This window comes from Odocoileus virginianus, unplaced genomic scaffold, assembly GCF_023699985.2.
Source record: "Odocoileus virginianus isolate 20LAN1187 ecotype Illinois unplaced genomic scaffold, Ovbor_1.2 Unplaced_Contig_37, whole genome shotgun sequence".
NCBI classification, from domain to species: domain Eukaryota; kingdom Metazoa; phylum Chordata; class Mammalia; order Artiodactyla; family Cervidae; genus Odocoileus; species Odocoileus virginianus.
Window position 1 is genome coordinate 507,328 of NW_027224354.1, and position 72,089 is coordinate 579,416.

At 39.1% G+C, this 72,089-nt stretch overlaps 1 protein-coding gene and 1 non-coding gene across 2 annotated transcripts; one reads left to right on the top strand and one right to left on the bottom strand.

Annotated features, from left to right (window-relative positions):
* Positions 1-25,522: 25,522 nt before the first annotated feature.
* TRNAV-UAC (transfer RNA valine (anticodon UAC)) lies at positions 25,523-25,595 on the bottom strand. The gene has a single exon. It is a non-coding gene; the product is annotated as a tRNA-Gly (tRNA).
* Positions 25,596-48,759: 23,164 nt separating this feature from the next.
* Positions 48,760-60,572, top strand: LOC139034191 (RPA-related protein RADX-like). Its single transcript, XM_070464626.1, has 3 exons — positions 48,760-49,639; positions 58,553-58,695; positions 60,367-60,572. Exons 1-3 carry the CDS (start codon positions 48,997-48,999, stop codon positions 60,562-60,564), a joined length of 984 nt encoding a protein of 327 aa, XP_070320727.1. The 5' UTR covers positions 48,760-48,996; the 3' UTR covers positions 60,565-60,572.
* Positions 60,573-72,089: the final 11,517 nt, after the last annotated feature.

Sequence of the window (72,089 nt, forward strand, 5' to 3'; positions counted from 1 at the left end):
ACAAGACCCTTATATATGCTGTCTACAAGAGACCCACCTCAAACCAAGGAACACATACAGACTGAAAGTGAAGGGCTGGAAAAAGATATTTCATGCAAATGGAGACCAAAAGAAAGCAGGAGTAGCAATACTCATATCAGATAAAATAGACTTTGAAATAAAGACCATGAAAAGAGACAAAGGACACTACATAATGATCAAAGGATCAATCCAAGAACGAAGATATAACAATTATAAATATATATGCACCCAACATAGGAGCACCACAATATGTAAGGCAAATGCTAACAAGTATGAAAGGGGAAATTAACAATAACACAATAATAGTGGGAGACTTTAACACCCCACTCACACCTATGAACAGATCAACTAAACAGAAAATTAGTGAGGAAACAAACTTTAAATGTTCCAAGGACCAGTTAGACCAAATTGATATCTATAGGACATTTCACCCCAAAACAATGAATTTCACCTTTTTCTCAAGTGCACACGGAACATTCTCCAGGATAGATCACATCCTGGGCCATAAATCTAGCCTTGGTAAATTCAAAAAAATTGAAATCATTTCAAGCATCTTTTCTGATCACAATGTGGTAAGATTAGATGTCAACTACAGGAAAAAAAAAACTATTAAAAATACAAACATATGGAGGCTAAACAACACACTTCTGAATAACCAACAAATCACAGAAGAAATAAAAAAAGAAATCAAAATATGCATAGAAATGAATGAAAATGAAAACACGGCAACTCAACACCTGTGGGATTCAGTAAAAGCAATGCTAAGGGGAAGGTTCATAGCAATACAAGCTTACCTCAGGAAACAAGAGAAAAACCAAATAAATAACCTAACTCTACACCTAAAGCAACTAGAGAAGGAAAAAATGAAGACCCCCAGGGTTAGTAGAAGGAAAGAAATCTTAAAAATTAGGGCAGAAATAAATGCAAAAGAAACAAAAGAGACCATAGCAAAAATCAACAAAGCTAAAAGCTATTTCTTTGAGAAGATAAATAAAATTGACAAACCATTAGCCAGATGCATCAAGAAACAAAGGGAGAAGAATCAAATCAACAAAATGAGAAATGAAAATGGAGAGATCACAACAGACAACTCTGAAATACAAAGGAGCATAAGAGACTACTATCAGCAACTGTATGACAATAAAATGGACAACTTGGAAGAAATGGACAAATTCTGGGAAAAGTATAAATTTCCAAAACTGAACCAGGAAGAAATAGAAAATCTTAACAGACCCATCACAAGCACGGAAATCGAAACTGTAATCAGAAATCTTCCAGCAAACAAAAGCCCAGGACCAGATGGCTTCACAGCTGAATTCTACCAAAAATTTAGAGAAGAGCTAACACCTATCCTACTCAAACTCTTCCAGAAAATTGCAGAGGAAGGTAAACTTCCAAACTCATTCTATGAGGCCACCATCACCCTAATACCAAAACCAAAGATGCCACAAAAAAGAAAACTATAGGCCAATATCACTGATGAACATAGATGAAAAAATTCTCAACAAAATTCTAGCAAACAGAATCCAACAACATATTAAAAAGATCATACATCATGACCAAGTGGACTTTATCCCAGGGATGCAAGGATTCTTCAGTATTCACAAATCAATCAATGTGATATACCATATTAACAAATTGAAAGATAAAAACCATATGATTATCTCAATAGGTGCAGAGAAAACCTTTGACAAAATTCCAACATCCATTTATGATAAAAACCCTCCAGAAAGCAGGAATAGAAGGAACATACCTCAACATAATAAAAGCCATATATGATAAACCCACAGCAAACATTATCCTCAATGGTGAAAAATTGAAAGCATTTCCCCTAAAGTCAGGAACAAGACAAGGGTGCCCACACTCACCACTACTATTTAACACAGGTTGGAAGTTTTGGCCACAGCAATCAGAGCAGAAAAAGAAATAAAAGGAATCCAGATTGGAAAAGAAGAAGGAAAACCCTCATTGTTTTCAGGTGACATGATCCTCTACATAGAAAACCCTAAATACATCACCAGAAAATTACTAGAGCTAATCATCGAATAGAGTACAGTTGCAGCATATAAAATTAACACACAGAAATCCCTTGCATTCCTTTTTTTTAAAATTTTTTTTTATTTTAATTGGAGGCTAATTACTCTACGATATTGTAGTGGTTTTCCCATACATTGACATGAATCAGTGATGGATGCACATGTGTTCCCCATCATGTAACCCCCTCCCATATCCCTCCCCATCCCATCCCTCTGGGTCATCTCAGTGCACCAGCCCTGAGCACCCTGTCTCATGCATCGAACCCGGACTGGTGATCTGTTTCACATATGATAATACACATATTTCAATGCTATTCTCTCAAATTATCCCATCCTCGCCTTCTCCCACAGAGTAAAAATGATGGTTGTATACATCTGTGTCTCTTTTGCTCTCTCGAATACAGGGTTATCATTACCATCTTTCTAAATTCCATATATATGCGTTGGTATATTGTATTGTTGTTTTTCTTTCTGGCTTACTTCACACTGCATAATAGGCTCCAGTTTCATCCACCTCATTAGATGTGATTCAAATGTATTCTTTTAATGGCTGAGTAATATTCCACTGTGATATGTACCACAGCTTTCTTATCTATTCGTCTGCTGGTGGGCATCTAGGTTGCTTCCATGCCCTGGCTATTATAAACAGTGCTGCAATGAACATTGGGGTACACATGTCTCTTTCAGTTCTGATTTCCTTGGTGTGTATGCCCAGCAGTGGGATTGCTGGGTCATACAGCAGTTCTATTTCCAGTTTTTTAAGGAATCTCCACTCTGTTCTCCATAGTGGCTGTACACCCTCTCCAGCATTTACTGTTTGTAGACTTTTGGATAGCAGCCATTCTGACCCCCATGAGATGGTACCTCATTGTGGGTTTGATTTGCATTTCTCTGATAATGAGTGATGTTGAGCCTCTTTTCATGTGTTTGTTAGCCATCTGTATGTCTTTGAAGAAATGTCTGCTTAGGTGTTTTGCCCATTTTTTGATTGGGTTGTTTATTTTTCTGATATTGAGCTGCATGAGCTGCTTGTATATTTTTGAGATTAATTCTTTGTCAGTTGCTTCATTTGCCATTATTTTCTCCCATTCTGAAGGCTGTCTTTTCACCTTGCTTATAGTTTCCTTCGTTGTGCAAAAGCTTTTAAGTTTAATTAGGTCCCATTTGTTTATTTTTGCTTTTATTTCCATTACTCTGGGAGGTGGGTCATAGAGGATCCTGCTGTGATTTATGTCAGAGAGTGTTTTGCCTATGTTTTCCTCTAGGAGTTTTATAGTTTCTGGTCTTACATTTAGATCTTTAATCCATTTTGAGTTTATTTTTGTGTATGGTGTTAGAAAGTGTTCTAGTTTCATTCTTTTACAGATGGTTGACCAGTTTTCCCAGCACCACTTGTTAAAGAGATTGTCTTTTCTCCATTGTATATTCTTGCCTCCTAGGTCAACAATAAGGTGTCCGTAGGTGCGTGGATTTATCTCTGGGCTTTCTATTTTGTTCCATTGATCTATATTTCTGTCTTTGTGCCAGTACCATACTGTCATGATGACTGTAGCTTTGTAGTGTCATCTGAAGTCAGGCAGGTTGATCCCTCCAATTCCATTTTTCTTTCTCAAGATTGCTTTGGCTATTCAGGTCTTTTGTATTTCCATACAAATTGTGAAATTATTTGTTCCAGTTCTCTGAAAAATACCGTTGGTAGCTTGATAGGGATTGCATTGAATCTATAGATTGCTTTGGGTAGTATACTCATTTTCACTATATTGATTCTTCCAATCCATGAACATGGTATATTTCTTCATCTATTTGTGTCCTCTTTGATTTCTTTCACCAGTGTTTTATAGTTTTCTACATGTAGGTCTTTTGTTTCTTTAGGTAGATATATTCCTAAGTATTTTATTCTTTTCATTGCAATGGTGAATGGAATTGTTTCCTTAATTTCTCTTTCTGTTTTCTCATTGTTAGTGTATAGGATTGAAAAGGATTTCTGTGTGTTTATATCCTGAAACTTTATTCATTCATCTATCCATAGGTGTGAGTGGGGTATTAAAGTTTCCCGTTGTTATTGTGTTATTGATAATTTCCTCTTTCATACTTGTTAGCATTTGCCTTACATATTTCAGTGATCCTATGTTGGGTGCATATATATTTATAATTGCTATATCTTTTCTTGGATTGATCCTTTGATCATTATGTAGTGTCCTTCTTTGTCTCTTTTCACAGTCTTTATTTTAAAGTCTATTTTATCTGATATGAGTATTGTGACTCCTGCTTTTTTTGGTATATATTTGTGTGGAATATCCTTTTCCAGCCCTTCACTTTCAGTCTGCATGTATCCCTTAGTTTGAGGTGGGTATCTTATAGACAGCATATACAGGGGTTTTGTTTTTGTATCCATTCAGCCAGTCTTTTTCTTTTGGTTGGGGCATTCGACTCATTTACATTTAAGGTAATTATTGATAAGTATGATCCCATTGCCATTTACTTTGTTGTTTTGGGTTCGAGTTTATACACCTTTTCTGTGTTTCCTGTCTAGAGAAGATCCTTTAGCATTTGTTGAAGAGCTGGTTTGGTGGTGCTGAATTCTCTCAGCTTTTGTTTGTCTGTAAAGCTTTTGATTTCTCCTTCATATTTGAATGAGATCCTTGCTCAGTACAGTAATCTGGGTTGTAGGTTTTTCTCTTTCATCACTTTAAGTATGTCCTGCCATTCCCTTCAGGCCTGAAGAGTTTCTATTGAAAGATCAGCTGTTATCCTTATGGGAATCCCATTGTGTGTTATTTGTTATTTTTCCTTGCTGCTTTTAATATTTCCTCTTTGTGTTTGATCTTTGTTAATTTGATTAATATGTGTCTTGGGGTGTTTCACCTTGGGTTTATCCTGTTTGGGACTCTCTGGGTTTCTTGGACTTGGGTGACTATTTCCTTCCCCATTTTAGGGAAGTTTTCAACTATTATCTCCTCAAGTATTTTCTCATGGCCTTTCTTTTTGTCTTCTTCTTCTGGGACTCCTATGATTCAAATGTTGGGGCATTTAACATTGTCCCAGAGGTCTCTGAGGTTGTCCTCATTTCTTTTAATTCTTTTTTCTTTTTTCTTCTCTGCTTCATTTATTTGTACCATTCTACCTCACTTATCATATCTTCTGACTCCATTATTTTACTGTTGGTTCCCTCCAGAGTGTTTTTGATCTCATTTATTGCATTATTCATTATTGATTGACTCTTTTTTATTTCTTCTAGGTCCTTGTTAAACATTTCTTGCATCTTCTCAATCCTTGTCTCCAGGCTATTTATCTGTAACTCCATTTTGTTTTAAAATTTTTGAATCATTTTTACTATCATTATTCTGAATTCTTTTTCAGGTAGTCTCACTATCATCTCCTCTTTTGTTTGGTTTGGTGGGCATTTATTATGTTCCTTTACCTGCTGAGTATTTCTTTGCATTTTCATCTTAGATTGCTCTGTTTGGGGTGGCCTTTCTGGTCTGGCAGTTTGTTGTTCCTCTTTATTGTGGAGGTTCCTCCCTGTGGGTGGGGTTGGACAAGTGGCTTGTCAAGGTTTCCTGGTTAGGGAAGCTTGCATCAGTGTTCTGGTGGGTGGAGCTGGATTTCTTCTCTCTGGAGTGCAATGAAGTGTCCAGTAGTGAGTTTTGAGATGTCTATGGGTTTGGTGTGACTTTGGGCAGCCTGTATATTGAAGCTCAGGGCTATGTTCCTGCGTTGCTGGAGAATTTGCGTGGTATGTCTTGCTCTGGAACTTGTTGGCTCTTGGGTGGTGCTTGGTTTCAGTGTAGGTATGAAGGCTTTTGGATGAGCTCTTTTGATTAATGTTCCCTGGAGTCAGGAGTTCTTTGGTGTTCTCAGGTTTTGGACTTAAGCCTCCTGCCTCTGGTTTTCAGTCTTATTCTTACAGTAGCCTCAAGACTTCTCCATCTATACAGCACCAATGATAAAACATCTAGGTTAATGATGAAAAGCTTCTCCACAGTGAGGGACACCTGGAGAGGTTCACAGAGTTACATGGAGAAGAGAAGAGGGATGAGGGAGATAGAGGTGACCAGGAGGAGAAGAGGGGGAATCAAAAGGGGAGAGAGCAAGCTAGCCAGTAATCAATTCCCTATGTGCTCTCCACAGTCTGGAACCCTCAGAGAGGTTCACAGAGTTACACAGAGAAGAGAAGAGGGAGGAAGGAGATAGAGGTGACCAGGAGGAGAAGAGGGGGAATCAAAAGGAGAGAGACAGATCTAGCCAGTAATCAGTTCCCTAAGTGTTCTCCACAGCCCGGAACACCCAAAGAGATTCACAGAGTTGGGTAGAGAAGAGAAGGGGGAGGGAGGAGATAGAGGTGACCTGGTGGAGAAAAAGGAGAGTCAAAAAGGGGAGAAAGCAATCAAGCCAGTAATCACACTCCCAAGTAGAAATGGGTACTGAAGATTGGGTTCTTAAAGGTACAAAATTGATAACAAATACCAAAAAGCAAAGATTAAAAGTCTAGAGTAGAGGTTAGACTTTCAAAAATACAATATTAATAAAGCAAAACAAAATCACAAAAATTATTATATATATATATGAAGTCTGCTTTAAAAATAGGGTCTTTTTTTTGAAAGGTAATAGTAGGTTATAAAAATGAAAATTAAATGAGTAATAGAGGACTTAAAAATAATTTTTTAAATTAAAAATTTAAAAAATGATAATAGTAAAAATATATCTAGGAATTTCTCTGGAACTGTTGTGGGCAATGTGGGGTCAGTGTTGTTTCAGATAGTTCCATGATCAGGCTTATAATTCTCAAAATCCATAGGCCCCTTCCAATGTAGTCGGTGCTAACTACAGGGTTTTAATCTGTTGTACCTGTCACTTCCAAAGCGGTTCCCTCTGTTTATTTTAGCTTCTTCTGTTTGCTGGTCTCTTCAGTGTCTAATTTCCGCCCTGACACAAGGGGGCGAAGGTGGTCACTTATTTAGGCTCACTTGTTCAGTCATGCTGTGGGGAGGGAGGAACACTGCAAACAAATATCACTGGTGTGTGTGGGGAGTGCTCGCAGTGTCTTGGCTGCACTGGGTTTGCCCTCACTCATGGTGCATGCGCTTTCCCAGTCTACACTTCTCAGGCTCTAGGTTGCTCTGCCAGGGAACTGTCTGAGGTGGGCCCTGGGTTGCGTGCACTTCCCAGGTCTAAGCTACTCAGGTTCAGGTTCTTGGGTACTCCACAAAGGTGCAGACTTGGTTGGGCCTGCGTTTTGTGCCCTTCCCAGGTCCAATCAGGTCAGGCGACCAGGTGCTTGGTGAGTGCAGACTCCCCAAATGGGGAGTGCATCTTATCACCTCCTCGGTTCCAGCCACTTGGTGTCCTGGGTGGCAGCGTGGGCACCTGTCTCAGGTGTGCCATGTGTCTTTTCTGGGGAGTTGATCTCTGGCTGTGAAAAGCAATGTCCCTCCCGGCAGATGTCAACCATCCAGAATCCCAAGAAGTCTTGGTTAGCAACTGGGTGCCTGCTTGCAGTTTGGTAGAGGATGCCTCTCTGGGGCTGAGATTGCCCCTTTCAGGCTCTGGCTGACCCCAACTTGTCCCCCTGTCTCTGGCGGGGAATGGGCTGGTCCACAGCCGGCTAGCTCTCCTCTGGTATTCGCTCAGTCCTTTGTTCTGTGAGTGGGCCTGGCAGTGCCTTAGGTTAGGGCTTTTCACGGGATAGTTCTCTCTCTCTCTCTCTCTTCTCTCTCTCTCTCTCTGGCTATCCCACAGTTTGGATTGCTATCTCACGTTAGTTCCCTCAGATTGCCCTCAGGGCATTCAGGCCCAGTCCTTACCCTAAGCAATGCAGCCCATGCCTCCCTGTTCAGCCCCACTTGCTGGTGGTGGATGCGAGTGCTGGGAGTTGCCATTAGGCATGTAATCTGTGGGTTTTTTATTTATTTATTTATTTATTTATTTATTTATTTATTTATTTATTTATTTTTCCTCCTGGTTATGTTGCCCTCTGAGATTCCAAAACTCCCCACAGACCCACTAGTGAGAGTGTTTCCTGGTGTTTGGAAACTTCTCTTTTAAGGCTCCCTTCCTGGGACAGATCTCTGTCCCTACCTCTTTTGTCTCTCTTTTTATTTTTTATATTTTGTCCTACCTCCTTTTGAAGACAATGGGCTGCCTTTCTGGGTGCCTGATGTCCTCTGCCAGCGATTCAGAAGTTGTTTTGTGGAATTTGCTCAGCGTTCAAATGTTCTTTCAATGAATTTGTGGGGGAGAAAGTGGTCTCCCCATCCTATTCCTCTGCCATCTTAGGACCACCTCCCCTTGCATTCCTATACACTAACAATGAAAATCAGAAAGATAAATTAAGGAAACAATTCCATTCACCATTGCATGAAAAAGAATAAAATACTTAGGAATAAATCTACCTGAAGAAACAAAAGATCTATATATAGGAAACTATAAAACACTGGTGAAATAAATCAGAGAGGACACAAATAGATGAAGAAATATATTTGTTCATGGATGGGAAGAATCAATATACTGAACATGAGTATACTCCTCAAAGCAATTTATAGATTCAATGCAATCCCTTTCAAGCTACCAACAGTATTTTTCAGAGAACAGGAACAAATAATCTCACAATTTGTGTGGAAATACAAAAAACCTAGAATAGCCAAAGCAATCTTGAGAAAGAAGAATGGAATTGGAGGGATCAACCTGCCTGACTTCAGATGACACTACAAAGCTACAGTTATCAAGAGAGTATGGTACTGGAATAAAGCCAGAAATATAGATCAGTGGAACAAAATAGAAAGCCCAGAGATAAATCCACGCACCTATGGACACCTTATCTTTGACAAAGGTGGCAAGAATATACAAAGGAGAAAAGACAATCTCTTTAACAAGAGGTGCTGGGAAAGTAAAAGAATGAAACTAGAATACTTTCTAACACCATACACAAAAATAAACTCAAAATGGATTAAAGATCTAAATGTAAGACCAGAAACTATAAAACTCCTAGAGGAAAACATAGGCAAAACACTCTTTGACATAAATCACAGCAGGATCCTCTATGACCCACCTCTCAGAGTAATGGAAATAAAAACAAAAATAAATAAAAAATGGGACCTAGTGAAACTTAAAAGCTTTTGCACAACAAAGGAAATTATAACCAAGGTCAAAAGATGGCCTTCAGAATGGGAGAAAATGAAGCAGCTGGCAAAGAATTAATCTCAAAAATATACAAGCAGCTCAATATCAGAAAAACAAACCACCCAATCAAAAAATGGGCAGAAGACCGAAACAGACATTTCTCCAAAGAAGACATACAGATGGCCAACAAAGGGACATGAAAAGATGCTCAACATCACTAATTATCAGAGAAATGCAAATGAAAACCACAATAAGGTACCATCTCACGGTGGTCAGAATGGCTGCTCTCCAAAAGTCTACAAGTAATAAATGTTTGAGAAGGTGACGAGAAAAGGGAACCTTCTTACACTGTTGGCAGGAATGTAAACTAGTACAGCCACCATGGGGAACAGTGTGCAGATTCCTTAAAAACCTGGAAATAGAACTGCTGTACGATTCCACAATCTCACTGCTGGGCATACACACCAAGGAAACCAGAACTGAAAGAGACACGTGTACCCCAATGTTCATCACAGCACTGTTTACAATAGCCAGGACATGGAAGCAACCTAGATGTCCATTGGCAGACAAATGGATAAGAAAGCTGTGGTACATATACACAATGGAATATTACTCAGCTATTAAAAAGAATGCATTTGAATCAGTTCTAATGAGGTGGATGAAACTGGAGCCTATTATACAGAGTGAAGTAAGTCAGAAAGAAAAACACCAATACAGTATGTTAGCACATATATGTGGAATTTAGAGAGATGGTAAATGATGACCCTATATGCGAGACAGCCAAAGAAACACAGATATAAAGAACAGTCTTTTGGACTCTGTGGGAGAAGGCGAGGGTGGGATGATTTGATAGAATAACATTGAAACATGTATATTACCATATATGAAATAGATTTTCAGTCCAGTTTGATGCATGAGACAGAGTGCTCAGGACTGGTGTACTAGGACAACCCTGAGGGAGGGGATGGGGAGGGAAGTGAGAGGAGTTCAGGATGGGGGACACATGTACACCCATGGCTGATTCATGTCAATGTATGGCAAAAACCACCACAGGATATTGTAAAGTAATTATCCTCCAATTAAAATTAATTAATAATTAAAAATAAAGAAATAGACATGACTGAGCAACTAAGCAAAGCAGAGCTCAGTGGGGAGTCCTATCCCAAGGTCACAGGTGGGAGGCATCAGAAGTGGAGCTCAGAATGAAGGTCATCTCCAGAACTGACTGAGCCCCTTTGTAACCATTGCCAAAAGCCCCCCTGATCATCACCAGCAAGCTTCCTGACCCCAAATTAGGCAAAAATGCCCAGCCAGGTACTCACCCTATAGCACCCTAACCAATCACCTAATGCCATTCTTCCAGCAGGAATTTTCTTTGTCTTGAGGCTATAAAAATTGGCTACTAACCCATGAAAATCACTGGCTCTCCCTTGAGTCAGTCCACAGTTCTAAGAGCATCTGGTCAGCTCTCCCTGGATTGTCAGGAGATTGGCCTGCTGTGCTTGCAGCATTATCTCTGCTCTTTGTTCTTAATAAACTCACTCCTTTCTGCAATACTCTGTGTCTGGAAATTCTTTTCCAACACATGTTCAGACTGCCATGACACTTAGACCTCTAGAGTTAGGAATTTGGAGCTCATGGTTATTTGAGATTCTGACTTGCTGATAGAGATGCTCAAAGTTTGAAAGGAGCAAAAAAAAAAAAGATATTTACAATATATACCCAAGAAGCCACTTGCATCTAACAACATCCAAAATCTTTCCATTTTTGGAATTTGCCATGTATTGCAAAAGTAGAGTGTTCTTAGTTACTCATCACCACCAGCATTAGCTCTGGGGTGATAGTTTCAAAGCCAATGTACAAAACTAAGGCCAAAAAGAACAAAGTGAAAAATGGTAAGGATGGAATTTTGAATGATTGCTTTGCTGCCACATTTTCCAGCTATAACAACAGAGGAAGAGGATGGTCTGAGCTGGCAGGGTCTGGGTTCATGCTAGGATATGTGTCTTTTAAGCAGGCAGAATGAGGGCCAGGGGCAAAAATGCCAAGAGGCAGCAGGACGAAAACTGTTTTCCCATCTCAGCCGAACAGTGCTGGGATCAGCAACCTTTTAAGGGAAAGGTACACACAGGAAGAAACTGGGTAAGCTTCTGTAATGGGTGCTGTAGAAATTATTTATGCATTGGCTTGGAGGAGATGGTGTCAAAAGCAGCTTCCAACTCCAGACTTCCAATGATGCACACATCTATGTCTGCTCAGGGGACAACCAGTCCTGTCCTCTGCTTACTAAAATCCCCTGCTCTATCCCTTGGGCCCAGGACCCTAAGAAAGGATGCAGAAGGAGCCAAGAAGAGTGGAATCAAAAATTTCATTCTTAGATGTTCACTATGTACTGAAATGTGTGCTGCAAAGAAGCAGAGGGAGCTAAGAGCACTGGACTCGCTCAGGAGACCTGAGTTCAACCTTACCTCTGCCAATTTCTAGTCCTAGTGGTAGAAGCAGTAGTAGCAGTAGTAGTGAGACAGGGCTGGGACCTGGGACCCTTTGCTGCAGTGCTGCAATGCTTGCACCTGGACACACCTCTCCTTGAGCAACAAAACACAAAGAAACTATATGGGACTAAAAATAACTGTGTGCACCGGCAGTTGGGGCAAATTTTGGACCCAAAAGATACAAAGAGATCAAAATACCTATTGCCAGTTTTGAGGGGCCTAGAGCAAACCTAGGGGTTGGGTGCAAAAGCAGGGTACTGCACATGTCCCCTGCACTCAACTCCACCTAAGGGATGGGCAAAACACCAAAGTCACCCTTCTGGCCCACCCCTGGACACACCCCTACCTTCACTCCATATAAGGAACAAGTTTGTCCTTCCCCTATTGGGGAGATAGTGAGCAACAGAACCTGTTGTTTGTTCTTACTCCCTTCTACTGCAGCAGAGGCCCTAGTAAAGCTTATCTGGATTTCTTGTCTCTCTTCTAGTCAATTTCTATTAATTGAGGAAAGCCAAAAACCCTGGTCTGTAACATACTTTGTGGTGCCCAACTTGGGGCAATTGTCCCCTTCTGGGGAGAGGATCTGGACACTTCCAGGAGCACTGAATGCAGTTTCCCCGTGGGTGACAAGTGGCCACCCGAACCTCATGTTTCAGTGTCACCACATTTGGTAAGTCTGCCTTCCTGGCCCGTGGGGACCTCAGTACCCTCATTTAGGCAACACTTTCCTCAGCTTTGCCCTTTCTCACCATTTTTCCTTTCTCTGTTGGTCCTTTCCTTTCTCTTTTCCTCTCCTGAAATATCTCTACTTCTCTGTCCTCCCCTCCCCCTGTCCTCTTCTGACAGAGTGGACATCTGGCAGCTATAGCATCACTCCTCTCAGTTTGTGAGAGCATGGTGCCTGTGACTGGCAACAGCTCACCTAGACGGGTGACAAGCGGAAGTGGGAGAGGCTTGCCTCACATTGTGCAGACAGTGGTCCAGCAGGCTCTCCCTGACAAGAGATTTATGAGACTGATAGAGATTCAAACCTGTTGTCGTGTAGTGCCTGGAAGTCTGATGGTCCCAACAGTCTCACCTTCATTTCCCCGCCTCCAAGAGATGTCCGGTTGGAAATGGGCTAAAGCAGCAGATATCTTTATACGAGTGTATTCATGGGTGAGTATTCCACCTGCAGTTTGGGAACCCACAGGCCCATGGGTGAGAGTCTCATCAGTGGTTTGGAGACCCACAGATGACATACAAATTGTATACATGGGTGACAGTCCCACTCATGGGTTGCATTCCCACAGGCAAGGTACAACTGGCCAGTTTCCAAGCTTGATCACTCTGGTGGGTAATGGACAGGGCACTCCCTCCTTCATTCAACAGGACTCTCCCTACTTCACTGGACAAGGCACTTCCTCCTTTACTATACAGGACACTCCCTCCTTTACTGGACAGAGTGCTCCCTCCTTTACTCGACAGGGTGCTTTCTCCTTTACTCAACAGGGTGCTTTCTCCTTTACTGGACAGGATGCTCCCTTCATCACTGGACAGGGCACTCCCTCCTTTACTCAACAGGGCACATCCTCCTTCACTGGATACGATGTTCCATCCTTCACTGGACGGGGCACTTCCTCCTTCACTGGACAGAATGCTTCCTCCTTCACTGGACAGGGTGCTCCCTCATTCACTAGCTCTTTCTGGAAGGGGCCCAAGTTCATGCCTGAATAGACATCTGCAGCAGACAGGCTGAAATGGCAATATCTCTCTGTTTCTTTTTCAGGCTTTTCTGTCTCTCCTCCCTATGCTTCTCCCTTGGTCCTCACCCCTGCATTCCTGCCCCCTCCTGCCCCCTTTATCCTGAAAATTTGTTTGTGTCTTTTAGGTTTTGTGATTTGTGGTATATCTTTGCCTGTCCAACTGCTCCTGCATGTTTCTGCTGATACAAATAGCCCACATTGCCTGAGATTCCAGCCTTAGGATATTTAGTGGGATTTTAAAGAACAAAAAGAAAAGACAGGAGCTTGCATTTTTCCCTCTTTGGCTCTTGCAATGTAACTATTCTTGCCTGAGTTCCAGGGGCTTGCATCTCTCTCCCCTACCTTTGCAACAATATAACTAATTTTGCCTGAGCTCCCAGAACTGTCTGATTCATCTGTAGTACCCCAGACTGAAAGAAAAAAAGGACCATTTTAAATCCAAGCAGGAAAACTATGTTCTGGTTCTACAGAAACTGGCTTATCTGGCTTCAGCTTGTGGGTTTAATTAATTTGTCTTTAGAGTCCTCAGCCTGAAGTATAATACTTTCATTGTACCTAGGGTTACTGAAAGTCAATATGTGCATACTGTTTTTGTTATGCAATTTGCCAACATGGAAAACAACCTGGTAAGTTAAAATTTTTAAGTAAATCTAATGGATAAGAACTTTTTGGTAAACTCTATAGGATTAATTATGTTTTGGAAACATCCATCTAAAACAGTCTCTCCAAAGTTTGGTATTTGAAACTAAATTAAGTTAAATGAAAGGAATTCACTGAATATCCATGTCATTTCAAATAAGATAAAATTTTGGAACTTTAACTGCTAAATAGATCTAAATTTGCTTACTTTTGTCTTTCTATGACAGAGAAACTAAGGATGTTTGAGATTTTTTTTAGTGAACTTTAGAATGCTAATGTAGAAGACAGTTCACGGTTGCTTAAGGAAAGTACAAGGAGTGCTTTCAGAAAAGAAGATACCAGGAATGGAAATATATTTTGCTAAAAGAAAAAAGGGTGATTTTGCCCTAGAGATGGTTATTTCTGAATGGAAAGAATAGAGGACAAATAGGGCTGTGGGACTGGATTTGGTTTTTCTCTTTCATAAGAGAATGACGTTTTCTTGGAACACTCCTTTTGATACCATATTGTGTGAGTTTCTATGGCTTTAAGTGATCTGCATTTACTTTTGATATCTTTTTTCCACCTTAGCTCAAGAAATAATGGTTTCACAGTGACCTATGATCCAATCTGACCAGATGTTTAATTTTTTTTTAATTTTTTGACAGAATTCCCAAATATCAAATTCTAATTAAAATTCTCTTGACTTCCAGTTAACTTTGGGGTGTTTCAAGGGGCCCCTGGAATATCCCAAAGAGATATCCTAAACTAATTACTTTCATTTGGTATATTAAATTATATGGGAAAAATTCTTCAAACACACTATTGCCTGTGTCAGATGGAATCTTCAGGCTCTCCCCTATCATGGCTACCAAACAGATAGGGGAAAAGGTTTCAGATTTTTCTGCTGTCTAGTCTCTCACCTTATTTTATGTCAAAAATTTCCTGTGGGAATATTCTCACCTCTTAGGCCCTCAGGTCCTGATCTTGTGGCATTTTACATTGTGCCCAACTCCAACTGAACTTAGAAATCTGTAAGGAGAGATTTGGCAGATTCTCAGAGAACCCTGACAAGTTTAGGGGTGAATTTATCAGGCTGAGGTTGACATCTCTCACCTGGCAGGACATCACGGTCTATAATGACTGAGACTTAACAGAGGAAGCCAATAAGGATAAGAGGTTAATAAAAGATAGTTCAGCTTTTGGTTGCTCTGATTCACCCTCGAGGGGTCCCTGGAGGGCCAATATGCATGGACAGTGCTTCCACAAGGTTTTTTGGACAGCCCCCACCTTTTTGCAAATGCATTAGCAAGGGAACTGAGTCTTGAGAAGGGAACTCTGCTACATGTCAATGATTTATAGATAAGTAGTGACCAAACAAGATTCAGTTCAAAATACTGTTATGGTCCTAAGTTTTCTGGCAAATGGGATATAAAGTCTTTGCAACTGGATCAGAGACCAGTGGCTTATTTTTCAAACAACTGGACTCAGTGGCCCTGGGATGGCCAAGCGTGCCTGCAGGCAGTAGCAGCCACAGCCCTGTTGGTTAATGAGGCTTCCAAGTTCACCCTGGGACAACATTTAGATGTGTTAACCCCTCATCAGGTACAATCTGTGCTGGAAGTCAAAGGACATCATTGGTTGACTGGAGGAAGGTTAAGATATCAGGCCTTTCTAATGGACACCCTCAACATTGCCTTGAAGGTGTGCCAAACTCAGTAACTCTGCTTCTAAATATTGAGAATGGAAACTTAGTACCTCAGTGTATAGAGACCATAGACCAAACTTACTATAGCAGGTCCGATCTTCTAGATGAACCTCTTGACAGACAGGAGTCAAATGATTTACTGATGGGAGCAATTTTGTAGAGATGAGAACCTGAAAGGCAGGGTATCCCATAGTTGGTCTAGATGAAATCATAGAAACCAAGGCCCTGTAACCCCAGACATCAGCCCAAAAGCCTAAACTAATCACATTAATGAGAGCTTTGCAATATTTTTATAACTCTAAATATGGGTTCCATGTGCTACATGCTCATGCTGCCATTTGGAAAGAAAGATGAATGTTAACTGCTAAAAATTCCTTCATAAAACATAAAGATTTGATTCTGGCTTTTTTAGAAGCATTGCAGCTTCCCAGTCAGATAGCAGTAATCCACTGCAGGGGCCATCAGAGCAATGGGTCTTTTCTGAGCCAAGGGAACAGCAGAGCTGATAAAATTGAAAAACAGGCAGCTCGACTGCAAGAACCTGAACAAGGTATGGCTCCAGTGATTGACCTCCTTGAGCTTCCTAGCCTCCCCCAGTATTCCCCATAGGAACAGGAACATGCTGAGAAATTAGGCTATGGGAAGGGAAGCACAGTGTGGTATAAAAAGGAGGATAAGGTTCTAATCCCTGAAGCCCAACAATAGAAATTCACTGAGAGCTTACATGATGCCACACACTATGGGACTTGAACTATGGGAGGCCTTTTCTTGCTTCTGACATTCTACTGGATGATGACATGAGCCAGGCCCTGAGACATTAATCTAGGGCAAGTTCAGAAGGCAATCCAGAACTATGCCCACAGGCCCTGTGAGCTTCCACTAAAACTACAGAGGAAGGAGCGATTCCTTCACAAACACACACTGAGAACCAAGTTCTTAAAACCTAGAAAGAGGAGTTCCCTTAAGACCAACTGTTGCCAAAATGGAAGGGCCCCTATAAAGTACTTTTAAGCACTCCCATTGCTGTCAAACTGCAAGGGATAGCTAGTTGGGTACATTTGTCCAGACTCAAGCTTTTACTTTCAGAAACCCTGCAGGTCATAGCAGAAGAACAGTACACCTGTGAGCCCGTGGAAATCTGAGATGCCTATTCAAAAGACAGGCACCATCAACAGATAAGTAAAATGATGCAGTGGGTTGGCTCCTATTTGAAACCTTAATGGGACTTGGGACCTCTCTTGTTTCCTTGGTTAATGTTCTTCTTAACAATTATCTGGCCCTTGATTGCCTTCTGGCAGAACAAGGCAGAGTGGTTTCATAATTTTGGCAGGATTGATATCACCTCTCTTGTCTGGTCAACAGTTAAGGAAGCTCAAAGTGATTCCTTCCTTTATCAGGCCTTTTAATGGCTATTTTTATTTTCCTTTTTAGCCCTTGTTTGTTTAAACCTTTGGTTAGGTTTGTGTCTTTCAGGCTCCAACAGTTTAAAGTAAGGCTCATTCATCATGGCTCAAGGAATTCAGCCCATTCTAGCAGAAAGTGGCCCAGGTCCCTACAGGTCCTTGGAACAGTCAGCAAGGGACTTCTACACCTCTAGGACAGGTTAGGGTCTGCAGCCCCTGTCCAGCAAGAAGACGTTTCAGAAGAAGAGACCTTCAGCCCCTTACCCCTTAAAAATAAAGGTGTAGAGTCTCTCAGGGGAATGAGATAGGCCTGGGACGTGGGACTTTTGCTATAGTGCTGCAGTGGTTATACCTGGATGCACCTCTCCTTCAGCAACACAACACAGAGAAACTGGGATGAAAAATCATGCATGTGCAGTTGGGGCAAATTCTGGACCCAAAAGATACAAAGAGACCAAAAAACCCAACTGCCACTTTTGAAGAGCCTGGAGCAAAAACAGGGTGTTGAGAGCAAAAGCAGGATACTGTGCATGCCTCCTGCATATAACACCACCTAAGCCACCCCTCCAACCTGACCCCTGGACACACCCCTACCCTCACCCCATATAAGGAACAAGTTTGCCACCCCACCCCAAAAGATAGTGAACAAGGGAAACTGTTGTTTGTTCTCACTCCCCAATAAAGCCTTATTCAAATTACTTGTCTGGCTTCTAGTCAATTTCTGTTGATTGGGGAAGGCCAAGAACCCTGGTCAGTCAGTGCAGTAGCAGCAGCAACTCCAGAATATTTACCATGTGCAGGGTGTGATGTGAAGCATCTAATTTCAGACACTCACTGCTTCAGGACTACATTAAAGATGTGTGCATGTTAAGAATGGGGGAAAGGGAGCTAGTTTGAGATAAATCTAAGCCACAGTCTATAGTGGGATTTGGAAATCAGGTTAAATAGTGTACACTTTACCTAGAGGGCATTAGAAAGCCATTGGGGGATTTTGACAAGGTAGTGACTAGATAGAGGGTGATTGTACCATGACATTGTTTCTTCTCAAGCAAATAGAGCTAGTGGAAATGACCACACTTAACACTGGGGTTTCAAAGTGAAGTCGCTTGGTCATGTCCGACTCTTTGCGACCCCAGGGACTATAGCCTACCAGGCTCCTCCGTCTGTGGAATTTTCCAGACAAGAGTACTGGAGTAGGTTGCCATTTCCTTCTCCAGGGAATCTTCCCTACCCAGGGATCGAACTTGCGTCTCCCGCATTACAGGCAGATTCTTTACCGTCTGAGCCACCAGGGAAGCCCAGGGGTTTAAAAGCTGTATGCTAAATATCAGTTGTGAATCTGATGGGTCTAACTATCTGACACTCACTGTCCAAACTGAAAAGGACAGGGCACACCTCATATACGGGGTGGTCATGGGTGCATGTGTCTTACAGCAAGGCAGTGGAAAGCTCAGGTCTATGATGCCATGGCAGGTTCATGTCTGCTCCTGGTATACAAAACAGTCTACTCTCTTAGTTACAGCCAGTAACTACAGAAGAAAAAAAACTTGTCTAGAAAGAAAATTTCCAAGTATATGCCCTCTGGTGGCAGTTAGAAAATGGTACAGCTTGTTTTCTGCTCCATCTTAATTCAGCTGAGATTTGCTAGCGGGTAATACCTTCAGAGTCGGTCGACATATGAGAAAGGCACATCTCCATCCATCCCCCATCCGCAGGAATTCCTGTTTTGTGCTTTGGAGTCAGTGGCACTGGACGTGTACAAAGACTTGGGATCCATTCTCTTCCTGGTCATAAGACCCTAAAAAACCCTAGCTTAGAAGTTTGATGACCTTTCATCATGAGTGTCGCCGCTAGGTGCAGACTTACTGAGAATTCTACTTTGCTTCTTATATACCATTTTCATTTTCTAGGTCTCTGTTTTGCTCCTCTCATGGTATCAACTCTAGTAAATATCTAGTAAGAAGATAGTATAGGTGAAAAGGCATAGGACTGCTATCAGGAAGATACATTGGTACCTTTCTATTTCTTTGCAAAGCAACTCCTTCAAGATCTCCAATTGCTAAATTATGTCTACCTGCAAAATGACACTGTCACATGATACTCTGTTTTGGACCTTCCTAATATTTCTTACCAGACAAGGTTTTTCATATCTCTTTCTCCTTTTAGATGCCTTAATGTGCCAAGAGTTCCCACATGGGCATTTTTACTAACAGGAATTCTTGGATGAGAATCACAGGGACAACTTTATATTAGGGACTTCTGGAAGGGAAATTAAGTAAACTAATTATAAATTAAATCCTGGTAATAGGTACTGGGCTAGATACCCCTTTGGGATAATAGTTTAAGGCAGGCATTAATTTACCCATTTCATACATGAGAAAATAGAGGCTTAGAGAGAGGATAAATGATCTGCAAAATGCTACACAGGTGTTAAGTGTAAAAGCCAGAGTACAAATTATTCTCTGGTTGTGCAGCTTAGGGAGTGAAGAATGAGCAAAATTTCCAGAAAGTAGAAAGTAGAGTTGCTAGTATCCTTGCAACTCTAGGACCCTCTGACTGAGAGATTTTATTGCAAACAGCAGAAATAATTCCTCAAGGACACAGGATTCCATCTAATTGAAAGGTGATACTGCCACTTGATCACTGTGGGCTTCTCACAGGTGAACAGGCAAAAGAGAGAGCTTTGAGTAGAGTGAATTATAGCATCATGAATTCCTGCCACACAATGGAGGCTAGAAGAAATGTGGATGGAGCTCAGGTTATTTCTTAGGATACTTTTTAACACCACTATGACCAGTGTTAAAAGTATGATCTATCTGGTTCATTTAACTCAAGCACATTGGAGATTTATCCTGGGGATATTACTACTATGATTGTGCCTATAGATGGGATATGAGAACCTTAAGCTGGACCTCAATATATTTAATTTCTAACCATCAAATTCTGCATGCACTTGTAATTATACCAAGTTTCCTTTGATTCCTGGACCTAATAATTTTTTCCTTAAAAATAGTTAATGAAAAAATTATGTCAAATGGCAAGTAAGGAGTCCCAAGAATCTGTTCCTGCATGGAAGCAATTATTAAGATGCCAAAACTGTCAGAGTCAAATTTTTTGAACTCTCGTTGTTGTTCAGTCACTAAGTCATGTCTGACTCTGCAACCCCATGAACTGCAGCACACCAGGCTTCCCTGTCCTTCACTATCTCCCGGAGTTTGCTCAAACTCATGTCCATTGAGTTGGTGATGCCATCCAACCATCTCATCCTCTGTTGCCCCTTTCTCCTGCCCTCAATCTTTCCCAGCATCAGGGTCTTTCCAGTGAGTTGGCTCTTCACATCAGGTGGCCAAAGTATTGGAGCTTCAACTTCAGCATCAGTCCTTCCAATGAATATTCAGGGTTGATTTCCTTTAGGGTTGACTGGTTTGATCTCCTTGCTGTCCAAGGGACTCTCAAGAGTTTTCTCCAGCACCATAATTCAAAAGCATCAATTCTTTGATGTTCAGCCTTCTTTATGGTACAACTCTCACATCCATACATGATTACTGGAAAAACCATAGCTTTGACTATTTGGACCTTTGTCAGCAAAGTGATGTCTCTGCTTTTAATATACTGTCTAGGTTTGTCGTAGGGCTTCCCTGGTAGCTCAAATGGTAAAGAATCTGCCTTGCAATGCAGGAGACCCAGGTTCAATCCCTGGTCAGGAAGATCCCCTGAAGAAGGGAATGGCAACCCACTCCAGTATTCTTGCCTGGAGAATTCCATGGACAGAGGAGCCTGGCGGGTTACAGTCCATGGGGTCACAAAGAGTCAAACTAATACTGAACAACTAATACAAACACACAGGTTTGTCATAGCTTTTCTTCCAAGGAGCAAATTCTTTTAATTTCATGGCTGCAGTCACCGTCTACAGGGATGTTGGAGCCCATGAAAATAAAATCTGTCACTGTTTCCAGTTTTGAACTCTGGATTCTGAAAAAAATAACTTACAACAAGCAGAAGGCTGCTTAATATGGAAAGAGGTTTCAAATTTCAGGAAATGAATGTTGTTGTGTCACCCGCATTCCACCACATTCCATGGTGGATATGGGAATGGCAGACTGTGTTCCTGGTGCAAGTTGTTGGTACAGAGGGGAAATATGGACCTTTTTCTCATGGAATAATAGTTGTGCATTTTGACCTTTCTGACAGTTTTCTGAGATGTCAGCTCATAGACTTGCCTTTGTTTTCCTCCCCACTTAGAACTCTTTTAAGGCTGGGACAGTTGGTCAAAAGCATTTAAAGGCATTTAATATCCATATTCACCTGAGGCAAGGGACTGGACATTTGGTTTTGTTGTTGTTATTGAGTTGTAAGAGTTCATTATATATTTTAGGTATTAACACTTTATCCAGTATATTTTTTGCAAATACATTCTCCCACTTCATAGGTTGCCATTTCATTTTGCTGATTTTCTCTTTCTCTTACAGAAGCTTTTTAGTTTGATGTAGTTTCACATGTTGATTTTTGGCTTTGTTGCTTGTGCTTTAATGTCATGACTGAAAAAAAGACATAATCATACTATTTTGATTACTATAGCTGTGTAGAAGAGTTTGAAACCAAGAAATGTGATGCCTCTGGCTATGTTTTTCTTTCTCAGGATTGCTTTGGTTATTTAGGATCCTCTGTGCTTCCAATCAAATTTTAAGATTTTTTTGCTATATCTGTGGAAAAATAACATTAGAATTTTAACAGCTTTGGGTAGTATGGACACTTTGACCATATCAGTTCTTCCAATCCACGATCACAGGATATCTTCTAATTTATTTGTCTTTCCTTCAATTTCTTTCATCAAAGTTCTATGATTTTCAGTGTACTGATCTTCCACTCTCTTGGTTAAGTTTATTCTTAAGTATTTTGTTGCTTTTATGCTACTGTAAATGGAATTGCTTTCTTTATATCCCTTTCAGATATTTTGCTGTTATTGTATAGAAATGCAACTGATTTCTGTATGTTGATTTTATATCCTGAAGCTTTATTGAATTCGTTGATTAGTCCAACATTTTTTTTTTGGTGAAGTCTGTAGGATTTTCTCATATCATCTACAAATATTAACAATTTTACTTCTTTCTTTCCTATTTGGATGCCTCTTATTTTCTCATCTTGCCTGATTGCTCTAGCTAAAACTTCCAGTACTAGTAATATGTTGAATAAGAGTAGAGAATGGAGCCCTTTATATAGTTATGGATAATGTTCCATATGCACTTGAGAAGAATGTGTATTCTGCTGCTGTTGAATAGAATGTTCTTTATATGCCTGTTTAGTCCACTTGATCTAAAGTATGGTTCAAGTCTGTTTCCTTGTTTAATTTCTGTCTTAATGATCTGTGCATTGTTGAAAGCAAGTTATTGACACCGTCTAGTATTATTGTGTTGTTGTCTATTTCTCCCTAATATCTCTTAGCATATTCTTAATATATTTAGGGATTCTGATGTTGGGTGCATGTATATTTACATTTGTTAAATCTTCTTGATGAGTCAACCTCTTAGTCATTATATAATGAACTTATTTGTCTTCTGTTAATAATTTTTGGTATAAAGTCTATTTAGTTTGGTGTCTTTTTTTTCTTTTTTTCTTCTTTTTTCATTTATTTTTATTAGTTGCAGGCTAATTACTTTACAATACTGTAGCGGGTTTTGTAGTTTGGTGTCTTATAGCTTCCCACACATCCTTTTGGTTTCCACTTGGGTGGAACATCATTTTCTATCCCTTTTCTTTTAGTCTAAGATTGTCCATAGAGCTGAAGTGAGGCAGTATATAGTTGGGTCTTGTTTTTTAATCCATCCTGCCACTCTGTACCTTATGACTGAAGAATTAAATCTATTTATGTTTAAAGTAACTATTGATATGTAAGGACTTATTAATGCTACGTTGTTGAGGTCCTTTAATGGACCGGAACCTGGTGGTCCAGAGTCGACGATAAGAAAGTAAAAGAAGGAAAGAGGCTAATATTCCCTGGGTTACGCAGCCGGCCTTCATGCTCCAGGGAATCAGCCAGAAATAGAGAGAGAGAGAAAGACACGGGGACCCAAGCTCTGATGGAACAAGGGTGCTTTATTCAAAATAGTGTGGGTATATATACTGTATTACAAGGTAGCTTCTTCAGATAAAGATCAAGAGACCAGACTTTACAAGTTACCAAGGAAGCAAGGAGCAATAGAGGCCATAAGGCCAAAAGGCAATCCATATCAAAAGAGGGTCGTAAATAATCCCTTTCACCAAATGGAAAAGCTAATGAAGGAAATCCTATGCAAGCATCCCATCTCTTTGATCTCAGTCCTGGGAGAGGCTTGCCTGCTCCTCTCGCCCCTGACAGGGACTGATAAGGAACAGAGGGCTCAAGAGAGATAGGAAACAGCACACAGGAATCCTACTGTTAAACATTCCCTGACACCACGTTATTGTTTTCTAGCTGTATTGTGTTTCCATTGTTCCTTTCCCCCCACTTTCTGTCTACTTTTGTGAGTTGGTGCTTTTCATGGCAGCTTATTTCTCTGATTCACTTCTCTTTATCTTTTCTGAAGCTATGATGGGTTTTTGCTTTGTGGTTTTTAAGGCCTACATAAAACTTCCTATGTGCTTTGTTGTTGCACAGGCTTTTTTCTAGTTTCGGAGAGTGGGGGCTACTTTCCAGATGCAGCATGTGGGCTTCTCATTGTGGTGGCTTCTCTTGTTGTGAAGTTCAAGCTCTAGGTGTGCAAGCTCCAGTAGTTGTGGCATGAGGGCTTAGTAGCTGAGGTCCCCAGGCTCTAGAGCACAAGCTCAGTAGTTGTGGTGCATGGGCGTAGTTGCTCCATGGCATGTGGGATCTTCTGGGATCTGGAATCCATGTCTCTTGCATTGGCAGGCTGATTCTTTACCACTGAGTCACCAGGGAATCCAAAAACCTCTTATATTTTAACAGTCTACTTAAGCTGATAGTTACTCACTTTGATCACATACAAAAGCTCTCCCCTTTTATGTTTTTGATGTCACAATTTACCTCTTTTTATATGGTGTAGTCATTAACAAATTAGAGTCACTATAGTTATACCTTATATTATTTTCCTTTAAATTTTATACTACAGTTAAGTGGTTAATACATCATCATATCATTGAATTAGAATTTTCAAAATTTGACTGTATATTAACTTTACCACTGCGTTGTATATTTTCACATATTTTCATGCTAACCATTAATGTTTTTTCATTTCAACTTGAAGGCAGGCCTCATGGTGATGAACTCCCTCAGCTTTGTCTGGGAAAGTCTTCATTTCTCTTTCATTCCTGAAGGACAACATTGACAGATAGTCTTGAATGGCATTTTATTCCTTTCAACAGTTTGAAGATATAATTCCACTCTCTATTGGCCTATACAGTTTCTTTTAAGAACTATAGTGATTCTTTAATGGATATACCTGTGTAGGTTACAATCTTTTTTACTTCCTGTTTTTAGAATTCTCTATTTGTCTCTAACTTTTGACAGTTTTATGTGTCTTAGAGAAGGTCATTTTTGATTGAGATGATGGGGTGATCTATTAGCTTCATGAACTTGGACATCCAAGTCTTGCTCCAGGTTTGGAATGTTCTGAGCTATTATTTCTTTAAATAAACTTTCTTCCCCCTCTCCTTTTCTTCTACTTCTGTAACTTCAATTTTGCAGTGTTCCTTAGATCGCATAGGCTTTCTTCACTCCTTCATTCTTTTTTCTTTGTTCTCCTCTGACTAAGTTATTTTGAAGTTCCTGTTACCAATTCTATCTTTCGTTTGGTCTATTATACTGATGTCCTCTATTGCATTTTTTGTTTCATTCAATGAATTCTTCAGCTCCAATATTTCTGCTTGGTTCTTTTTTGTGTTTCTTTATCTTTGTTAAATTTCATTTTGTTTATGTATTATTTTCCTGATTTCACTGAATTGTCTCTAAGTGCTTTTTGTAGCTCATTTCATTTCCTCAAGATAACTATTTTGAATTTTTATCAGGTAAGTCACAAATCTCCATGTCTTTGGACCTGGTTACTAGAAGATTATTGTGATCTTTTCATGATGTCATGCTTCCTTGATTTGTCATGTTCTTTGGAGTTTTCTATTGCCGTTTTTTTAATTTGAAATAGGAGTCACCTATTCTAATCTTTAATAACTGTCTTTAAGGGAAAAAAATCTTCATCAATCCTGCTATAAATTCTGAAGCTTTCTTAAACCTTATATGGATATATCTCCTCTCCATGCTTTTTGTTCTCTCTTGTGGCATAATTTTTAATCTTGTATGTCTTCATTCTATCTTACAACAAACCAGTCTGGCTGCTGATAGCCTGTTTTGTTTTTGTTTTTGTTTTTGTCTGTGGGGCATGTGGGATCTTAGTTCCCTGACCAAGGTTTGAACCTGTATCCCCTGCATTGGAAGTGCAGCATCTTAACCACTGGACCACCAGGGAAGTCCCTGATAGCCTCTTTTTTGTTTTCTCATAAGTGGTGCTACAATTCACATTTGTGTTTTTTTTTCCCTTGCCATAGTTCATCTTCTGAGCATACTCCCTGTCTACCAGGACTTGCTTTTGCTTCTACCCTTGAGAATATGAACAAGCAGCTGGTTTCAGACTGAGATAGATGACAACTGGGCACTCAGGACATTGGGAGTGCTCACAGGCCAGGAGGGGGGATCTTCCAGTGAGGTTTTCCCAGCAGAAAAAAATCCTGTGTGTTTGTAGTTGATCGATTTTCAAACAGAATATCAAGAATGCCAATATTATCACCAAATGTGCTTCATTCTGAGGCCTCTTCTCTTAGTTGCTATCTTACTGTGTGCTCACATGACTTCTTCACTGTACACACACAGTGAAGGAGGAAGAGAACAAGTTCTCTGGTCTGTTTCTTATAAGAACACTAATCCTATCAGACTAGGGAACTGTCCTCCTGAGAGCATCTAACTGTAGCTATTTCCCAAAGGCCCCATCTTCAAGTACCATCACACTGAGAGTTAGGGCTTCACCATATGAATTTAGGAAGGAAGACAATATTCAGGTAAGTGTCACATGAGTTCTTTACATAATGACAACTTCCTAGATTTACCACTAAAAGGATCTTACTAAGGCGTATTGGCAGCAGCAGGCACCAAATTATATAATGAGTCTGTTGTACATACTTTTAAAAAAGTATGGCTTTGGTTGAAGAAATGATGGAAAAAAATGAACAGGTAAGTTTGAGTCTCAAATTAAACAGTGTCTCTTTTTCTGTTTTGCATATAGGGTTATCGTTACCATCTTTCTAAATTCCACATATATGTGTTGGTATACTGTAATGGTCTTTATCTTTCTGGCTTACTTCGCTCTGTATAATGGGCTCCAGTTTCATCCATCTCATTAGAACTGATTCAAATGAATTCTTTTTAATGGCTGAGTAATATTCCATGGTGTATATGTACCACAGCTTCCTTATCCATTCATCTGCTGATGGGCATCTAGGTTGCTTCCATGTCCTGGCTATGATAAACAGTGCTGTGATGAACATTGGGGTGCACGTGTCTCTTTCAGATCTGGTTTCCTCGGTGTGTATGCCCAGAAGTGGGATTGCTGGGTCATATGGCAGTTCTATTTCCAGTTTTTAAAGAAATCTCCTGGGAGAAGGCGAGGGTGGGATGTTTCAAGAGAACAGCATCAAAACATGTATATTATCTAGGGTGAAACAGATCACCAGCCCAGGTTGGATGCATGAGACAAGTGCTCGGACCTGGTGCACTGGGAAGACCCAGAGGGATCGGGCGGAGAGGGAGGTGGGAGGGGGGATCGGGATGGGGAACACATGTAAATCCATGGCTGATTCATGTCAATGTATGACAAAACCCACTACAATATTGTAAAGTAATTAGCCTCCAACTAATAAAAAAATAATAATAATAAAAAAAATTAAACAGTGAAAATTCCAAATAACACCAGTTAACTCTTACTACAAGCCATTACTTATAGTGCCCAGAAGTAAATTTTAAAACCAACTGCCTATATCTATATTGTTACTTATCTGTCTAGTGATGTATACATCTTGGCATGGATGCCTCATAGAGTTTTGTGAAAAGTAAACTAGTTGCATGATCATGGATGGAATGGTTTAACTATTTTTAAAAAGCAAATGTTGATACCTAAAAAATTAATGTTAAACCTCAGTTGCAGCTAAGTCTATGAGCCCCACCTAGAGTAACCTTCAAAAAAAAAAGAAACTTCTAAGGAATACTAATAACATAAGTAAATAAAACATTGATCAATAGACAATGAAATCATTTTAATGGTGCCATGAATAGTCCAATGGAGAAAAGGAGTAAGTAAAATTTTGCTATGTAAATTGAAGTCAAATTTTAAAAAATTAAGGAAGAGGGATTTCCCTGGTGGTCCAGTGGCTAAGACTCCATGCTCCCAATGCAGGGCCCTGGGTTCAGTCCCTGGTCAGGGACCTAGATCTCACATGCCACAGCTAACGAACATGTGGACTGCAACCAAGACTTGGTACAGCTGAATAAATAAATAAATATTTTTTTAATTGGAGGTTTACATTGTTGTGTTGGTTTCTGTCATATATCAACATGAATCAGCCGCTTATATATATATACACACATACACATACATATACCCCCTTCCTCTTGAGCCTCCCTCCCATCCCCACCCCCCATCCCACCCCTCTAGGTCATCATAGAGCACTGGGCATCAGGCTGGGCTCCCTGTGTTATATAGCAGCTTCCCACTAGCTATCTATAGTGTATATATGTCAATGCTACTCTCTCAATTTGTCCCACCCTCTCCTTCCCCTGCTGTGTCCACAAGTCCATTCTCTACATCTGCATCTCTATTCCTGCCCTGCAAATAAGGTTCATCAGTACCATTTTTCTAGATTCCATATATATGCATTAATATACAATATTTGTTTTTCTGACTTACTTCAGAAAGTAAGTATAACAAGCTCTAGGTTCATCCACCTCAGTTCAGCTCACTCACATTCATTCCTTTTATGGCTGAGTAATATTCCATTGTATATATATATATACCACAACTTTTTTATCTCATTCATCTGTTGATGGGCATCTAGGTTGCTTCCATGTCCTGGCTATTGTAAATAATGCTGCAATGAACACTGAGGTACATGTATCTTTTTGAATTGTGGTTTTCTCAGGGTATATGTCCAGTAGTGGGATTTCTGGGTCATATGGTAGTTTATTCCTAGTTTTTTGAAGAATCTTCATATAACACATATTCTTTAAAAGGGAGGACTCAAATGCACAGCAGTTTACCCTTTGCACAACATATGTGTATCTGCCTCAGTTCTCCCTTTGTACTAATTAGATACACTATTACCCTATGTTAAGTATACTCTGATATCAAATTTTTTAAGGAGATGCAGGCCATAGACTCTAAAATTAAGTAATTCAGGAGAGTTAATTAACAAGCTGAAGCCCTCCTGCTTTGATTAATCTTGATTGAAGACCAATTGATCAACATATTCTCTTCTATCATTTATTATTACCCTTACTCTTGCCCAACATTGCAGCTGGTTTAAGTCATTTACCTTTTGGGACAACCCAACATTTTATCTTTGAGCCCTTTGTTGCCTTGCCATGATGAGTCACTGTTACTGTAACTGCTGTCCATTCACTGCTATCATCAGACATGAAATAACTAAAAGACATCCAGTGGATCATCTGAGTGACAAATATATTCTATCCTGCCTCCATTATGAAGCAGAAGCTCTAACTTCTCATGATAATCAGAGATAGTTATGCCCACTAGTAGAGTAACTCCTTTCTTTGCTTTCTCCTCTATCAAAATGAGAAGCCTAAAGTTACCACTGGTAGTTGTAGTTTCAGGTTAGGTAGAACCCTTAATGTGTTTCCTGGTGGAAGTATTCCCCTTGAAAAGCAGATTTGGGTATGTAGAAATAAGAAACACAAATTCTGTAAGTGAGTCACTGAGTTGGTTCCCGGACATGTATTCTAGATATTAGAAATACAATGCCACATATCATTTGTTGATGTCTAAGTATATATTATTCATTGTGAAGGACAATATCCCAACACTGCAAGGTGTTTTCTTCTGTCTGGTGCCTTAGCTGTGCCTTTAACCAGCCATTCAATCAGTTTACTGGACCAGTTAATCCTGAAGTCTATGTTATATTAGAGGACCAGTGGGTCCTTATGGTCTTGTGGCCATTGCCATACCTTCTTCACCATAAAATGGATCCCTTGAATCAGGCATTTTGTAAATTTCACATTATGATGCCAGCAGAGAAAGCAAGATAAATTCATATCCGGGTAAGGTGTCAATTCTGTTAAGAGCAATTCACACTATCCTCCATGGCAGAAAGGTCTGAAATAATCAACTTGCCACCAAGATGCTAGCTTGTTTTGGTAAGTACTCCATGTTTTTGAGCCCATGTATAGCATCCATCCTTACCATCATGGCTATTCCACTTGTAGGCCCATTGTGTAAACACTGAGGTGGCCAAGGATGGAGGCTGGCTGACATGGACAGGACAAGTCAGAAATCAGGTTATTCAATGTTAGGCAACAAATATGTCTGCCACACCTGGACTCAAAGGTGTCTTTGCTAAATGGAGTCCCCAGTCTCATATCCATGACATTGCCAGCAGCAACAGCAGCATGTCCTCCACCTCACACACACATTATACATATCTAACAAGTCAATCTAATTGGCAGAACTGAATTTACCATCAGAACTCTAACTGCAGTTAGGAAGATAGAATGGAGGTTGAGCCAATCGATCCACAATATTTACTATTATTTATTAGAAATGTATGTTTTTTTACCCATAAATACAATTAGCTTATTATTTTGAATTATCTTTACAAGATTTGTGTTAAGGCTATGCTAGTTTCATAAAATTAATTGAATCTCTACACATGTTTGTACAGGTATTGTATCTGAACTAAGCATTATGGACTATGTCTTCCTTGAGGGGTATGACCTGCTTCTTGTCTATATGATTTTGGTGCCCTAAGAGTTGTTTTCAAGTCTTACGGCCTAAATTGACCCTGATGACCTAGAATTATTTTAATCCTGGTGGTCCAAGGAGTGGTATAAGTCTTTTTCACAGGCTTATGGTTTGTTTAACAGTTCCATTATTTCAAAAACAGACTTGGCTTCAGTCAGCAACATGTGCCAATAACCACACCTGCACTTCTTATGCAGATGTAGTTTTCAGATTTGCTATAGATTGTTTTTGTTTTTTCTTTCTTGCTCCCATGTCTCCCCATTTCTTTAATGTGGATTAACTTGAGGTTGTCAGTCTTATGTGGAAAAACCACATTAAGGTAATCTTTGACCTGAGTATTTTATTTAACTGAAAAGTTTTATAGGGTGTCACACCATTAGCCTGATTTTCCCATGATACATTTTAATAATTTGAAACATTTCAGTGGGTATTTGTCCTTCCAAAGATCTCTAAATCTTATTTTTTACAGTTTGAGGTTGAAATCCAGTTGGGTTTTCCAACCATAACTATTCCCCTTTATTTCTTTAAAAAATTTTTTTATTGGTGTATAGTATGGCAACCCACTCCAATATTCTTGCCTATAGAATCCCATAGACAGAGGAGCCTGGAGGGGCTACAGCCCATGGAGTCGTGAAGAGTGGGGACATGACTGAGTGACTAACACTTTCACACTTTATAGTTGATTTACAACATTGTGTTAGTTTCAGGTGTATAGCAAAGTGAATCAAAATCATTACAGAGTATTGAGTGTAGCTCCCTGTGCTTCCCGGATAGCTCAGTTGGTAAAGAATCCATCTGCAATGCAGGAGACCCTGGTTCTCCTGGGTGGGAAGATCCACTGGAGAAGGGATAGGCTACCCACTCCAGTATTCTGGCCTGGAGAATTCCATGGACTGTGTAGTCCATGGGGTCGCAAAGAGTCGGACACAACTGAGCAACTTTCACTTCACTCCCTATGCTATACAGTAGGTCCTTATTAATCTATTTTATATATAGTAGTGTGTATATGTCAATCCCAGTCTCCCAATATTCCCCTTTATTTCTGCTTGCAAACCAGCTAATTCTTTCTTGAGCTATTCTTGTCAATTGAATTACTCAAGCTCTTCAGAGAAACAGAACCAATTATATATATATATATGTATATATATATATATATATATATATACATATATATATATATGTTATATGTATATATTATATGAGGGAGAGAGAGATAGAGAGATGGTGACAGAGAGAGAGAGAGAAACACACAAACACACACACACAGTAATTTATTGTAGGCATATGCTCTTATGGAAGCCATGAAGTCCCTCCATCTGCTATCTGCAAGCTGGAGGACCAGGAAAGCCAGTCATGTAACTCAGTCTGAAGGACTAAGAATTGAGGAGCTGATGGTATAATTCCCTGAATCCCAAAACTTAAGAACCAGGAGTGCTGATATCCAATGGCAGGGGGAAAAATGAGTGTTTCGTCAAAGCAGAGAGAGTGAACTGCCCTTTCTCTATCTGTCTATTCTATCCAAGCCTTCAACAAATTGATGATGCCTACCCACATTGGTGATGGTAGTTTTCTTCACTCATTCTCCTGATTCAAATGCTAATCTGTTTTGGAGACTCCCTCACAGACACACTCAGAAATAATGTCTTACTGGCTATCTGGGCATCTCTTAGCCCAATCAAGTTGACACATAAAATTAACCATCACACCAATCAAAGCCACCAGCTATTGACAAACACTGCCATCACTATTACAAACAGTACTAACATCTTATTTTCTAGATTTTTCCCCATATTTCCCCACTAGTATTGCTTTCCAATCTCTTGGAGTTACAAATTACCTAAATATATATGCTGAGTCTATTGCAAGTTACAATTTCACCACATTTTTGCCATTGAAAAATGCTACTACAAAACCACTTAGCCAATGTCATATTTCAGGGTTTTGTTGTGGCAGTACTCTACTTCCAGTATCAGTTTTCTGAAGTAATCAGGTTATGGCAAGCTAGGGTTTCCCAGGTGATTCTGTGGTAAAGAATCCACCTGCCAAGCAGAATTTTGATCCCTGGGTTGGGAAGATTTCCTGGAGAAAGAAATGGCAACGCACTCCAGTATTCTTGCCTGGAAAGTCCCATGGACAGAGGAGCCTGGCCAGCTACAGTCCATGGGGTTGCAGAGAGTTGGACAGGACTTAGTGACTGAGCACGCACACACATACAAACATATGTTAACAGTCCTATAATCTCAGTAGCTTAACAGAACGAAAGTATGCTTTTAACTCACACAAATTACACTATAGATTCAGGTAACTCTCCAGAGTTATCAGGTTTCTTCGAATTTGAGAAGCTATAGCATCTGAACACAAAAGAAAGGTGGTAAGAGAGTTGTATATTAGCAATTAAGTGTTTTTACTTGGAAACAAAAGATATCACTTCTGTTCACAGCTCCTTGGTTAGAACTCATTAGGTGGCCCTTACCAATTACAACACTAGGAAATATATCCTTGCAATTCCATGGATAGAGGAGCCTGGTGGGCTATGGGGTCACAAAAGAGTCGGACATGATTAAGTGACTAACACACACACACGCAACATGCATAAGATAGAAGGGAACCAAAAGTTTTTGAGCTTTCGTAATGTATACCTCAGATACTACCAGAAGCAGTATAGCTTACAGGTAAAGAGCACATCTGGAGTCACAAACCTTAAATTCAAGCCCTAGCTTCGCTATTTGCCACCTGACAAATGGCTTAAACTCTGAGTCTACGTATAGATAATAATACCTATCTAACTGTCTGGGCTTCCCTGGTGGCTCAGTCAGTAAAGAATCTGCCTGCAGTGCAGGAGACCTGGGTTCGATCCCTGGGTTGGGAAGATCCCCTGGAGGAGGGCATGGCAACCCACTCCAGTATTCTTGCCTGGAGAATCCCCATGGACAGAGGAGCCTGGTGGGCTGCAGTCCATGGGGTCACAAAGAGTCAGACACGACTGAGCGACTAAGCACATCTAACTGGATAACTGTTTATCTTAAATGATATTATGCTTATACAATGCTTGGCACAGTTCCTGGCACACAGGAAGCATTGAATTAATTGTTCTATAGGCTGCAGGGTACACAATGACATGGTGATCCACTAAACTGTGATTATGACCGTTAACATCTGCTGCAGATAATCTCACTGACATCATGGCAGTACCACTTGTAACATACAGATTATGACAGTTCTCTGTCATTTACCAGTTTTTGACAGACTGGGAAATTGTTGACACCATTGCAACATCTGCAACAGACTAAAGACTATGATGATTGGAATGTATTGACAAAAAGAAAATTAATGTGATAGAGGCTATTTCATTTTGCTGAAACATCATAAATTTTGTAGAACAGTGGTCATTTACTATAATCAGGAGCTATTCCAAAATTACAAGCTAAAATAGAAATTTGAAAAGGAAATACAGAGCAAAAGCAGGCAAATAACCCTGAAGAGCCCTCAGAAGAGCTGTTTGTATCATTCTTTTATCTGGCTTCTGCAAATGCTATATTACCATACCTCCTAAGTAATTTTATCCAATCGTTATCTGTCAGCAATTAGGATTTCTTTTAAATTAGAACCAATCCTTTTAATCATTGTCACAAAATGTTGACCGTGGTTTTCAAAATAATAAAGTATGTTTAACAATACAGAGCTCAATAAAATACTATACCTGAAGGTAAATATTTAAAAGTACATTTTTGTGGCATTAATGTAAAGTATTTTTAAAACATAATTTATTTAGATTTTATCATTTTAATTTTTTAAATTTTGTGTAGGTTTTAAACATACATAAAATTTAGAAGAGAAATAAACATATAATTTATCATTAACAGATAAATATTTATAGTCAATATTTTACTGGAAAGGGTGCATTGTTTAAAGAGTATGGAGATCACTCTTCTAATCCAAAATTTCTAAAGTGTGTTCCTCAAAATGCTTCTGTGAAATACCAAGTGATCTACGGGTGATTTCAAAGAAAAAATCATGTTTATTGCATTTATTTCACAAAGATTATACACAATGATGGAGAAAGAAATGGCACCCCACTCCAGTATTCTTGCCTGGAGAGAGGAGCTTCGCAGGCTACAGTCCATGGGGTCTCAAAGAGTCAGACACGATCAAAGCAACTTAGCATATGCAATAATAAATAAAACTTCATAGCTCATATTATTGGAATGATGTTTGGCCTTTTGGTGGAAGAAATGTATACTACAAATAGAAATTTTTCTGTGAAATGACTCTAAATTAAACATATGTTTTATGTCCATGTCACTGAATATTCAGGTTTATGCAATGTATTAATTTTTCTGGGGCTTCCCTCATGGTCCAGTGGTTAGCAATTCGCCTTGCAACATAGGGGACACTGGTTTGATCTCTGATCCGGGAAAATTCCACATGCCTTGCTTGGGGCAACTAAGCCCATGCACCACAACTACTGAGCCTGCACTCTAGAGCATACAAGCCACAACTACTGAGCCCAAGCACCACAGCTACTAAAGCCTGTGCACCCTAGAGCCCATGCTCTGCAAAAAGAGAAGCCACCACAGTGAGAAGTCTGTGCACCACAGCTAGACAGTAGGCCCTGCTTGTCACAGCTAGAGAAAGTCAAAGCACAGTAATGAAGACCCAGCACAGCCAAAAAATAAAAATATATTTTTACTTTAAGGTGATAAGTTTATTATAAGTTTTAAGCTTATATTAATAATAAATGATAATTAAAATATATTCTTCAACTATATATCCATATTAAATTAAAAGTTTTCAAATTTGTGTATTTCTTCAATCTGTGATCAAATGTTCTTCCAGAATTATAAAATTAGCATGTGTTTACTGAAAGCAATGAAATTAAATAATATGTTGATCTTATAAAAATATATATAATTTCATCCCTTTTCCTTCCTTACTTGCAAACTCCACATAACCTTCTAGTATTATTCCACACTTTTCTCATATTCAGTGTGTGTGTATGTATTTAGCTCAATATATCATGAATATTTCTTCTTCATTAGCATAGATATAATTCTCTGTAGTACAGGAAAGAAAAGAGATATCTTCTAGCCTTGTCTTGTTGTTGAGAGCTTTGATTAGTTTTATAGGATGGGAGGAGAAAATGCATAAAAGATACATGAGCAATCTGGCCACATTCCAGTGAAGCTCAGTATCCTTGAGACTGGCACTTTCCCTGCAGTTCGGTTATTAATAATATGATCATCTTCCTCCTGTTCCTCTGGCCTAACTAATATTCAACAACTCGGAGGTGAGACAAAATGACAGCCAACGAATAACAAATTATGATGTTTCAAAATTGCGGGGGGGGGGGCGGCAATTTTATAAGTAAATTTAATGGGCATTTTCTTGAATGCTAAAGGAGTTAGGATACTTTTCCTATCATTATTTATTTCTTTTTTCTGTTGTTTCTTTTTATAATATTTGTTTATTCATTTATTTATTTTTGGCTGTGCTGGGCATTCATTGGCGCAGGGGGGTGGTGAGTGAGGAATACTCTCTAGTTGCAGTGCACAGGCTTCTCATTGTAGTGGCTTCTCTTGTTGTGGAGCATGGGTTCTAGAGCATGGACTCAGTAGTTGTGGCACATGGGCTTAGTTGCTCCATGGCATGTGGGATCTTCCTGGATCAGGGATTGAACCTGTGTCTCCTGCATTGGCAGGCAGATTCTTTACCACTGAGCCACCAAAGAAGTCTGATTATTTATTTTTCTTCTTTATTTTTTGGTCATTCCATGCAGCATGTGGGATCTTTAGTTCCCCAAGCAGAGATTGAATCTGTGCCCTTTGCGGTGGAAGTCCTGGAGTCTTAACCACTAGACTGCCAGGGAATTCCCTCCATTCCATTTTTAAAAAGAGGAATCGGGTTTGGAGAGTTTAGGTAACTTGGTCAAGATCAAACAAATAGTAAGTAGGAGAATGAGAATTTAAACTGTATTAGTCAAATTAAAAGCTAGCTTTGGCTCAGATGGTAAAGAATCTGCCTGCAATTCAGGAGACCCAGGTTCCATCCCTGGGTCAGGAAGATGGCAACCCACTCCAATATTCTTGCCTGGAGAATTCCATGGACAGAGGAGCCTGGCAGGCTACAGTCCAGGGGATCACAAAGAGTCAGACACAAATCAGACACGACTGAGCGACTAACACGCTTCCATTTCCAGTTAGTTAAATTAGATGCAAACTATAGATAGAGAATATATATATATATGTATATATATACGTATTTTGCTGATGCTTGTCTTCTGAGATGTGGTAGGGATGAAAGTGAAAAATCCCCAACCAAAGAGAAAAGATGAGTTACAATTTCTCATAATTCTCCAGAATTTAGGCTACTTTGGAAAAGGATAAGGGTACATGAAATAATTTCAACAGCCTAGGGTACCACCTGATGCAAAGAACTGACTCATTAGAAAAGACCCTGATGCTGGGAAAGGTTGAAGGCAGGAGGAGAAGGGGATGACAGAGGATGAGATGGCTGGATGGCATCACTGATTCGATGGACATGAGTTTGAGCAAACTCTGGGAGTTGGTGATGGACAGGGAAGCCTGGTGTGCTGCAGTCCATGGGGTCACAAAGAGTTGGACATGACTGAGCAACTGAACTGAGGGGTACCACCAAAGAAACTGGGTCCTCCAGAAAACTGTGTCTAGTTAGAAAAGGAATAGCATAATCTTAACCATGTGTAATCAGATGTTACAACAGCACCAGCACAGATTAGTGATAAGAATTTTATCCAAGTTGTTTAAGAGAGAATACCATTAAGGCTTCTATCTTATGACGCCAGCCAAGTCCTGTTTTTATGAAAATTAGCAAAACATTCAAGGTCCAGGCTATCCAAGCACATTGAAGACCACCAGATATCCAGGATTTGAACAACTTAACTACATCAAAAATAACTAGACAGGGCTTCCCTGATGGTCTAAAGGTTAAGAATCTGCCTGCCAATGCTGCAGAGGACAAGGGTTTGATCCCTGATCCTGGAGCATCCCACATACCACAGAGAAACTAAGCCCATGCACCACAGCTACTGAGCCGACACATCCTAGAACCTGTGCCCTGCAACAAGAGAAGCTATTGCAATAAGAAGCCCGTCCACTGTAACTAAAGGGTAGCCCCCTCTTGCCGCAACTAGAGAAAGCCCGAGAGCAGCAACAAAGACCCAGAACAGCCAAAAATAAGTTAATTAATTAATTTTTAAAAATGACCAGACATTCAAAGGCTGGTTTGCTAAGGCACAGTAATCTACCTTATAAATCATATAGCTAGAAACCAACTTTACACTTTAATTTCAAAAATAATAGCAGCATCTAAACTCAGAATGCTATCTCATACTTAAATTGCATCAGCCAGTGTTATGCCTAAGTCTTAAACATTTCATATATGTTAGGGAACAACCTAGTGATTAAAAGGGGAAAAATCTCATTATAGTACCACATTTGTTTAATGTGATCCTTACCAAAGATCAAGACCCATTTCTAAGTCACATTAATTTTCAAACCAGTATTTTTTAGAGATTGGGAAATAAAAGACTGACTCAACAAGACAGCAAGATTATTTTACTCTTAAATTTAAAAGCCTAGATATAAACAAGTGAGGGCTGGTATGCTGGTATCATGAGGTTATCAGGGTATTCCACTAGGTGATTATACCACAACTTATTTATTCATTCTTCTGTTATAAATATTCGGGCTGTTTCCAGTTAGGAGTTATTATTAATAATCCTACTGAACGTTCTTTTTCACATCTACTAATGCAGCTATTAAAGTTTCTCTTGGCTAGTGATTCTTACCTGGGATGTGTTGATGGTCCCAGGGATTGAGGAGTACAACTGGCATTTAGAAGGTGAGGGCCAGATGTTAAATATCCTATAATGTCTGGTACTATCCAGTACAAATAAAAGTCATTCCTCCACAAAATATTAATACCATCTTTTCCTTTGACAAACACTACTCTTTGGTATATACAAAAGAGTATTTATGGATCATATGGTATACATATGATAAAGTTTACAACTAGTTGAAAAAATTTACACTCGTTTATTGTTTGACATCCTTTACAACACTTGGCATTCCTAGGCTTTTTTATTTTTTCCAGTTAAGTGGGTAAATAATGATTCCTTCTTTAAATGCTTTTGTCTTCTTGAAGTTTTTTTTTTTAATTATTTATTTGTTTATTATTTTTGGCTGTGCTGGGTATTTGTTGCTGCATGGGCTTTTTTTTTTTTTTTTTTTCCGAGTTGCGGTGAGCCAGGGCTACTCTAGTTGCAGCACACAGGCATCTCATTGCTGCAATTTCTCTTGTTGCAGAGCATGGGCTCTAGGCGCACAGGCTTCAGTAGTTGCAGCACATGGGCTCAGTAGTTGCAGCTCCCAGACTCTAGAGCACAGGCTCAGTAGTTGTGGTGCATGGGCTTAGTTGCCCTGTGGCATGTGGGATCTTCCTGGACCAGGGATCAAACCCATGTCCCCTGCATTGGCAGGTGGATTCTTTACCACTGAGACACCAGGGAAGTCTCTGAAGTTCTTGAGGAAGAATCCCTAAATGCTGCTGCTGAAGCTATCCTTACCACAAATAAAGTGGAGCACATTTTGTATGAGTCCCAGGATCAGTAGAACATCACTCAAGAGAAGCTATCAGAGAGGATAATGATGCCTTATATGAAGAGATTCAATATTCTAAGATGAAGATGGCAAAGATAAGCAAAATGAATAAGGAGGAGGAGAAGGAAAAGCAGATTCTACAAAGGACACCATCAAGAAAATTAAGATACAACCCACATTATCAAAGAAAATGTTTGTAAATCATATATCTGATAAAGGACTTGTATCTAGAAGATAACAAAATAACACCCCTTGCTGCTCAGTCGCATCTGACTCTTTGCGACCCTTTGGACTGTAGCCTGCCAGGCTCCTCTGTCCATGGGATTTCCCAGGCAAGAACACTGGAGTGGGTTGCCATTTTCTTCTTCAGGGGATCTTCCTCACCCAGGGATTGAACCTGTGTCTCCTGCACTGCAGGTGGATTCTTTACCACTGAGCCATCAAGGAAACCACACAAAGACCTCTTTTAGGTCTCAATAATCAAGAAACAACTCCATTTAAAAATAGGTGTGTGTGCTAAGTCACTTAAGTCATGTCTGACTCTTTTGTGACCCTCTGGACTATAGCCCACCAGACTCCTCTGTCCATGGGATTCTCCAGGCAAGAATACTGGAGTGGGTTGCCATGCCTTGTTAGGTCGCCTGCATTGGCATGCGGATTCTTTACCTCTAGTGCCATCAGGGAAGCCCTAAAAATAGGCAAAGGAGGGCCTTCTAGGTGGCTCCATGGTAAAGAATCCACCTACCAAACAAGAGATGGGGGTTTGATCCCTGGATTGGGAAGATCTCCTGCAGAAGGAAATGATAAAAATAAACAAAGGAAAAATTAAGTAAATAACAAATAAAAACAGGCAAAAGATCTGAATTGACATTCCTCCAAAGAAAATATAAAAGTGGCCAAACAAGCACAATAAAAAGAAGCTAAAAATCATTAGTCATTACAGAAATATAAATCCAACCACAATGAGATATCCACTTCTATTAGGATAAGATAGCCACATCTATTAAGATAAACAAAGACAGACAATAGCAAATGTCGGCAAAGTTCCAGAAAAATCAAAACTCAAGTAAATTGCTGGTGGGAATCAAAATGGCACAACACGTTAGAATACAATTTGACAGCTCCTCAAAAAGTTAAACATAGAACTATTATATGAGCCAGCAATTTCAGCCCCACATATCTATACCAGAGATTTGAAAACATATGTCCCCACAAAAGCTCATATACTAATATCATAGAAGCCTTATTCATAGTATCAAAAGGTGAACACAACTCAAATGTCCATTAGCTGATGAACTGATAAACATAATGTGGTGTATCCATAAAGTGAAATATTATTTAGCAAACAAAAAAATGAAATATGCTACAACATGGATGAAACTTGAAACCATTATGCTAAATGAAAGTATTCAGTCACAATACATGTTTCTATTTATATGAAATATCTAGAATGAGCAAATCCATAGTGACAGAAAGTAGATTACTGGTTGCTGGTAGCTGGGGCAAGGAGTTGGAATTGAGAATGGCTGCTAATGTGAATAGTTCCTCTATGGTATGATAAAATGTTCTAAAATTAGACTGTGGAAATGGCAGTATAACTCTTTGAGTATACTGAAAGCAATCAAGTTCTCTACTTTCAGTTCAGTTCAGTCACTCAGTCATGTCCGACTCTTTGCGACCCCATGAACTGCAGCACACCAGGCCTCCCTGTCCATCACCAACTCCCGGAGTCCACCCAAACCCATGTCCATTGTGTTGGTGATGCCATCCAACCATCTCATCCTCCATCGTCCCCTTCTCCTCCTGCCCTCAATCTTTCCCAGCATCAGGGTCTTTTCAAATGAGTCAGCTCTTGTATCAGGTGGCCAAAGTATTGGAGTTTCAGCTTCAACATCAGTCCTTCCAATGAACACCCAGGACTGATCTCCTTTAGGATGGACTGGTTGGAGTCTCCTTGCAGTCCAAGGGACTCTCAAGAGTCTTCTCCAACACCACAGTTCAAAAGCATCAATTCTTTGGTACTCAGCTTTCTTTATAGTCCAACTCTCACATCCATACATGACTACTGGGAAAACCATAGCCTTGACTAGACGGACCTTTGTTGGCAAAGTAATGTCTCTGCTTTTTAATATGCTGTCTAGGTTGGTCATAACTTTCCTTCCAAGGAGTAAGCGTCTTTTAATTTCATGGCTGCAATCACCATCTGTGGTGATTTTGGAGCCCCGAAAAATAAAGTCAGCCACTGTTTCCACTGTTTCCCCATCTATTTGCCATGAAGTGATGGGACCAGATGCCATGATCTTAGTTTTCTGAATGTTGAGCTTTAAACCAACTTTTTCACTTTCCTCTTTCACTTTCATCAAGAGGCTCTTTAGTTCTTCTTCACTTTCTGCCATAAGGGTGGTGTCATCTGCATATCTGAGGTTATTGATATTTCTCCCAGCAATCTGTGATTCCAACTTGTGCTTCTTCCAGCCCAGCATTTCTCATGATGTACTCTACATATAAGTTAAATAAGCAGAGTGACAATATACAGCCTTGACGTACTCCTTTTCCTATTTGGAACCAGTCTGTTGTTCCATGTCCAGTTCTAACTGTTGCTTCCTGACCTGCATACAGGTTTCTCAAGAGGCAGGTCAGGTGGTCTGATATTCCCATCTCTTTCAGAATTTTCCACAGTTTATTGTGATCCACACAGTCAAAGGCTTTGGCATAGTCAATAAAGCAGAAATAGATGTTTTTCTGGAACTCTCTTGCTTTTTTGATGATCCATCAGATGTTGGCAATTTGATCTCTGGTTCCTCTGCCTTTTCATCTCTACTTTAGATGAATGACTTGTGTGTTTTGTGAATTATATTTCAATAAAACTGCTATTTTAATAATAAAGTAACACAAACATCTTTAGATAAATAAACTACTGAGAACCAACTTTCTGATCCAGCTCTATTTCATGTAAGACAATCCAACAAACACACTGGTGTTCGGATTTCAAAAATGTCATCAAATTTTAGCCACACATTTCAACAAACAGAAATTCCTGAGAGGAGAAATGCAAACATTGAATCATGCTAGATACATGATGTTAGGATGACCAATGAAGATAAATGAGGATAAAGTAACCTGTAGAATACTGAGTTTACAGGCAGTCTCCCTTTATCTAATAATCAGGGAAACAGAGACCTAATAAACTGAAAACTATCAAATCTATATTCTAAACTCCAAGTCTCTTGTAGATATATAATACTGAGACTCAGAAGAAAAACTAACACACTGAGATATTTATGAAAAATAATAGAATTTGAAAGAAGAGAAGGGAAGACAGCAGCAATTGTTTATTGTGCATCTAATTTATGCTCAGGATAAGCAAAGGAATGCAGACAAATATGAAAATTTGTTTGAGATTCTGAGGAGCAAAAGGAGTCTGGAACGACTGTTATGGTAATCCTGTGTTAGAGACTTTTGTTTAGGTGCCTTTAACAAATAAATGAAAACACATTTGTCATCTGATGGAAAGGTAACATAGGAACTTCATTGATTCCAATGAGGTAAGGATTACTACGGGCTTCCCTGGTGGTTCAGATGGTAAAGAATCTACCTACAATGCAGGAGATCTGGGTTTGGTCCCTGGGTCGGTAACATCTCCTGGAGAGGGCATCACTACCCACTCCAGTATTCTGGCCTGGAGAATTCCATGGACAGAGGAGCCTGGCGGGCTACAGCCAATGGGGTTGCAAACTGTTGGACTCGACGGAGCAATTAGCACTTTCTTTCTTTTCAAAGATTGTTAAAAGCTGTGCATATACGTCTTTGTATATAGAGGCAATTTAGTTAATAAAATCATCAAAAGTAGCCTTAAAAGGGAAGGCTGTTGGAAAAGGGCAGCATTGAGCTGGAGGCTGTAGTGCATTGGTTGCCTGACAGCCACTCTGAGGCCTTCTTTTGTTACTGTGGTGATGTTTGGAGAGCTTGCCTAAATACTCTTTGAGAAACCATTTGAACTTCATATCCTTTTAGCACCAACTAGTCATGACACTTGTTATTCCTCCTCCCTCACATCTCTACCCATACTCTCATATCTTATGAATTTGATGAACCTACAAGTGTATCTCCAATGCCCAATGCACACGGCCAGAGAATGATGCTGATATGCTTACCCAATGCAAAAAAATGAAAGAATAGTTAAATGAATGAGATCAAACAAGATTATTCAAGTAAAAATAACTAAAATAACCAAAACAAGATTATTCAATAAAAAAAATTGATAGACTGATGTGTGTGGGGGGGGGAATAATCCAGGATCTGTGCAACTTTATGTCATGGAAAGGACATCACTTTCATAAGCAGTTGTCCAGTGTTAGTCACTCTTTGTGTCTGACTCTTTGTGACCCCATGGACAGTAGCCCACCAGGTTCCTCTGTCCATGAAATTCCCTCCAGGTTGCCATTCCCTTCTCCAGGGGATCATCCTGACCCAGGGATTGAACCCCGGTCTCCTGCATTGCAGGCAGAGTCTTTACCATCTGAGCCACCAGGGAAGCCCATGAATACTGGAGTGGGTAGCCTATCCCTTTTCCAGGGGATCTTCCTGACCCAGGAATCGAACTGGGGTCTCCTGCATTGCAGGTGGATTCTTTACCAGCTGAGCTACCAGGGAGTCTTGGCTAATAGTTCTGATGCTCTATCACTTACCACTGTGTGATCTTGGTCACATGAGTCCTGTTTTCTGGGCCTCAGGTTCTTCAATTGTCATAAAAGAAGGATGAACTACAATAGTCATTTTTTAAAAATTTTCTGATCACAATCTATAGTAAGAAAAACACTTTACATCATGACCCAGTATATATATATATACCAACACATTTGAAACAAAAATTTTACAAAGCAATCCTTACTGTTACTATGTGTGAGGCATTCACATTTTCTGTTCTAAACTTTTTCATAGTTTTAGTTGCTTATTGTGACTCAATAACTTGATTTCATTACTTGATTAATGCTTCACAAGCCACAGTTTAAGGAACACTGAACTAGTCAGTAGGTATCCACTGGCTCCCTGTAGTTTTAGCATTCTATGCTTGTATCTTCTTTTTAGAATAATAACAATTGCTAGCATTTATGGAACTCTTAGTATGTGCCAAACACAGTTTTAAGCACTGTCTATATGAAGTAGCTTAAATTTTCAACAACTCTGAATATTTTCACTACTCTCATTTTAAAGATGAGGAAAATCAATGTGGCAGATATCTGCACCAAATTTAGTGAACTATCAAAATAAACTTCAAGTTGTACTGGTGTTTTGAATATCTCAGAACATCAACATTTCATGAAATAAAAGTAGTATACACCTGATTTTACTAAGTTAAGCTCTGGAGGGCACTATGCAAATTGTCCAGATCTGAGGAGAGAGAAAAATTCAATAACCCGAATGATATATTATTGGCTCTAAAAGTCATTTCTCCTACTTATTCTATTATCATGTAATTAATCCTAAAACAGGTGCTGATAATGCTTTCAGAGAACACTCACACATACACCTTGATTCTTGATTCTTGCACTTTCAGCAGATTTTCAGTATACAAATACAAAAGGCTTCCACTGTGTTCTCGTAGTTGGTGGATACCTTTATTGTATCTAGTTTTGTAAAAACACATATGGGTGCTATTTCCTCCCAATTCCAATAATTATGCAACTACTGAGTACCACTGCCAATATGTATTTTTTATGATTAGATAAAAAGACCCAGAACGTGATTATGTCATACTGTTATGCCACTGAGTGTACAGTTTAGGGTTGGGAAGATCCCCTGGAGAAAGGATAGGCTACCAACTCCAGTATTCTTGGACTTTACTGGTGGCTCAGATGGTAAAGAATCTGCCTGAAATGCAGAAGACCTGGGTTCAATCCCTGGGCTGGGAAGATCCCCTGGAGAAGGTAATGGCTACCCACTCCAGTATTCTTGCCTGGAAAATTCTATGGACAGAGAAGCCTGGCGGGCTACAGTCCACGGGGTCACAAAGAGTCAGACACGATTGAGCAACTTTCACACTTCACTTCACATACAGTTTAGGGGGTGCTGATGGAACAGATTTGAAAGATTTAAAACCAGTTCTTCTTGGATAAATAGAGATAGTTGATTTTTAATGACTCTTGCAGTAAATCCAATAAAAACCCACCATTTCATTTATTCATTAAACGATTACTATTGAGCACCTACTATATGCTAGAATATATATATATATATATATATATATATATATATATATATTCCATATATATATATATATTCCCTGTAGTGGAGAGTCAGTGGGAATTACATGTTTCACTTATTTAAGTGCCTTTTACATATAACAGTTATGAAAAAAGTATAGGAAACAATAAAGAAAAATAAATTTCTACTCTCAAAAGGCTTATAGTCTAGCCACTAATTTAAGTGGCTCTTAACAAGGAGTAAGTTTGACTCCCAGGGAACATTTGTCAATGTCGAGAGATATTTTTGGTTGTTACAACTGGGAGGGCATCTAGTTGATAAAGGCCAGGAATGTTTCTAAACATCCTCCAGTGCACAAGACATTCTCATAACAAACAGTTTTCCGGTCCCAAATGTCAAGACTCTTCAGGCTGAGAAACCCTGAGTTAGGGAGATGAGCTACATACATTAGAAGTTTTGATTTTAGTGGGATGAATTGAGAGAGTAGCATTAACGTATATACACTACCATGTACAAAATACATAGCTAGTGTGAAGCTTCTGTAAAGCACAGGGAGCTCATCTCAATGCGCTGTGATGACCTAGAGGGGTAGGATGGGTTGGGGGGTGGGAGGAAGGCTCAAGAGGGAGGAGATATATGTATACACATAGCTGATTCACATTGTTGTACAGCAGAAGCTAACACAACATTGTAAAGCAATGATACTCCAATTAAAAATTTTTAAAACTGCAAAGCAAAACAAGATGAAAATATTAAAATAAGTTTTGTTTTCGATTCCAAGGTCTTAGATAATATAAATGAGTGACACATACAAGGTGAGACAGATAAGAAAAAGATCATCCTAGAGTAAATTGATTATGGGAGGCTTCATGAAGGAAGTGGGGTCAAGATGAAGTGTTAGGTCACTCTTCTGCTCAACAGAGAGGAAAGTGTAAGGGCTCTGCTACTTCTCTTGACTTTCTCTCCTACAATTCTTCTTCTCATCCCTCCACCCCAGTCAACTGGGTTTTTGCATTTCCTTTAAGATATCAAGAAGGCTCTAGGTTCCTCCACCTCATTAGCCCTGATGGGCTGCAGTCCATGGGGTTGCAAAGAGTTGGACACAACTGAGCAATTAATTATGGATGCACACATAGTAGTTTTCCTAGTTTTTAAAGGAATCTCCATACTCTTCTCCATAGTGGTTGTATCAGTTTGCATTCCCACCAACAGTGTAAGAGGGTTCCCTTTTCTCCACACCCTCTCCAAAGCATTTATTGTTTGTAGACTTTTTGATGATGGCCATTCTGACCAGTGTGAGATGATACCTCATTGTGGTTTTGATTTGCATTTCTCTAATAATGAGCAATGTTGAGCATCTTTTCATGTGTTTATTTTTGGAGAAATGTCTGTTTAGGTCTTCTGCCCTATTATACAGATTGAAGTAAGTCAGAATGAGAAAGAAAAATATAGGACATTTATACATATATATATATATATGTGTGTATATATATATATATAGTATCTAGAAAGATGGTATCAATGATCTACATACAGGGCAGCAAAGGAGACACAGATGTAAAGAACAGACTTTTGGACTCAGTGGGAGAAGGAGAGGGTGGGATGATTTGAGAGAATAGCATTGAAACATATACATTACCATATGTAAAATAGATAGCCAGTGGGAGTTTGATGTATGACACAGGGCACCCAAAGTGGGGAGGAAGGTGGGAGGTGGTTCAGGATGGAGGGGACACATGTATACCTATGGCCAATTCATGTTGATGTATGGCAAAAACCATCACAATATTGTAATTATCCTCCAATCAAAATAAATATAAAATTTTAAAAAGATATCAAGAATGCTTCTCTCTCACAGAATCTATTTTTCCTGTTCCCTCCAATTTCAGTGTCTCTTCCCAAGAAGTCCACACACTCACTCCCTCACTTCTTGCAGGTCTCTGCTCTGTTCAATTTCTGAATAGAAAACCCTCCCTTAATCATATTGTATTAATACACATTAACTCCTGGCCCCTCTCCTCACTTTCCCCTTAATACGTTTTTTGGTCTCAAAGGCAAGGCTGCAACTGGTCTAGAGCACACACTCAATAAATACATGTAGAATTAGTGAATTGGTTAAATATTAATAATGATAGGGTACTTCAGCCCAAGCAGTGAGAAGCCTGAGTAAAGGAGCCTGACTACTGTTATCTCCAATGGTCTAGAACAGTGCCTGCCTTTTAGTAGGGACTTCATAGTGAATTAAGAATGATGAAATTTATAGAAAGCCAAGGGAGATTAATATAATCAAGGCATGCTTATTTCTATCTTTGAAAATATTCTTGGACAATCACTACATTCTGTGTATACTGGCACATCTGGAGATATATAAATATATATAAATTTTGACTATTCTTCTCAGTGTTTTCGCATTACATCCATTCCCTATACATTCCTTGTAGTTTAGAAATGCAGCTTCTGAAATTCTACATCCTGCCTGTATTTTAAGCCAGATATTGTATAAAACATAAGTATATTTTAAGAATTGTAAACTAAAGGCAGCCCTTCACAAGCCAGTTCTATAGTTTTCTGTCTCCATTTGCACTTAATCATAAATTCACCCAACCTGCACCCAGTGAGCCACTACAACTATGTGAACGCTAATAGCAAGAGCAGCTAATGTTTACGGAGGATTTTCTGCACCAGGAACTGTCCTAAAGGCTGTGCATACTTTATCCAGTTTTGTTCATACTACCAAAAGCCCGGGGTTCTCAGGTGGCACTAGTGGTAAAGAACCTGCCTGCCAATGCAGGAGACGTAAGAGACATGGGTTCAATCCCTGGGTCAGGAAGATCCCCTGGAGGAGGGCATGGCAACCCACTCCAGTATTCTTGGCTGAGAAGCCCAAGGGCAGAGGAGTCTGGCGGGCTACAGCCCACAGGCTGGCAAAGAGTAGGACACGACTAAAGTAACTTAACACTCATGCAAGCAATATACGTGAACGTGATAACATGGGTCTCCTGTGTACATGCGTGCTAAGTCGCTTCAGTCCTGTCCGACTCTTTGTGACCCTATAGGCAAGAATACCGGAGAATGCAAAGGCACCCCATTCCACTACTCTTGCCTGGAAAATCCCATGGACGGAGGAGGCTGGTAGGCTGCAGTCCATAGGGTCGCAAAGAGTCGGAAACGACTGAGCGACTTCACTTTCACTTTTCACTTTCATGAATTGGAAAAGGAAATGGCAACCCACTCCAGTGTTCTTACCCGGAGAATCCCAGGGACGGCAAAGCCTGGTGGGCTGCCATCTATGGGGTCGCACAGAGTCGGACACGACTAAAGCGACTTAGCAGCAGCAGCAGCGGCAGGCAAGAATACTGGAGTGGGTTACCATGCCTTTCTCCAGGGGATCTTCCCGACCCAGGGGTCGAACCCGCGTCTCTTACGTCTCCTGCAGTGGCAGGCGGGTTCTTTACCACTAGCGCCACCTGAGAAGCCCCCATTTACTGTCTGTCGCTGGCCCCACGGGACTTCCCTGGTGGCTCAGATGGTAAAGATTCTGCCACAGGCCCCGCCCCCCAAACACTGAGCTTTGACTACTTGCTTCTGGCTTCCAGCCAGGTTCTCTTCACCATGGCGTCTCGGCACCCTCCCTACTAGAAGAGTCACGAGGGCTCCTCCCCTCCCTCTGGGTTCTTAGCTTTGGAAACCATGGCGACCAGCGCTTTTCCCGCTTCTCCAATCCGGGCATCCCAGCCGGCTCTAAATTAGAGAACCCGCCGCGCAACCGCGTATGTTACTGCCTAGTAATAGTTCCTGGGATACAGAAGCCCGCCTGGCGAGGGGCAGGGCCAGAGAGCCGAAGCACACACGCGTAAAGTCTTTGTAGCTTCGCGACGGGGTGGAGCCTTACCAGCCCCCTGGGGCCGAGTAAAGTTTACGGCTCGCGCTCGCGGTTTCTTATTCTTTTAGCTTCGGACCTGGCAAGCTGACTTTTTAAAGCTAAGAGGGTACGCAGTCACCCCGCAATGTCTGGTGAGTCGGGTCAGCCTCAGGCTGGCCCATCCCGGGCTGGGGTCGATATGCTGCACCCTGAGAGAAATCAGACTCGGGTCCCGGGAGGTGTGATCCGAAGGGTCGATGCCTTAGGGCGCCAGTCCTGGATCCAAAAGGTTCTTGAGCAAGTAATAGACTCACCTCGCCAGTGGGTCACCCCATCGGAGGTGGTTCCTGTCGCAGTTTTGGCCGTCCAGAGATACCTGTTAGAGGATGAGCCACGCGACGTGGAACCTAAACTTCCGCTTTACTGCTTTGATGTGACAATCTCGGACGGGGTGTACCAGGAGAAGTGCTACCTGGACCCCAGCCTGAATTCTCTCGTGTATAAAAATATTCTCAAAGTTGGCATAGAAATGAGAATTTCCAGAGTCTCGTGCATTTACAACGAGAAAAGAGTAGGCCAGGGAATCTTGTGCATAGATAACATTCTCTGTGGGGAGTTGCTGGAATCTGTTTCTCTAGAAACTCCCTTCAGAAATAGTGCGCACCAAGAGGTCCCCGAGAGACCTTTAAGAGGTGGAAAAAGTCATTACCTGCCCCTGTGGAATAACGAAGATCCGTATGGAGATATCTGGCTAAACAATAAGCAACCAGAGGAGCACAATTTTAACAGTAAGTAATTGAAGGGAACGCCAGAGGGGTTAAAAAATAGTTTTTAGGAATTCGCTTTAATGGAAAAGGAAACGAAGGTGTTTGGTTCTTGTTAATTATAAGCCAGGAGTGGTAAGAGACAAGCTTTGCAGGATGACGGAGAGACGGTCGCTTAATGAAATTTGCACAGCTTGTGTCTTGGGTTGATTGTAAAAAGGGGCCATTTCGGCAAGTGTCTCGCATGCGGTTTAAATTTAATCTGACAGACGTAGTCTCCTTGCAGTCAGTGTTCCTCATGTGTTTGTTACATGTTTGACGGAGTAAAATTCATTTTAGTTCTATTCCCATTCCAGTCGTGGAAGTAGTACTTTGTGTTGGTTGGAAAGATTTGAATTCTGGATAAAAGTTGTAAAAATTTGGGGTTTGCCTTTTTTTGATTCAAAAAAGGATGTTCCGTGATTTATTCCTTAGTTTACATTTAATGAAATGCCATTTTTATACCGTTAACTGTAGCAGTTACATAAATACTGTTTTTGGAATGTGTGATTTTTGTGGGAAAGCTTGAAATTCTCATTTTTGTGTTTATTACTTACCACGAAGAAAACTAATCTAAGTTGAGTTTCATAAGAAGAAAGTTAACCTGATAATGCTGGCTCCTTAGTCATCAGCCACTGCGCTAAAATACATTTTTATCTATAAGAGATGGAAATGAGCAGAATTATAGGTATGTAGGTATATGGAAAGGGGAAGAAATAAAGTGCAAAAAATAAAGGCGAAAGTACTGGAGCGATAAAGATAATTTTCTGCATTTAACTGCTTTTCAGGTTTTTTTTTCTAAACACTGCAGTAGTAATGCTATGATGTGTAACAGCAGCAGACTTGAAAGTGAAAAGATAATTGGGACGAAAATATGCAATTAAAGTAATATCCAGTTATAAGAAAGAGAAGATGGCTGTAGAAATGTGTAGCTAAGGATGATTTAAAAAACTTAAACTTTAAAAACAAGATATTTCAGGGATGAAATAATGGAATGACTTTTTTTTAATCTCAAGCATGGAATAAGGCAGTAGTACATTACTACTCTGTTGAATATTATTTTTAGAATTGAATGTACAGATGAAAAATTGGTGCTCTGGAAGAACTGAGAATAATAATTTGTAAAAAGTTATTTCTCTGATTATGAAAGTAATATTTATTATTTAAACAATATTTTTATTGCAAAAGTCAAGGTCCATGTGCTAAAAAATCCAAACTTTATATTTAAAAGTGCTCAGGGCTGGTGCACTGGGATGACCCAGAGGGATGGGATGGGGAGGGAGGTGGGGGGGGGGGGGTTCAGGATGGGGAACACATGTAAATCCATGGCTGATTCATGTCAATGTATGGCAAAAAACACTACAATATTGTAAAGTAATTAGCCTCCAACTAATAAAAATAAAGGGAAAAAATTTTTTTAGTTAAAAAAATAAAAAATTTCCAGAAAGTTAAAGAAAAAAAAGTATATTAAAAGTGTAAGATCCAAGTACAGTAAAGTGCTAATGACAAATCTAGAAGTATTGGTGTTCTTTCAGGTTTGTTGTATGTTTGAAGTTTTTAATAATAAAATGTTTGGATGGAGTAAAAGACCCTTCTTACCTCCTCTTATGGCTTCAACTTTCCACTCAAAATGGGGAAAAATGATTATATTACATTTTATGATTTTTTATTTCTACTTCTCTCAAGTGTCTTTAACATACATCTTTTTATACACTTTTCTATAGTGGGGGTGTACCATAATTTATATAATCATGCCCATTTTAATGGGTAATTTATAGTTTTAGGCAGTTATTAGTTTTTCAGTTTTAGATCCAGTGCTGAACCTCATTAGGATATGCCTGTGTTTGTTTACTATGTTCAAGTATTTCTGTTAAATGGATGGCTTCCTAGCCGTGAAATTACTGGGTTAAAGAGTATTTGAATTTTTAAATGAATATTGACAAAGTGGTTTCTGAAAAGGTGGGTTCTTGCCTGGAGAATCCCAGGGATGGGGGAGCCTGGTGGGCTGCCATCTATAGGGTCACACAGAGTCGGACATGACTGAAGCGACTTAGCAGCAGCAGCAGCAACATATTTAGTAGAGTGCCCATTTCCCCACTTTATACTATTGTTTTTAATTGCACGTTTTTTAAATTAATTTATAGGATTTCTTTGCTAAGGGCAGTAAGTTTTTACCTGCTGTATATTGCAAGTTATTTTCTCCCACTCTGTCCCTCTTAGATTTTGTTGTGTGATTTTGTGCTTTTTAAACTTTTCTATTCGGTATACTGTGTACACAGTAAAATAGAAAAATCTTAAAAATACAACTATATATATATATATGTAACCGTCCCCCTAGATCAAGATACGGAGCATTTCAGGAACCCCAAAAGTCTTCCTCTTCTGGTTCAGTACCCTATTCCAAAAGTAAACCATAATACTTAAGAGACAGCTTTTTAAAATGCGAGTTAGGAGAATTCCCTGGTAGTCTAGTTGCTAGGACGCCGCTTCCACTGTCCAGGTCCAGGGTTCCATCCCTGGTCAGGGACCTAAGATCCTAAAAGCAGAGGGTGCGGGCAAAAAAAAATGAAGTTAGATTGTGCCACTCTCCTGCCTAAACCCCTCCCCAGGGCTCCCCATTGCACTTAGACAAACATCTAGACCGCCTACCGGGATCCATGTGGCCCTATGGCGGATGCAAACTCTTTCTGTAAAGAGATAGTAAATCTTTTTGTCTTTTTGAGACCTATGGTTTCTGCTGCAGCTTTTAAACTTTGCCGTTGTTTATGGAAAGCAACACAGAAAATATGTAAATGTATGGGTTATTTTATTAACAGATCCTGGCAGCAGGCTGTATTTGTACTGAGGACCACAGTTTGCGGAGCCCTGCTGTACACAACTGCAGCCTTCCTTACTGCTCTCCTCCGCTATTTTGTTTCAGCATGCCGGCCGCCATTTTTCCACCCCGCCCAGCAGCCGCCATTTTAATTTTTTTTTCCCCCTGCCGTTTTCGGCTCAGACGGTTAAGAGTCTGCCTGCAATGCAGGAGACACAGGTTCAATCCCTGGGTCAGGAAGATCTCCTGGAGGAACTGGCAACCCACTCCCAGTATTCTTGCCTGGAGAATAACATGGACAGAGGAGCCTGGTGGGCTACAGTCCATGGGGTCGCAAAGAGTCTGACATGACTGAGCGACTAACACAATCTTTCAACATCCAAGCTTTATTCTGCTGCAGGGACTTTGTCCCTGCTTTTTCCTCTTTTTGGAAAGTTCCTTCCCATCCTCAGGTTTCAACTCAAATAAAACATTTTAAAAGGGTTATTTAAATATGTATTCCCCCCCAAAAATATGTATTCCCTCCCCTTTTATTGTTATTATGTGTGTGAGTCGCTCAGTCGTGTCCAACTCTTTTGCAACCCCATGGGGTATAGCCTGCCAGTCTCTTGTCCATGGGATTCTCCAGGCAAGAATACTGGGGTGGGTTGCCATTTCCTTCTCCAGGGGATTTTCCTGACCCAGGGATCGAACCCTGGTCTTCTGCACTGCAGGCAGACTCTTTACCGTCTGAGCCACCAGGGGAAGTAAAGAGTCCGCCTGCAATGCGGGAGATGCAAGAGATCTGGGTTCAATGCTTGGTTCGGGAAGATCCCCTAGAGAAGGAAATGGTTACCCACTCCAGTATTCTTGCTTGGAGAATCCCATAGACAGAGGAACCTGGAGGGCTACAGTCCACAGCATCACAAAGAGTGGGACACGACTGAACAACTAACACCTTATTGTTATTACATCACTGTAACAGAATTGATAACACTCAGAAATTATTTTGTTTTCTTTCTCCTCCCTCTAATTTATAAGATCCTTGGGGGTAAGCACTCATGTTTTTGTTTTGTTTTTTTCTCACTGCTGTGGTCTTATTTTTCTTATAGCCAGGAAAATGTGTGGCACATAGTAGGCAGTTGAGAAGTGTTCACTGAATAAAGGAATGAATGAAATAGATTACATTCATAGGTTTTCTGATGTTGAACCACTACTGTTTCTACTTGGTCATGCTTGTTATTGTTATATCTTTATATATTCAAGTGAATTTGATCCATAAGTTTTGTTAAATTTTAGGAAAGTACTATTTCAGATCAATTTTGATATATAATTAATATTAGTCTAATAGAATGAGTTAGGAAGCTTGCCTGTTTTTCTGCACTTAGAGAAATAATGTGTTCATTGAAGGTTTGGTGGAATTTACCCCTAAAACTACTTGAACCTGGGACCTTGGGTGAGCTTTGGGAGTTGGGAAAATGATTCCTTTTCAATTTTTGAGAAAGTAGTAAAACCAGTAACGCTTCTTTTGAGTGCATTTTTGAGAGTTGATATTTCACTAGAAAATCTCATTTCACCTAAATCTCAAAGTTGTACATAATCTACATGGTTTAATCTCTATCTTGTCAGTTACATCCCCTGATATGTTCCTAATGTTCAAGTCTTCACCCTTTTTTGTGATCAGCCTTGCCAGAGGTTTGTCTAGTTTCTTGTTATTCAAAAATAAGACTTTTAGCTTTACTAATTAAAAGTCTATATCAGGGAGATGTTTCTACTTTATTTGTACTGTCCTCTTTAATTATTTTTACATCCTTTGTTCATTTTTTATTTTTATTTTTGGTAGTTCCTTCTAGAGTTAAATGCTTGGTTTATTTATTCCCTTCTTTATTTCTTCCAAAAGCTTTAACAGTTCTGAAATTTCACACAGTTACTGTTTTGGCTGTATACCCCAGGTTTTGAAGTATAGAGCTTTTATTATTACTCATATTTTCTGATTTTAAATTTGTTTTCTGTTTACCCTGAAAAGTTTGTAAAAAGTTTACTTATTAGCTATGCAGTTCCTTGTTATACCAGGTTTTAAATTTTTTAATTAAAACATTCCATATCCTTATTTTAAAATCTATTTTATTTGCCCATTTCTTTGAGAAGAATGTTGACTTCTCTTTATGAAGGTGACTTTGTTCCTCTTTGCTTATATTTCTAAAAGATTTAGGTTTAGATGTTTCCATAATACGTAAAGTTTCATAATGAGTATATCTTGGTGGATTTTACTCTTTAACAGTATAGGATTTCTCTTAGTCCCTTTTTGCATCAAATCATATTTTGTCTAATAGTACTGTTTACCACTTCCATGGTCTTTTAGTTAGCATTCAGAGCCATGATTCTCAAACCTAAGTGGGCATCCACATCACCTCAAAGTGAAAGTGAAAGTTGCTCAGTCGTGTCTGACTTTTTGCTACCCCAGGGACTGACTATACAGTCCATGGAATTCTTCAGGCCAGAATACTGGAGTGGGTAGCTTTTCCCGTCTCCAGGAGATGTTCTCAACCCAGGGATCGAACCCAGGTCTCCCGCATTACAAGAGGATTCTTTACCAGCTGAACCACAAGGGAAGGCCAAGAATACTGGAGTGGGTAGCCTATCCCTTCTCCAGCAGATCTTCCCACTGCAGAACCCTGGTCTCCTGCATTGCAGGCGGATTCTTTACCAATGAGCTATGAGGGAAGCCATGTGACCTCAGAAATTCAGATTGCTGGATCCTGCCACCAGTTTATGATTCTCAGTACATCTGCCCTGGAATTTACATTTCTAACACATTGATTCTGCTGGTGCAAAGGCCACACTTTGATAACCACTGGCTTAGTGTATATTTCTTTGCTCATCACTTTATTTCCATTTTTTAAAAAATGGTTTTTGCCATACATTCACATGAATCAGCCATGGGTGTACATGTGTTCCCCATCCTGACCCTCCCTACCACCTCCCTCCCATCCCATCTCAGGGTCATCCCCCTGCACCAGCCCTGAGCACCCTGCCTCATGCATCGAACCTGGACTGGCGATCTATTTCACATATAATAATATACATGTTTCAATGCTATTCTCTCAAATCATCCTTGTTTTAGGTTTCTCTGTATAGCTAAGATTTTTCTTTTTTACCCAAACAAATTCTTTTTCTTTCAAGAGATGAAGTTAATCAAGTTAAATTTTATGTAATTAATGATGGTTGTACCTATTCTTGCAGTCCTACTTTATTATATGCCATGCATTATTTTTTTAACTATTTGAAAACTTTTTTATCCTAGTGATTTAGGAGTAATATATTTTTATTCTCTTCAACATTTTAGCATAATTATATGAACTTGCATTTTATGTCAATCTCCAGAATTATTTAGAGTTTATAATATTCTCCTGAACAAGACATTTGGGACTCTACTTAATCATGATGCATTTTGGCATACTGCTACATTGGATTTAAAAGTATTTGATTTAGGATTTTGCCATCATAAATGTTTTGGATTTTTAGTTCTCTTTATTACATTTGTTATAGTTTTTAAGATTTATCTAAGTTTATCAAATGAATTGGTACAATTTTTATATCTACTGTGCTCTAAAACAACTGAAGAGAAAGCTATTCTTTAAAAATTGTTAACCATGTGAATCTGGTGCAGTTTGGAAGGTCATTATTAGGAACTTTTTCATTTTCTTCCATGGTTATTGATCTGTTGCAGTGTTCTTCTGTTCTGTGGGGCAGCGATATTGGTAATTCATATGTTCTAGAAGATTGTCAGTTTCACTGCTGTTTTCATGTTTAGTGCTATATAATCATATAATCTTTAAAATGATTTTCTCTATGTTTATAGGTGATCACATTCTGGGTGTTATCTTTTTGTTTGCTTTCTTCCTGATTGCACTTATAAGGTTTTACCTTTTTATTAATTTTTCCAGGGAATTGGACTTACCAATCATACTGTTTTCTAATTCATTATTTTCGGTTTTTATCTTTATTCCTCTCTATATTCCTTAGATTTATTCTTTTGAAGCAGTTTTCAATGTAATAATAATAATAATATTAAGGTTTTATTTTCTTTTTTTAAACTCTCCTTCTGAAGTATAGAGTGGAGTTTTCCAGAGGCTGCATGTCAAGGACATTGAAACAGACTGAATAAATGCCAAAGAAAATATGATTTATCCAGCTGTATTCTTTTAAGCTAGATACTGAAGAGATCTGCAAAAATGTAAAACAATACCACTCTTCCCACTACATTTGGTTTTGAACAATGTAGTCATTTTTCAAAAATACATCTTTCTACTATGTATAAGAGATTTATTATTTTTGTTTTAAAGGAATTAATAAATATTTTTATTTCTTAGTTTTACTACATAATATGGTAAGTATTGGTAAATATTACCCACATAAACAGAAGCTTATTGAGGTCTTCAGTAATTTTTTAAGACTATAAGGCGGTCCTGCGACCACCAAGTTTGAAAAACACTATTGCATTGTTTACTAATTTTTTATATTGAATATGTAGTTTATTATTTTCATTCTTTCTTTTGATAAAGAATCCACTTATTTCTATGAATTTACATGGATTACCCGTTGTCTTTGTATAACCTGTAATTTCTTTTTAGATTTGAGAGACATGTATATTCTATGAAGTTAATGAGGTTTTTTTTGTTGTTGTTGTTATTTTTACCCAATCTGGGAAAACGTTCTCCAGGCAGATGTCTGATCATGGCTGTCTGGACTCAACTGTAGCAGAAATAGTAGCTCTTACAACTCTGGTTTTATAAAAGTATGTAGCTTTTGAATTTATTCCACTTGTAAAGGAGGAGTATGTGCCTTCATTGGTCAAAAGTGTTCCACATACACTCTAGGTAATTCAGAGGTGAGCTATAATTTGTTTCACCATATTAAAAAGGAAATTACTAATTGTGTCAGATCAAATACTAGTCTCTGTGATCCTGGACTAGTAATGTTTTGGGAGAATCTGGAGGGAAATTTATACAAGATACCTAATACTGAAAATGGGGGTGGGTATTAATGGTAATCTTGTAATTATAAAAGGCCATTTAAACTCATACTGAAAACAAATTACAAGAATACTTTTAATACCAAAGTTGAGTTGGTGATACATTATATAAATAAAAATGGAAGTGGAGGATGCCTTAGAGAAATAAATGAAATGTTTGAACAAATACAAGTTCAGGTTTTAAAAGCTGGGACTGTAGGCTATGAGAGCAAAATGTGGAAAAAATTGCAGATGGAATCCCTCTTAGCCCAAGGAAGAATAAAATTAGAAATACAAATTAATCTTTTAAAGATGATGAATAGCTTTTAAACAGTTTTTGCGCTTACCAACAGGCTTGGAGATTAAAACATTTCCAAATAAATTATATGGCATATAAAAATGTAATAAGTGCCATTGGTATGTAGAAAAATAAAATGGGATGGAGATAAGTAAGGGGATCAGTTTTCTACGGGGGGGTTAGAGCTAGCATCACTAAGAAAGTGACCTTTGAGCAAAACTTGAAGGAGAAAATGTCATTCAGATGTCTAAGAGAAAGACATTCCAGACCCAGGGAACAGCAAGTGCAAAGGTACAGACAGGACCATGTCTGGAATGTTTGGGGAAAATTGAACTTACACATATGAGACTAAGGTGAGGGCAATAAAGAAATATATTATGAAAATTCTATAAATTAAATGTGTAAGTGCTTAGTAGTGGGAAAATATTTCATGGTGTTGAGTTTTTTCTTAAGGAAGGTAAGTTTTGATCCAAGTCTTCCAGGAAGTAATTACACAGTTTGACAAGTTAGAGAGTATTATAGATGGACAATTCCAACCAAATGTGTTAGTTAACATAGGTATTTACCTATATTCCAGTCACATAGTAAATCATGGGTGTGTGTGTGTGTGTGTGTGTGTGTGTATCTAACCATTATTATTAAGGATACTGTTTATTGCTAAGTTTTGTATGAGAAGTATATAGACTGGCTTAGCTGGTGAGGAGTTGATTTGGGTCTGATCTGGCTACCATTTTTAACTAATAAAATAGAATTTTGAAATCACTATGACATTTTTTCTTTTTTGTATTCTAGATACCAAAATAATTTCCCTTTCTCACCTTGAGATGACCTGGTCTAATAGAAAGAGTTTTCCTGCATTGCTTGTGAGAATTTTGCATAAATCAAAACTGCGATACTATGGAAAACCCAATAAAAAGATGATCGAGCCATACCAGGTATGAATACTGATAAGATGTTATATGTTAATTTGTCAATCATAAATTATAACTTGCAGACCTGATATATTCATTAGGATAATTTATATTTAAATAAAATGTTAAAAGTTCAACTTAGTAATGTAAATAATGAACATAAGTATATATTTCAGGGTATTTTTCTGTGTAGTTTTCTTATACAAAAAGGAATTATTTCTGTATTAGTGCTCTTTAGTTCCCTTGATCCAGCTAGTCTCCTTCACACCTTTTTCTGTATCTTCAACATTTTCCTTTTTTACTGAGATTTCTATACCAGCATATAAATATTAGTAATAGTAATATATAGTCTGTGTGGGCATGCTCAGTTTTTTCAGTTGTGTCCAACTCTTTGCAACCCCATGAACTGTAGTCCTCTGTCCATGAAATTTTCCCGGTAAGAATACTGGAGTGGGTTGTCATGCCTTCCTCCAGGAGATCTTCTTGACCCAGGGATCAAACCTGTGTCACCTGCATCTCCTACATTGCAGGCAGATTCTTTACCACTGAGCCACCATGGAAGCCCAGATATATAGTCTAGTCTTCCATTTTAAAAAAGGGAAAAAAAATCGTTGACATCAGGACGCCTGTATTCTCTCTCTCCTTCAGGCAAGCTCCTTGAAGAAGTAGTCTACACTAGTTCTTTTCACTGTCTTTCCTCGTGTTTACTTATCAACACAATTAATTGGGCTCTTTTCTTCAGTTGGTCACTCACTATAGAGACCTTAATTATCAAATCTGACACTTTTCTGTTATCTTGTCTCTGTGCATATGATGCTGATTTCTGTCCCATTTTTTTTAAACTTAACATTTTACTGTATTTCCACATTATCAAAAATTATTTTGAGTGCTTTGCTAAGCTTTTGTAATAAAAGTTATACATACTTCTAGGGAATTTGCGAAGTGTATAAAGATATATAAAGCTGATAAATAATATCAACCCAAATCCTACCACTCAGTGAGAATCACTGTTAATAATAGTGTTTTATTTCCCTGTTTTGTATGTATAGATCATATATATACATACATGTATGTATCTCTCATATATGCATGTCTGTGATAGCATATGTATGTCATATATACCACATCTGTGTGTATATGTATTCCTATCATGTATTTGTTGTCATTTAGTTACCAAATCATTTCCAAATCTTTGCGATCCCATGAACTATAGCCTGCCAGGCTCCTCTGTCCATGGGATTTCCTAGGCAAGAATACTGGAGTGTGTTGCCATTTCCTTCTCCAGGGGATCTTCCTGACCCAGGGATCAAACCCATGTCTCCTGCATTGGCAGGTAGATTCTTTATCACTGAGCCACTAAGGGAAGTCCCCTATCATATATTGCATATAACTATGTCATAGATCATAGTAAATTTTCTTACAAAATGGGAATCATAGTATATATAATATTTTGTATCATTTAACATTTTCTTAGGTATTTTCTCACATTACTAAAAGTTCTTCATTCATAACTTTTCATCATTACAGAGTCTCTCATATTACATCATAAATTACTCAGTGGATCTCCTGTAATTTTGCTTCCTCATTCTTTTTTTTTCTCATTCTTAAAAAATAAAATTTGAACACCATGTAGGTAAAAGTAACAAACATGCGTTTATTAAGTAAAATATGCTTTTACTCTTGTTTTTTTCGTAGACCTCTTTGGAAGTTGCTGACAGCTCAGGCACAGTGTCCGTGATTATGTGGAATACCCTGTGTCCTGAGTGGTACAAAAGTCTGCATGTTGGTTTAGTTCTTCTGCTTCAAGATTATTCTGTTAAAAAGAGTTATCCATTCAGGATGCAGCCTCTTCCTGTGGATCCACAGATCAAACTAATTTCTACAATGGGTTAAGTATTCAGTGACTTTGTTATTTTATCAGTATTTTGTTTGTATAAATTAGCAAAGTACCATGTCAAAAGACCTTAAAAGTTACTGAAGTTGTTAGAATCTGACAAACCTTTAAATTCTTTTATCCATAAAAAAATTTGAGCAATCACTTAATAAGTATATTCATTTGTTAAGGAGAAGCATCTGAGATATTTATTACTGATTAATGAATGAGTGCCACTTTGGATTTACTTATTTTTCTTTTCTTTCATTTTTTTGTATTAAAATACTAAATTAGTGACTTGAATATAGGTTTTGTTATTTCAAGGTGCCATTTCAAAGGGCTTTTGTCAACATTCTATTTTGAAATAATTTCAAACTTAAACAGAAGTTGAAAGAATAGTATAAAGGACTCCTGTATACCCTTCACACAGATTCAGCACTTGACAACATTTACTTTATCATTTCTCCACTATAGATAGATAGATCTCACCTCTAAACCATTTGAGAGTAAGTGGCAGCCATCATATATACATATCCCTTTACCTCTAAACACTTCAGTGATGTTTTATTCTCTATTTCCTCAGAACAAGAACATTCTATTACACAGTCACCATATAGTTGTCAAAACTAAGAAATTTAAAGTTGATATAATAATGTTATATAACTTATGATCAGTATTCAAATGTTGCCAATTATTGTAATCTTGAAAGGACTCTTCCTAATTAGTATTGAAAACACAGTATTGATATCTTGGCATCATCCTTACTATCTGGGGAACATTAGAATTAATATATTAAGTGATTGCTTAAGGTGTAGATATAACTTCTTTGAATTTCCACTTTTCAAAATTGTAGAACACATCAGTCAACAGTTTTAAGCACTGTTTTTGGTTTGTCATAGTTTTATACTGGACTTGCATCTCTATGTATTCTGAACTCCCTAGCTGACCTATTAAGATTAATTACATAAAGAATGTTCAGATAATGTAGCCTTTGTTCACTGTTTACTGAAACATATATTTAGGACAATTTCATATGATTCTGTATTAGTGTCTACCAGCTATTGATGGTAGACATCAGTCTGGCTGGGTGAACAAGGTATTTTTTTTTATTTTATTTTATTTTTTTCCCCCATTTATTTCTATTAGTTGGAGGCTAATTACTTTACATCATTACAGTAGTTTTTGTCATACATTGAAATGAATTAGCCATGGATTTACATGTATTTCCCATCCCGGTCCTCCCTCCCACCTCCCTCTCCACCCGATCCCTCTGGGTCTTCCCAGTGCACCAGGCCCGAGCACTTGTCTCATGCATCCAACCTGGGCTAGTGATCTGTTTCACCCTAGATAATATACATGTTTCAATGCTGTTCTCTTGAAACATCCCACCCTCGCCTTCTCCCAGAGTCCACAAGTCTGTTCTATACATCTGAGTCTCTTTTTCTGTTTTGCATATAGGGTTCTCGTTACCATCTTTCTAAAGTCCATATATATGTGTTAGTATACTGTAATGGTCTTCATCTTTCTGGCTTACTTCGCTCTGTATAATGGGCTCCAGTTTCATCCATCTCATTAGAACTGATTCAAATGAATTCTTTTGAATGGCTGAGTAATATTCCATGGTGTATATGTACCACAGCTTCCTCATCCATTCGTCTGCTGATGGGCATCTAGGTTGCTTCCATGTCCTGGCTATTATAAACAGTGCTGCGATGAACATTGGGGTGCACGTGTCTCTTTCAGATCTGGTTTCCTTGGTGTGTATGCCCAGAAGTGGGATTGCTGGGTCATGTGGCAGTTCTATTTCCAGCTTTTTAAGAAATCTCCACACTGTTTTCCATAGTGGCTGTACTAATTTGCATTCCCACCAACAGTGTAAGAGGGTTCCCTTTTCTCCACACCCTCTCCAGCATTTTTTGCTTGTAGACTTTTGGATAGCAGCCATCCTGACTGGCGTATAATGGTACCTCATTGTGGTTTTGATTTGCATTTCTCTGATAATGAGTGATGTTGAGCATCTTTTCATGTGTTTGTTAGCCATCTGTATGTCTTCCTTGGAGAAATGTCTGTTGAGTTCTTTGGCCCATTTTTTGATTGGGTCATTTATTTTTCTGGAGTTGAGCTGGAGGAGTTGCTTGTATATTTTTGAGATTAATCCTTTGTCTGTTGCTTCGTTTGCTATTATTTTCTCCCAATCTGAGGGCTGTCTTTTCACTTTGCTTATAGTTTCCTTTGTTGTGCAAAAGCTTTTAAGTTTCATTAGTTCCCATTTGTTTATTTTTGCTTTTATTTCTAAAATTCTGGGATGTGGGTCATAGAGGATCCTGCTGTGATTTATGTCAGAGAGTGTTTTGCCTATGTTCTCCTCTAGGAGTTTGATAGTTTCTGGTCTTACACTTAGATCTTTAATCCATTTTGAGTTTATTTTTGTGTATGGTGTTAGAAAGTGTTCTAGTTTCATTCTTTTACAGGTGGTTGACCAGTTTTCCCAGCACCACTTGTTAAAGAGATTATCTTTTTTCCATTGTATATCCTTGCCTCCTTTGTCAAAGATAAGGTGACCATAGGTTCGTGGATTTATCTCTGGGCTTTCTATTCTGTTCCATTGATCTATATTTCTGTCTTTGTGCCAGTACCATACTGTCTTGATGACTGTGGCTTTGTAGTAGAGTCTGAAGTCAGGCAGATTGATTCCTCCAGTTCCATTCTTCTTTCTCAGGATTACTTTGGCTATTCGAGGTTTTTTGTATTTCCATACAAATTGTGAAATTATTTGTTCTAGTTCTGTGAAAAATACCGTTGGTAGTTTGATAGGGATTGCATTGAATCGATAGATTGCTTTGGGTAGTATAGCCATTTTGACAATATTGATTCTTCCAATCCATGAACACGGTATATTTCTCCATCTGTTTGTGTCATCTTTGATTTCTTTCATCAGTGTTTTATAGTTTTCTATGTATAGGTCTTTTGTTTCTTTAGGTAGATATACTCCTAAGTATTTTATTCTTTTTGTTGCAATGGTGAATGGTATTGTTTCCTTAATTTCTCTTTCTGTTTTCTCATTGTTAGTGTATAGGAATGCAAGAGATTTCTGTGTGTTAATTTTATATCCTGCAACTTTACTGTATTCATTGATTAGCTCTAGTAATTTTCTGGTAGAGTCTTTAGGGTTTTCTATGTAGAGGATCATGTCATCTGCAAACAGAGAGAGTTTCACTTCTTCTTTTCCTATCTGGATTCCTTTTACTTCTTTTTCTGCCCTGATTGCTGTGGCCAAAACTTCCAAAACTATGTTGCATAGTAGTGGTGAGAGTGGGCACCCTTGTCTTGTTCCTGATTTCAGGGGAAATGCTTTCAATTTTTCACCATTGAGGGTGATGCTTGCTGTGGGTTTGTCATATATAGCTTTTATTATGTTGAGGTATGTTCCTTCTATTCCTGCTTTCTGGAGAGTTTTAATCATAAATCGATGTTGAATTTTGTCAAAGGCTTTTTCTGCATCTATTGAGATAATCATATGGTTTTTATCTTTCAGTTTGTTAATGTGGTGTATTACATTGATTGACTTGCGGATATTAAAGAATCCTTGCATTCCTGGGATAAAGCCCACTTGGTCATGATGTATGATTTTTTTAATATGTTGTTGGATTCTGTTTGCTAGAATTTTGTTAAGGATTTTTGCATCTATGTTCATCAGTGATATTGGCCTGTAGTTTTCTTTTTTTGTGGCATCTTTGTCTGGTTTTGGAATTAGGGTGATGGTGGCCTCATAGAATGAGTTTGGAAGTTTACCTTCTTCTGCAATTTTCTGGAAGAGTTTGAGTAAGATAGGTGTTAGCTCTTCTCTAAATTTTTGGTAGAATTCAGCTGTGAAGCCATCTGGTCCTGGGCTTTTGTCTGCTGGAAGATTTCTGATTACAGTTTCGATTTCCTTGCTTGTGATTGTTTTGTTAAGATCTTCTATTTCTTCCTAGTTCAGTTTTGGAAAGTTATACTTCTCTAAGAACTTGTCCATTTCTTCCAAGTTGTCCATTTTATTGGCATAGAGCTGCTGGTAGTAGTCTCTTATGATCCTTTGTATTTCAGTGTTGTCTGTTGTGATCTCTCCATTTTCATTTCTAATTTTGTTAATTTGGTTCTTCTCCCTTTGTTTCTTAATGAGTCTTGCTAATGGTTTGTCAATTTTGTTAATTTTTTTCAAAAAACCAGCTTTTAACTTTGTTAATTTTTGCTATGATCTCTTTAGTTTCTTTTGCATTTATTTCTGCCCTAATTTTTAAGATTTCTTTCCTTCTACTAACCCTGGGGTTCTTCATTTCTTCCTCCTCTAGTTGCTTTAGGTGTAGAGTTAGGTTATTTATTTGACTTTTTTCTTGTTTCTTGAGGTAGGCCTGTAATGCTATGAATCTTCCCCTTAGCACTGCTTTTACAGTGTCCCATAGGTTTTGGGTTGTTGTGTTTTCATTTTCATTCATTTCTATGCATATTTTGATTTCTTTTTTTATTTTAAAGTGAGAGTATACACTTTTTTTTTAATTTTTTTTTTTTAATTTTTTTCCATTTATTTTTATTAGTTGGAGGCTAATTACTTTACATCATTACAGTAGTTTTTGTCATACATTGAAATGAATTAGAGAACAGCATTGAAACATGTATATTATCTAGGGTGAAACAGATCACCAGCCCAGGTTGGGTGCATGAGACAAGTGCTCGGGCCTGGTGCACTGGGAAGACCCAGAGGGATTGGGTGGAGAGGGAGGTGGGAGGGGGGACTGGGATGGGGAATACATGTAAATCCATGGCTATTTTGATTTCTTTTTTGATTTCTTCTATGATTTGTTGGTTATTCAGAAGCGTGTTGTTTAGCCTCCATATGTTTGAATTTTTAATAATTTTTTTCCTGTAATTGAGATCTAATCTTACTGCACTGTGGTCAGAAAAGATGACTGGAATGATTTCAATCTTTTTGAATTTACCAAGACTAGATTTATGGCCCAGGATGTGATCTATTCTGGAGAAGGTTCCGTGTGCACTTGAGAAAAAGGTGAAGTTTATTGTTTTGGGGTGAAACGTCCTATAGATGTCAATTAGGTCTAGCTGGTCCATTGTGTCTGTTAAAGTTTGTGTTTCCTTGTTCATTTTCTGTTTAGTTGATCTATCCATAGTTGTGAGTGGGGTATTAAAGTCTCCTACTATTATTGTGTTACTATTAATTTCCTCTTTCATACTCGTTAGTGTTTGCCTTACATATTGCGGTGCTCCTATGTTGGGTGCATATATATTTATAATTGTTATATCTTCTTCTTGGATTGATCCTTTGATCATTATGTAGTGTCCATCTCTGTCTCCTTTCACAGCCTTTATTTGAAAGTCTATTTTATCTGATATGAGTATTGCGACTCCTGCTTTCTTTTGGTCTCCGTTTGCGTGGAATATTTTTTTCCAGCCCTTCACTTTTAGTCTGTATGTGTCCCTTGCTTTGAGGTGGGTCTCTTGTAGACAGCATATATAGGGGTCTTGCTTTTGTATCCATTCAGCCAGCCTTTGTCTTTTGGTTGGGGCATTCAACCCATTTACATTTAAGGTAATTATTGATAGGTATGGTCCCGCTGCCATTTATTTTGTTGTTTGGGGTTCACGTTTATACCACCTTTCTGTGTTTCCTGTCTAGAGAAGATCCTTTAGTATTTGTTGAAGAGCTGGTTTGGTGGTGCTGAATTCTCTCAGCTTTTGCTTGTCTGTAAAGCTTTTGAGTTCTCCTTCATATCTGAATGAGATCCTTGCTGGGTAGAGTAATCTAGGTTGTAGGTTATTCTCTTTCATTACTTTAAGTATGTCCTGCCATTCCCTTCTGGCCTGAAGGGTTTCTATTGAGAGATCAGCTGTTATCCTTATGGGAATCCCTTTGTGTGTTATTTGTTGTTTCTCCCTTGCTGCTTTTAATATTTGTTCTTTGTGTTTGATCTTTGTTAATTTGATTAATATGTGTCTTGGGGTGTTTCGCCTTGGGTTTATCCTGTTTGGGACTCTCTGGGTTTCTTGGACTTGTGTGACTATTTCCTTCCCCATTTTAGGGAAGTTTTCAGCTATTATCTCCTCGAGTATTTTCTCATGGCCTTTCTTTTTGTCTTCTTCTTCTGGGACTCCTATGATTCGAATGTTGGGGCGTTTCACATTGTCCCAGAGGTCCCTGAGGTTGTCCTCATTTTTTTTTATTCTTTTTTCTTTTTTCCTCTCTGCTTCATTTATTTCCACCATTTTACCTTCTAACTCACTTATCCTATCTTCTGTCTCTGTTATTCTACTCATGGTTCCCTCCAGAGTGTTTTTGATCTCATTTATTTCATTATTAATTTTTAATTGATTTTTTTTTATTTCTTCTAGGTCCTTGTTAAACATTTCTTGCATCTTCTCAATCTTTGTCTCCAGGCTATTTATTTGTAACTCCATTTTGTTTTCAAGATTTTGGATCATTTTTATTATCATTATTCTAAATTCTTTTTCAGGTAGATTCCCTATTTCCTCCTCTTTTGTTTGACTTGGTGGGCTTTTTTCATATTCCTTTAGCTGTTGGGTATTTCTCTGCCTTTTCATCTTGTTTAGATTGCTGTGTCTGGAGTGGGCTTTCTGTATTCTTGTGGTCTGAGGTTCCTTTTTATTGTGGAGGTTTCACCCAGTGGGTGGGGTTGGACGATTGGTTGTGTCAAGGTTTCCTGGTTAGGGAAGCTTGTGTCAGCGTTCTGGTGCGTGGAATTGGATTTCTTCTCTCTGGAGTGCAATGGAGTGTCCAGTAATGAGTTTTGCGATGGGTCTCTGTGTTAGGTGTGACTTTGGAGAGCCTGTATGTTGACACTCAGGTCTATGTTCCTGCGTTGCTAAAGAATTTGTGTGGTATGTCTTGTACTGGAGCTTATTGGCTCTTGGGTGGTGGTTGGTTTTGGTGTAGGTATGGAAGCTTTTGGATGGTCTCTTATTCCTTAATGTTCCGTGTAGTCAGGAGTTTTCTGGTTTTCTCAGGGTTTGGGCTCAAGTCTCCTGCCTCTGGATTTCAGTTTTATTCTTCCAATAGTCTCAAGGCTTCTCCAACTATACAGCACTGATAATAAAACTTCTAGGTTAATGGTGAAAAGATTCTCCACCGTGAGAGATAACCAGAGAGGTTCACAGAGTTACATGAAGAATAGGAGAGGGAGGAAGGAGATAGAGGTGAGCAGGAGGAGAAAAAGGGGACTCAAGAGGAGAGAGACAGATCTATGCAGTTATCTGTTCCCAAAGTGTTCTCCGTAGCCCAGACACCCACAAAGATTCACAGAGTTGGATTGGGAAGAGAAGGGGAATGGAGGAAATAGAGGTGTTCTGAGGTAGAAAACAGAGAGTCAAAAGTGGGAGAGTATCACCACACTCCTGAATAGAAATGGGAACTGAATATTGGATTCTTAAATGACCAAAATTTATATCACATACTACTGAAAAACAAAGATTGAAAATCTAGTGTAGAGGTTAGACTCTTTGAAATACAATATTTAAAAACAAAAACACAAAAAAAATTTAGAACTGTATATGAAGTTCGGTTTAAAAATAGGGTTTCTCTCTCTCTCTTTTTTTTTTTTTGGCAAGGTTATAGTGAAATGAAAATGAAAGTTAAGGAATAATAGAGGAGTATTAGAGGACTCTAAAAGGAAATAGGAGAGAAAAACAAGAAAAAGAAAAAAAAAATTTTTTTTCCCTAATTAAAAAAATATGAAAATGAAAGTTGAGGAGTAATGGGGGAGTAATAGGGAATTATAAAAGAAAATAAAAGAGAAAAAATAAAAAAAAATAAAAAAAAAGGAAAGAAAAAAAAATTTTTTTTTTAATTAAAAAAAAAAATGTACATATATATCAAGGAATTTCTCTGAGGTTGTTGCGGTCAGCGTAGGTTCAGTTCAATTTCAGATAGCTCCTCTTTCCAGCTTACACTTCTCGATATCTGTAGGCCCCTTCCCGTGTAGTCGGTGTTACCTTCAGGGATTTTAATCTGTTGCACCAGTCCTTTCTGAAGCGGTTCCCTTTGTTTATTTGGCTTCTGTTTGCCGTCTCTTTGGTGTCTAATTTCCGCCCTGACACAGGCGGGCGGAGGTGATCTCTTATTTAGGTTCACTAGTTCAGTTCAGTCCTGCTACGGGGAGGGCGGGGCGCTGCAGACAGATACCGCTCTGTGTGGATAGCGCTCACCGTGTTCCGGCCACACTGGGTTTGCCCCGCTCACGGGTGTCTGTGCTTTCGCCGTCTACACTGCTCAGGCTCCCGGCTGCTCTATATGGAGCGGGCCCTGCATTGAGTGCGGTTCCAGTTTTCGGGTACTCCACAAAAGCGCAGATTCGGTTGCGCCTGCGTTTTGTGCCTTCCCCGGCCTGAGCGGTTCAGGCAGCCAGAGGCTTGGGCGTACTCTCCCGGGTGCAGCGCGCCTTTTCCCTCCGCGTCGAGCGGCCCAGGCAGCCAGAGGCTTGGGCGCACTCTCCCCGGGTACGGCGCGCTTTTTCCCTCCGCGGCCCCAGCACGCACCGCCAGTCGGGTCTCAGGAAGTCTTTAGCTAGAACCCGGAGGCCTGTTTGCAGTGTGGGAGGGGGTGGCTTCTCAGGGGCTGAGTTTGCCCTTTTCCCCTCCCCCCTGCCTCCTACCTCCAGCGGGGATGGGCCGGCTCTTCTCTGGAGATTCTCAGTCCCTTTGTTTTGCGAACCACCGGCAGTGTGTTCGGGCCAGTTAATTTTGTCCCTTGCTATCCCACAGTTTAAAAAAGCTCCCTCCGATTGCTCTCAGGGTCTTCGGGCCGGTCCTCACCCTAAGCAATGCCGCCCGCTCCTCTCCGTTCCGCCCCGCTTGTTGCTGGCAGGTACGGGCGTCTGGGGTACTTTTCTGCTGGGAGTTGCTTTTAGGCACGTAATCTGTGGGCCTTGTTTAATTTTTCCTCCCAGTTAGAATGCCGAAAACTTCCCCCAGTCCCGCCAGTGAGAGGGTTTCCTGGTGATTGGAAACTTCCTCTATTAAGACTCCCTTCCCGGGACGGGTCTCCGTCCGTAGCTCTTTTGACTCCCTTATTATCGTTTATATTTTGTCCTACCTCCCTTCGAAGACAATGGGCTGCTTTTCTGGGCGCCTGATGTCCTCTGCTAGCGATCAGAAGTAGTTTTGTGAAATTTGCTCAGCATTCAAATGTTCTTTCGATGAATTTGTAGGAGAGAAAGTGGTCTCTCCGTCCTATTCCTCCGCCATCTTGGCTCCTCCTGAACAAGGTATTAATTAATTTGGTATGACTAGTCCATTATCACATTACTCTTTATCATAGGAGACGATAAACTGATTGCTGTTGAGATTTAATTAAGAAAATGTAATGAAAGTTGGCAAGAGGAAGCTAATTCTAAACGTGTATTATTTTGTCTGCCAATTTATAAATTCTTTCCCACAACCATGCATCTCCAGGTGACAAAATTGCTTTTGAGTAAAAATTGAGACTTTCTTTGTCAATAGCACATAAGGTAAGTGACTTTGTTGATGTCATATAATGGATCACTGGCATAGTGAAAATTGAAACCTAGTTCTCCTCATACTTAACCTAATATTCTTTTTACTAAATACAGTGTTTTCTGATACAAAGAAAATTAACTTCAGTCAGTTTCTATGTGGCTGTGGACAAATCTAGAAATGAGTCTGTACTAATAGCTGCTTCTAAACCTTATAAACATATGGAAAGTGGGACAATAGACAGCATGTGGTCAATAGATAAATAGTTATTAAAACATGGCAGTGAAAGTGAATTGAGCTATATGCTACCTCTGCTACATAGAATTATAGGGCCAGATTTTTATAATACAAACTCTCTTTTTAAGATATGCTGCTGCCGCTGCCAGGTCACTTCAGTCGTGTCCAACTCTGTGTGACCCCATAGACGGCAGCCCACCAGGCGAAGCTATTTATATTTTTAAGTGAATAATTACAAATACAGAAATCATTTTTAAAATGAGAGCTTTAATGAGAATATGTTTAAAATGCACCTTTTAGTCTTTAGAACAGTTTTACTTATCAGTGTTAGCATCAGTCTCTTATCCCACACCTTTTTAATAAGTAATAGGACTTTTTCCCTCTTCATCAAGTGTCAGTGAGCTATTTCTATAAATAGCTGAATAGTAAATATTATAGGATGTATAAACAGTATAGTCTCTTTCACAACAACTCAGCTCTGTCTTTATTGAGTGAAAGCAACCAAAGATAATATGTCAATGGATGGGCATAGCTGTGTTACAGTAAAATTTTTATTTGCAAAACACAGGCAGCCATCTACAAGCCATAGTTTGCCTAGTGTTCGTGTATAAGTGGATCTCAGTGCTACTGATGCATTAATATCATTTGGGGAGCTTTAAAGAACCATGACCACTGCACTCAGAGATTTTGAATTATTAATAATTATTCTGAGGAGGGGACCACACATTGATGTGTCTCTGAAACTCCTCAGGTGGATTCTAATGTACAGTCAGGGTTGAAAATTATGGATCTATGATCTTTAAAAATCTCAGTGTGATTAATCATCTTTTAAAGGGAAAAAAAAGTTCTGTAAACTGTGCTAGGCACAGGGGACACAAAGATAAGTAATATAGAATTCTACCCTTAGAATTAATCTAACACATAAATAGCCTGTGGACACAGCAGGGGAAGGAGAGGGTGGGACAAATATGAGAGAGTAGCATTGAAACATACACATTACCTGTGTAAAACAGATAGCTAGTGGGAAGCTGCTGTATAGTACAGGGAGCTCAACTTGGTGCTCTGTGATGACCTAAGGAGTGGGAAGGAGGCTTGGGAAGGAGGGGATATATGTATACTTATAGCTGATTCATGTTGTTGTACAGCAGAAACCAACACAACAATTATCCTCCAATTTTAAAAATAATTAGTCTTAACAGGGTAACAGATATGTAGGATGAACAAATTACATTAACATGAAAGACTGCTGACAGTAAACAGTAAGAAAAAAAGGATGAATGGAAGGGGAGAGGAAATGAACAGAAATGTAGTCTAGGAAAGAATGAATGGTCTGGAGAGTAAGAGAATGGGTTGAATTGGAGAAAACGTAAGTAAGGATTAGGAATAAGAACAGGGTAGTTTAAATGTTATGAGAGAATACATTAGAAAGAGTATGCAATGAAGGCCAGTTTGGTCCATACAGAAATAAGGATCTGTGGTAACTATCACTGCCTTCTAGGTGTTGATATTGGAACACAAACTGTTGGAGTAATTTAGCTTGGTTTATTTTTTCATGCTTACACATATAGTTATGAGTTATAGAAACTAATGTAATTTTAAAGAAACTAAATAAATGGAAGCTTATGAAGATGAAAATTCTGTTGTAAAAAAAAGGACATATTAATTGCTGGCAGTGTATGATTTTTGTATATTGCCTTTTTGTTTATTGTTCTGTCCTGTCTTATACAAAATAGTGTTCAGTTGACATACACAAATAATAAACCTTTTAAAGTCTTGAGATTTTCAGACTGTATTACATAATACATAT

Excerpts from the sequence above, each read along its gene's own strand:
- LOC139034191 (XM_070464626.1), top strand. The coding sequence starts at position 48,997 with ATGTCTGGTGAGTCGGGTCAGCCTCAGGCTGGCCCATCCCGGGCTGGG. Across the intron at positions 49,640-58,552 it reads AGAGGAGCACAATTTTAACA|ATACCAAAATAATTTCCCTT; the intron begins GTAAGTAATTGA and ends TTTGTATTCTAG. Across the intron at positions 58,696-60,366 it reads AGATGATCGAGCCATACCAG|ACCTCTTTGGAAGTTGCTGA; the intron begins GTATGAATACTG and ends TTTTTTTCGTAG.